This window comes from Lactuca saligna, chromosome 7, assembly GCF_052625555.1.
Source record: "Lactuca saligna cultivar CGN05327 chromosome 7, ASM5262555v1, whole genome shotgun sequence".
Classification (NCBI taxonomy): domain Eukaryota; kingdom Viridiplantae; phylum Streptophyta; class Magnoliopsida; order Asterales; family Asteraceae; genus Lactuca; species Lactuca saligna.
The window spans coordinates 177,038,321-177,110,409 of NC_136423.1; the positions used below are offsets into that span (position 1 = coordinate 177,038,321).

A 72,089-nucleotide genomic window follows, 5' to 3' on the forward strand; every position below is an offset into this window, starting at 1 on the left:
GATCCATACGTCATATGTTGTGGTATTTTTCTTTATAATGGAATTGAGTAAGGGTTGTGCAAGAGTACCGTAAATCCAAGCTTTCACAATAGCATCAATTTCCTCCCAATCGGCTGGTGGATCTATGACAGCAGCTTTGTCTTTAGGTTGGTCGGCTGGGGTGGATGTCAATTCAGTGGTGGGTTTGGGAAGTAGATGATGGTAAACGCCAAATCCCTTGCAATGATTCTGGAAGCGTTCACGCCATGAGTCATAGTTCTGATGTTCTTGATCAAGGATAAGTGGAACGTGGGTCTTGATGTTTGTGATGCGATATGGTTTCTCAGACTTAGAAGAAGACATGATAGAGCAGCGATCGACAAAAGAGTATCAGGTAAGATTAAATAGGAGAACGAGCTGGAATAAAATAGTGGCGGAAAAGAGAAGGGTGCTGCACAAGAGAGATAGGATTGGAATTAGGGTTGTACACGATGGTCTCTGATACCATGTAATTGTGTATATTTTCCCATTCCTCGGCTCATTCTCATTAATCAATATATATATATACAAGATAAATACAATATGGGCTATAATACTAATATTTTGGTCCTAAATACAAACAATAATAATATAGCTAACACTTTCTACTAGAGTTATTTCAATTAAATGTGTACGAAGAAGCATGTAATGTAGGAGAAAAACGTACAAGTGTCTCGTGGTCTTTGGAATTTCTAAATCTTCTTGTTCTTTGTTGGTTCATTTTGGCTTTTGTCATGACCAAAAGTCTTTATATGTGAAGAAAATTTCTCACCTTTTTTGAAGGTAATTGAGCTGTGAAAATGACGTTCTTAGCATCATCGATTCTTTCTATAGCCAGATCACTGTCAATGTGAAGAAAATGTGAAGAAAAGAAAGAGTGAATGTGAGCACTTGATCTTATAAAATCACAAATTCAAGACCCATTCGTAAGATCCATTAAAACAATGCAATCATAGCTAAAAATCTTTCACAGAGTAAAATCATCGAACAGTTATACACATAATCTGACAAAATTAACAAGCATTCCAACAGAAATGCCAAAATTATATATCAAAATCATGCAACATATGTTGAAAGAAGGCTGGGGACGGGGAACTAGGGTTCATGATGGTGAAAGAATGATATAGTGATTTAATGTATGGATGCACGGTGCAGTGGATATCGAGAGAATGAGAATATTGAGCATCAAATTTTGTGATAACGGCGGAGGTCGTGAAGCTGCAAAACAACGGTGAGGGTAAGAAAGGAACCAACCATAGATCACTTTTCCGGTAGCGATCTCCTCCAGATGGTTGTGAATGAACTCCTACAAACCAGCTCCGAAAATAGTGTCATATTTCACTGCGACCTCTAAATGAAGCAATCGATGTAGGGAGGGGGAGAAAGAGCGGCCATGGTTATGGGGAAAAGAACACGCCTAGGGCAAATGAGGGGAAACAGAGAGCGGGTTTTCTAATTTTTTTTGGATTTTCTTTTCCCGCTATACTAGTTGCTAAAGAGGAGCCACACGTTTGTAAAATTATAAAGCGACATTTATAGAGGACGCGTTTAAGATAAGCGCCCTCCGTGTTTTCTTTTATGAGACACTAAATTAAGGGCACGCAAAAATATGTATTCTAAATCCTTTAAATTTAGGGAGAACTGACATTATTTTTAAGACACGCACTTTTGCGTATCGTAAATTTAAGTGTGCTGTGGTTTGCGCATCAATAAGGGGCTATTTTCTAGTAGTGTATTATGTATTTGTTTTATTATGTAATTCATGTATAATTTGTAATTAATAAATTTCGATATGTATCTTGTTTGGTTTGGATTTAGAAGCAATGTAATACCCTAATTATTTATTTGTGCATTTGGATGAGTATTGATTTATTTTACTAGTTATATTCACTAGCTTACGTATTTGGGCATTATATAAACTAGATGAGGAGCCCCGCGTTACGGGGATGGAGCTAAACAGATACGATCGAAAGCATATCTTTTGAGTCGGAAAGTGAGTCCATTCAATTTCATTGTCTTCTTCGCATACCAGAAAAAAAACTATACTGAACACTTGACATAATTAGAATTAATAGTATAAACTAGAAAGCGCATTCAATACTTATCTGTTGATGTTTCTTTCACCTTCAAACAAAAGTCTTGAAACATGATGAAATACCAAATTTAAGACATCCAACATTTACACAAGAACATGTACATTTGTAGTTTTTCTTTAGTACAATTTTTTACTACAAACAGGCAAAGAGTTAAAGATCAGTCATTAGTGAGTTCTAACGCAAAGATAAACGATATGAACAATCAAAAAATTTAGAATACAAAGACATATAGCCTCTTAACCAAAAGAGAAGGGTTTGCAGTTAAATGACATGCTAAAGCAAATACAAATAAATTGTTTACTACACAGGTAATCTTAACCTGTAGTTGGCTCTAAAAGAGACCTAACAATTAAATTGTAGTGATAATACTTTTAAGTTCTATAATTTTTAACCCAAGAAATTGAATTATAGTCAAACTGTATGTAGGGGCGTAATTAAAAACTATATGTAGGGGTATTTTGGTTAAAACCTTAGAAATTAATCATTATTTGACCAAAATAAATACGTGTTTGCATTAATATAAAAAACGTTAATAGCACTCATTAAAATTAAAAAGTGCTAACAGGGGGTTTTAGTTAAAAACAATTAATATCAATTATATTTAACCAAATAAAAAGCAATTTGGGAAAAAAATAAACAAATTCAATTTTAACTAAAATAATATGTACACACAAATAAAACTAAAATTACCATTTTAGGTTCAAGTTGCAGTTTAATCGAAGATAAATTTTTTTTGGGGTTGGAACAAATATTACTTCACACAAAGAGCACCAAATTCAAAAAAAACATATTACTCTAAAAAATCCAAACTATATTGCTTAAAAAACAAACCTATACCTTGTATTTTCTAATTTAACCACTCATCCACATACAACATCCAAATCAAAGCAACCTTTTTTTTTTGCTTAAAGTTCCAATCCAAGAATGTAATGACCATACCTGTTTGGATCAGGTTGAATATACCAATTGGGAATCCGATATTTTCTAAATTTTTTAGTCAATTGTGCAATCATTAATACTATATCACAAAGTAATTAATCATTAATCAAACCATTTTACCAAAAGACAAAGGCTCCAACTAAATCACATCAAGAAATCATACATGAAAATTATGACCAGCAATGGTGAAGCGAAGGTCAAGGGAGAAGTTAAAGAGAGCGATGGCGATAGAACCACCTACAATTTGTAGTTTCTTCTTTAATCAATCCTGATTGCTGGAGCGGCTCTGTGTAAAGCTTCATTGAGTTCTTGTTTATCATTAGGGGTAATGTCTTTGGTATATAACTGAGCAAACAGTTACGAATCCTGAAAAATAATCAAGGGTCAATTTTTGAAGTTTTTTATTTGATAAAACTTGGATCTATTTTATTTTATAAATTTATAATTTTATTTTTATACCTTCAATGCTTTTGAAGCAAAGATCTACGGACTGACTAAGTGGGATGAGAAGTCAAGACCAAGTCAACTCTTTGATTCTTGAGTGCATCAACAACCTCTTCAGGGGACTTCTTAAGGTGATGCACAAGTCTCTTGAAAGTTTCTTCAATGTCGGATTCATTTGTTGCATTAGCTTCATTAGCAAAGTCACCCTTCTTCAGCTGGATCCTACGTCTATAAGCAATCTGGACCTCTTCTGCCAGGTTTGCTAAATTAAGCAAGTGAGAGAAAGCTTTTGCGATGACAATGGAGTCCCCTGGATCTAAGCTTGTGAGCACACTTCCAAGTTCCTCAAGCTTCTTTGGGTCACACTTTCCTTTATACTCCACAAAAGCTCGGATCATTCTTGAACCTAAACAAACAAACACATTAATCAGTTTCATGCAACCAGAGGATCCGATAACCAATGGACTAATTCCGGTGTGACATTTTGTCGAACACTTTCTAGGCCTAATGAATATAAGATAACGAAATCGGGATTCACTAATTTGTATATAGGACGAAGATTAATGGTTGCAGTAGTGTGGGTATGCTAAGTATTTAAACTCGGCTAATGACATGCGTCTTTCTAAAAATCCCTTAACTAAAAAGTTTGAGAATACCTCTCAGCCATAACTTACTTGCGGGTAAGTCACTAGGCATAATGAATAACTTTGTATAAACTTTCTAAAAGCCGAGTATGTTTGACGTATATGTAAAGTGTAATGTACTCGCTTTTATAACAATGAATGTTTCAAATTAACGAACATATGTACATGTATAAACATGGTGTACTTAAACATATAAATAAACATGTTTAATAATAACTTTGAATCTTTGAAATACTACAGATTTTCATAACGTACTTGTTATAATATACAATGTCACATAAAAATCATAAACCTTTGTTTAATGTAGTATTTTTTGTGTGAACTCGATATTTCATGAAAAAATAATCATAACACGTATACGAAAAGTTTTCTCTAGTTTATTTTTAACAATATGGTAAACTGTTAAATAATAATATTTTATAAAATATGTTTGTTGTATTTTGCATAAAAAGGTAATTGGTTTGTATAAACAAAATATATTGGCACATGTATTTCTCTACAAAATAATTAAAATATTAAAAAGGGCTGTAAGCACCCACCATTGAAGCGTGAGTTCCAATAGTTTGGATTTGGTTTTGTTAAGAAACTGGTTGTAAGAAACCGCAAATCCACCATTCCTGAACTTTGAAATACTTTTCGGACCATTTCGTAACCAATTTTGCACTATACGGGTTGTTTCGTAGTTTGTCTAAACTATAGGGGCTGTTTGGTATTTTAATTAACCGAAGTCAGACTGATTTGATAAAAATAATCTCAAAGGAGGGGTTGTTTTGAACAAATGGATCCAAGAGTTGGGGTTTGGACTGATTTTGCAAAGTATTTGTCAACCAAGGGTAGGTTTTGAGTAATTTGCATTTAAATTTGATTTATCTTTGACTTTAACCAGGTCAAACCAGGAACCCATTTTTCTGTGATGGGGTTCCTACCGTGATCTATTTAATGAAAAGGTTAGGGCTTATAAGCCCCTTCCATTTCCTCGATCGGGTAAAGAAGCAAGGACGATTGGAACGGGAATAAACGACTGAAATCAAACGAAGCGAAGAGGGGAAAACGAAAAAGATGGCAGTGGCGCAGACGTTGGTTTCGGGGCTGAAATCACGAAGGGGGCGGAAAGATAAGGATGTTGATCGGGTTACAGGAAATATATGGAGCGAAGGCTGCATCGGAAGATGAACGGAAGTAGTGAACGAAGGTAGACGAAATCTCGCAGGTGCGCTTCGTCGGTTACTTTCTGACCGATGGCGAAGAGGGTATCTCCGGGGTTTAACGAGACCGAAGCAACGATGATGGGAACAAACAACGGAGCTTTCTTCTTCTCGTTTGGTTGCGGAGTGCGAAGGGGGAAAGGAAATCGAAGGGATTCTGGGAGGCATCGCGGGCAGCAGCAGCGACGTAGACGTGGGTGCTCGGTGGGTCTTCGGTCCCGGTGGGAGAATTGCTTCGATCGGTAATCAAATGGTACGTAAACGGGGGCTGTTCCGGCAGTCTCCTGTTCTTCTCTTCTTCTTCTTGATTTGAATCAATGGGGGTGTTTGTGGTGATGTTGAGATTCACGGGAAACGGGTTGTGGGTGGTGGAATCGTGAGGGAGGCATCTCCGGTGGTTGCAACTATGCGATCTGGGGTTGGAGATGGGTGGTTCCTGGTGGTCAAGGGCCACCGGTGATGGTTCTTGGTGGGTGCAGGTAGAGAAAGAGGTGGGTCACGATAGGGGCAGTTCATAGATCGGTACCCTTCTTTTTCTCTTCCTTTAAATTTGACTGTAAATCAGTGGGGTTTAATGGTTTAATGGTGGCTGTTTAAGGTGGCTGGGCAGTTGTTTCCTTTATGTTTTTCGTTTTATGGCTTCCAAGTGAAAGAATGTGGAAGCTGTTGCTTCTTCTTGATTGCTCATGATCATAAGATGATATAGTATGTTTGAGTGTTGGGTTCATTGACAGGGAACAAGGAAGGAAAAGGGAATGAAAGGGAAGGAGTGAAGCAACATCCATATTCATTTATTTGTTTATTTATTTATTTGTATCTGTGTATGTATTTAATTTGTATTATGTATTTGTTTTATTATGTAATTCATGTATAATTTGTAATTAGTAAATTTCCATATGTATTTTGTTTGGTTTGGATTTAGAAGCAATGTAATACCCTAATTATTTATTTGTGCATTTGGATGAGTATTGATTTATTTTACTAGTTATATTCACTAGCTTACGTATTTGGGTATTATATAAACTAGATGGGGAGCCTGCGTTTTGGGGATGGAGCTATACAGATACGATCGAAAGCGTATCATTTGAGTCGGAAAGTGAGTCCATTCAATTTCATTGTCTTCTTTGTATACCAGAAAAACAATACTGAACAATTGACAAAATTAGAATTAATAGTATCTTTACTATATTATTAAGGATATTGCCCACCTCTTGAAAATTTAGAGGTACTACATATCTTACCTCATGTACAATGACATTAAGCAATATACGTATTATACTACACGCTATACAAGGATCATATACTACACCGTACAATGACCTTACCTAATCTCCTAACCACAACCATCTAACCTATTCACATCGACATGCCCCTTTCCCACTTCATACGGAGGCGGTGATGAACATATCCGTAGATGGTCATGAAGATAGATTAATGATACTCAGCATCTTCGATCCTCAATCCGATCGTCAGCCTTCAAGCAGTCGAGCTCTTAACATTGCGGATCTCCAGCGTTTCCAATATAAACCCTTTCCCCGCCTTCGATTTTCACCCTAACAGACATCTTAGCATCTTCGATCCTCAAAAACCCTAAAGATCTTCCATATAACCTATTTTCATCGACACCACCAAAGATTCCCCTTTCCCCGCCTTCTATTTTCACCATACCACGCTCTCAGGTCTCAGCTATCAAAGATCACGAACACAGAGGGGAGGAGGACGTCGCTGCTGACGACGAATCAGGTCTCAGTAAAACGGACCTTTCAACAGTTGATTCCGCTGCCTACCACAACCTTTAAAGTTTGATTCTGCCGCCTACCACCACCTTCGTAACCTCCCTCAGCCACCACAGGTACCCTCAAACCCATCTTTAATCAATCCTGATTGCTAGAGCGGCTCTGTGTAAAGCTTCATTGAGTTCTTGTTTATCATCAGGGGTAATGTCTTTGGTATATAACTGAGCAAAACAGTTACGAATCCTGAAAAATAATCAAGGGTCAATTTTTGAAGTTTGTTATTTGATAAAACCTGGATCTATTTTATTTTATAAATTTATAATTTTTTTCATATACCTTTAATGCTTTTGAAGCAAAGATCTACGGACTGATTAAGTGGGATGAGAAGTCAAGACCAAGTCAACTCTTTGATTCTTGAGTGCATCAACAACCTCTTCAGGGGACTTCTTAAGGTGATGCACAAGTCTCTTGAAAGTTTCTTCAATGTCGGATTCAGTTGTTGCATTAGCTTCATTAGCAAAGTCACCCTTCTTCAGCTGGATCCTACGTCTATAAGCAATCTTGACCTCTTCTGCCAGGTTTGCTAAGTTAAGCAAGTGAGAGAAAGCTTTTGCGATGACAATGGAGTCCCCTAGATCTAAGCTTGTGAGCACACTTCCAAGTTCCTCAAGCTTCTTTGGGTCACACTTTCCTTTATACTCCACAAAAGCTCGGATCATTCTTGAACCTTAACAAACTAACACATTAATCAGTTTCATGCAACCAGAGGATCCGATAACCAATGGACTAATTCCGGTGTGAAATTTTGTCGAACACTTTCTAGGCCTAATGCATATAAGATAACGAAATCGGGATTCACTAATTTGTATATAGGACGAAGATTAATGGTTACAGTAGTGTGGGTATGCTAAGTATTTAAACTCGGCTAATGAAATGCGTCTTTCTAAAAATCACTTAACTAAAAAGTTTGAGAATACCTCTCAGCCGTAACTTACTTGCGGGTAAGTCACTAGGCATAATGAATAACTTTGTATAAACTTTTTAAAAGCCGAGTATGTTTGACGTATATGTAAAAGTGTAATGTACTCGCTTTTATAACAATGAATGTTTCAAATTAACGAACATATGTACATGTATAAACGTGGTGTACTTAAACATATAAATAAACATGTTTAATAATAACTTTGAATCCTTGTAATACTACATATTTTAATAACATAATTGTTATAATATACAATGTCACATAAAAATCATAAAACTTTGTATAATGTAGTATTTGTTGTGTGAACAGGATATTTCTGTTGGAATAGTGTCTAAGGCTGCAACTATATTAGGCAAGTATTTGACCCGGTTGTGCATGGTCCTTTTGGGTTGCCTTCACCGTAGCAACTTGATGGATGATTTGTTAAGAGAGAGTAAATATTATAAGGAATAATATATGGTTATTTGATTAATATAAGTCATAGATTAATTGGAATTAATTTGGTGACTTAAAGAGATTAATTAAATAAGAGAGTATAAACTGTCAATTGTTTGATAGTTACATTTTAGACTATAAATCCTTATCCAAGATAGGATGGACGATTTCTAGGGCCTGGATAAGCCAAAATCGTCCATACGGTTATCAAGGAAAGGATATGGATCAACTTAAAGTCTAAGTTATCCAATTAGGGTTAAAGCTGTAATCCTTAAGGAGTCTACAAGTATAAATAGACCCTAGGGGTGAGGGAATTCGACACACCATCTAAAGTAGAGATACGCTGGCCGAATTCCTCCCTTCTCCTCTCTCCTAAATCATCTTCTTGCTATTGGTATTTGTAAGCCATTAGAGGAGTGACATTTGTGACTCTAGAAGCTCCAAGACAACAAGATCAACAAGGAATCCAAAGGTATGATTCTAGATCTATTTCAATGTTGTTATTTAACCTAATTAGCCATTAGAAGTCTTGGATTCAAAGCATGTTTAATTAGAAAGCCTAGATCCGAGCATTAGGGTTTTGCATGCGCACATAGGAAAGTTCTTATGGCTAAAACCCATCAATTTCATGATAAAATAATCATAACACGTATACGAAAAGTTTTCTCTAGTTTATTGTTAACAATATGATAAACTGTTAAATAATAATATTTTATAAAATAGGTTTGTTGTATTTTGCATAAAAAGGTAATTGGTTTGTATAAACAAAATATATTGGCACATGTATATCTCCACAAAATAATTAAAATATTAAAAAGGGCTGTAAGCCCCCACCATTGAAGCGTGAGTTCCAATAGTTTGGATTTGGTTTTGTTAAGAAACTGGTTGTAAGAAACCGCAAATCCACCATTCCTGAACTTTGAAATACTTTTGGGACCATTTTGTAACCAATTTTGCACTATAGGGGTTGTTTCGTAGTTTGTCTAAACTATAGGGGTTGTTTGGTATTTTAATTAACCGAATTCGGACTGATTTGATAAAAATAATTTCAAAGGAGGGGTTGTTTTGAACAAATGGATCCTAGAGTTGGGGTTTGGACTGATTTTGCAAAGTATTTGTCAACCAAGGGTAGGTTTTGAGTAATTTGCATTTAAATTTGATTTATCTTTGACTTTGACCAGGTCAAACCAGGAACCCATTTTTCTGTAATGGAGTTCCTACCGTGATCCATTTAATGAAAAGGTTAGGGCTTATAAGCCCCGTTCCATTTCCTCGATCGGGTAAAGAAGCAAGGACGATTGGAACGGGAATAAACGACTGAAATCAAACGAAGCGAAGAGGGGAAAACGAAAAAGATGGCAGTGGCGCTGCCGTTGGTTTCGGGGGTGAAATCGCGAAGGGAGCGGAAGGATAACTGTGTTGATCGGGTTAAGGGAAATATATGGAGCGAAGGTTGCGTCGGAAGACGAACGGAAGTAGTGAACGAAGGTAGACGAAATCTCGCAGGCGCGCTTCGCCGGTTTCTTTTTGATCGATGGCGAATAGGGTATCTCTGGGGTTTGACGAGACCGAAGGAACGACGACGGGAACAAACAACGGAGCTTTCTTCTTCTCGTTTGGCTGCGGGGTGCGAAGGGGGAAAGGAAATCGAAGGGATTCTAGGTGGCATCGCGGGCAGCAGCAGCGATGTAGACGTGGGTGCTCGGTGGTTCTTCGGTCTCGGTGGGAGAATTGCTTCGATCGGTAATCAAATGGTATGTAAATGGGGGCTGTTCCGGCAGTATCCTGTTCTTCTCTTCTTCTTCTTGATTTGAATCAATGGGGGTGTTTGTGGTGATGTTGAGATTCACGGGAAACGGGTTGTGGGTGGTGGAATCGTGAGGGAGGCATCTCCGGTGGTTGCAACTATGCGATCTGCGGTTGGAGATGGGTGGTTCCTGGTGGTCAAGGGCCACCGGTGATGGTTCGTGGTGGGTGCAGGCTGAGAAGGAGGTGGGTCATGACAGTGGCAGTTCATAGATCGATACCCTTCTTTTTCTCTTCCTTTAAATTTGACTGTAAATCAGTGGGGTTTAATGGTTTAATGGTGGGTGTTTAAGGTGGCAGGGCAGTTGTTTCCTTTATGTTCTTGGTTTTAGGGCTTCTAAGTGAAAGAATGTGGAAGCTGTTGCGTCTTCTTGATTGCTGACGATCATAAGATGATATAGTATGTTTGAGTGTTGGGTTCGTTGACAGGGAACAAGGAAGGAAAAGGGAATGAAAGGGAAGGAGTGAAGCAACATCCATATTCATTTATTTTTTTATTTTTTTATTTGTATTTGTGTATGTATTTAATTTGTATTATGTATTTGTTTTATTATGTAATTCATGTACAATTTGTAATTAATAAATTTCCATATGTATTTTGTTTCGTTTGGATTTAGAAGCAATGTAATACCCTAATTATTTATTTGTGTATTTTGTGAGTATTGATTTATTTTACTAGTTATATTCACTGGCTTACGTATTTGGGTATTATATAAACTAGATCACGAGCCCCGTTTTGCGGGGATGGAGCTAAACAGATACGATCGAAAGCATATCATTTGAGTCGGAAAGTGAGTCCATTAAATTTCATTGTCTTCTTCACATACCATTCAATATTTGTCTGTTGATGGTTCTTTCACCTTCAAACAAAAGTCTCGAAACATGATGAAATACCAAATTTAAGACATCCAACATTAACACAATAACATGTACGTTTGTAGTTTTTCTTTAGCACGTTTTTTTACTACAAACGGGCAAAGAGTTAAAGATCAGTCATTAGTGAGTTCTAACGCAAAGATAAACGATATGGACATTCAAAAAAATTTAGAATTCAAATACATATAGCTTCATAACCAAAAGAGAAGGGTTTGCAGTTAAATCACACGCTAAAGCAAATGCATATAAATTGTTTACTACACAGGTAATCATAACTTCTAGTTGGCTCTAAAAGAGACCTAAGAATCAAATTGTGGTGATAATACTTTTATGTTCTCTAATTTTTAACCCAACAAATTGAATTATAGTCAAACTGTATGTAGGGGCGTAATTAAAAACATATTTAGGGGTACTTTGGTTAAAACTTTAGAAATTAGTCATTATTTGACCAAAATAAATATGTGTTTGCATTAATGTAAAAAAAAGTTAATAGCACTCATTAAAATTAAAAAGTGGTAACAGGGCGTTTTAGTAAAAAAAAAACAATTAACATCAATTATATTTAACCAAATAAAATGCAATTTGGTAAAATAAAAAATAAACGAATTCAATTTTAACTAAAAAATATCTATACACCCAAATCAAACTAAAATTACCATTTTTGGTTCAACTTGTAGTTTATCGATGATAATTTTTTTGGGTTTGGAACAAAATATTACTTCACACAAAGAGCACCAAATTCAGACAAACATATTACTATAAAAAATCCAAACTATATTGCTTAAAAAACAAACCTTTACCTTGTATTTTCTAATTTAACCACTCATCCACACACAACATCCAAATCAAAGCAACATTTTTTTTTTGCTTAAAGTTCCAATCAAAGAATGTAATGAACATACCTGTTTGGATCAGGTTGAATAAACCAATTGGGAATCCGATATTTTCTAAATTTTTTAGCCAGCTGTGCAATCATTAATACTCTGTCACCAAGTAATTAATAATTAATCAAACCATTGTACCAAAAGACAAAGCCTCCAACTAAATCACATCAAGAAATCATACATGAAAATTATGACCAGCAATGGTGATGCGAAGGTCAAGGGAGAAGTTAAAGAGAGTGATGGCGATAGAACCACCTACAATTTGTAGTTTCTTCTTTAATCAATCCTGATTGCTGGAGCGGCTCTGTGTAAAGCTTCATTGAGTTCTTCTTTATCATCAGGGGTAATGTCTTTGGTATATAACTGAGCCAAACAGTGACGAATCCTAAAAAATAATAAAGGATCAATTTTTGAAGTTTGTTATTTGATAAAACTTGGATCTATTTTATTTTATAAATTTATAGTTTTATTTTTATACCTTCTATGATTTTGAAGCAAAGATCTATGGACTGATTAAGTGGGATGAGCAGTCAAGACCAAGTCAACTCTTTGATTCTTGAGTGTATCAAAAACCTCTTCAGGGGACTTCTTAAGGTGATGCACAAGTCTCTTGAAAGTTTCTTCAATGTCGGATTCAGTTGTTGCATTAGCTTCATTAGCAAAGTCACCCTTCTTCAGCTTGATCCCACGTCTGGACCTCTTCTTCCTGATTTGCTAAGTTAAGCATTTGACAGAAAGCTTTTGCGATGAAAATGGAGTCCCTTGCATCTAAGCTTGTGAGCACACTTCCAAGTTTGTCAAGCTTCTTTGGGTCACACTTTCCTTTATACTCGACAAAAAGTTCATATCATTCTTGAACCTAAACAAACAAACACATTAGTCAGTTTCATGCAACCAAAGGATCCGATAACCAATGGACTAATTCCAATGTGACATTTTGTCGAACGGTTTCTAGGCCTAATGCATATTAGATACCAAAATCTGGATTATCGTTTAGATTGTTTTGGCTATAAATGATCCGATATGATATTCGATTTCCGGGTTGTACATTGTTAAGCTGAAACTTCGAAAAATCATAACTTCCTCATACGAAGTCAAATTTCGGCGTTCATTTTATGTACGCTCTTGTTTTAACGAACACTATCACTTTCGTTTAGATCGCTAAGGCTAAAAATCACTCTATCGTAAATTCACTATTTACGTCGAGCAGTGTCGTGCATGTTCCGTCGCGAAACTTCGACGGCCCATAACTTTTTCATTATAACTCGGATTTCAGCATTCTTTATGTGTACGTAACCCTTGTAACATATACTATAACTTGGTTAAGGTTAATCCTTCTAAATAATCTTCCATCAAAAACTCATTTTTGATGCTCATTGTCTCTAAAAGTGAGTCCATTCAATTTCATTGTCTTCTTCGCATACCAGAAAAAAAAAAAAAAAAACTATACTGAACACTTGACATAATTAGAATTAATAGTATAAACTAGAAAGCGCATTCAATACTTGTCTGTTGATGTTTCTTTCACCTTCAAACAAAAGTCTTGAAACATGATGAAATACCAAATTTAAGACATCCAACATTTACACAAGAACATGTACATTTGTAGTTTTTCTTTAGTACAATTTTTTACTACAAACAGGAAAAGAGTTAAAGATCAGTCATTAGTGAATTCTAACGCAAAGATAAACGATATGAACAATCAAAAAATTTAGAATACAAAGACATATAGCCTCTTAACCAAAAGAGAAGGGTTTGCAGTTAAATGACATGCTAAAGCAAATACATATAAATTGTTTACTACACAGGTAATCTTAACCTGTAGTTGGCTCTAAAAGAGACCTAACAATCAAATTGTAGTGATAATACTTTTAAGTTCTCTAATTTCTAACCCAATAAATTGAATTATAGTCAAACTGTATGTAGGGGCGTAATTAAAAACTATATGTAGGGGTATTTTGGTTAAAACTTTAGAAATTAGTCATTATTTGACCAAAATAAATATGTGTTTGCATTAATATAAAAAAAGTTAATAGCACTCATTAAAATTAAAAAGTGCTAACAGGGGGTTTTAGTTAAAAACAATTAATATCAATTATATTTAACCAAATAAAAAGCAATTTGGGAAAAAAAATAAACAAATTCAATTTTAACTAAAATAATATGTACACCCAAATCAAACTAAAATTACCATTTTTGGTTCAAGTTGCAGTTTAATCGAAGATAAATTTTTTTTGCGGTTGGAGCAAATATTACTTCACATAAAGAGCACCAAATTCAAAAAAAACATATTACTCTAAAATAATCCAAACTATATTGCTTAAAAAACAAACATTTACCTTGTATTTTCTAATTTAACCACTCATCCACATACAACATCCAAATCAAAGCAACCTTTTTTTTGCTTAAAGTTCCAATCCAAGAATGTAATGAACATACCTATGAATATACCAATTGGGAATCCGATATTTTCTAAATTTTTTAGTCAATTGTGCAATCATTAATACTATATCACAAAGTAATTAATCATTAATCAAACCATTTTACCAAAAGACAAAGGCTCCAACTAAATCACATCAAGAAATCATACATGAAAATTTTGACCAGCAATGGTGAAGCGAAGGTCAAGGGAGAAGTTAAAGAGAGCGATGGCAATAGAACCACCTACAATTTGTAGTTTCTTCTTTAATCAATCTTGATTGCTGGAGCGGCTCTGTGTAAAGCTTCATTGAGTTCTTGTTTATCATCAGGGGTAATGTCTTTGGTATATAAGTGAGCAAAACAGTTACGAATCCTAAAAAATAATCAAGGGTCAATTATTGATGTTTTTATTTGATAAAACTTGGATCTATTTTATTTTATAAATGTATAATTTTATTTTTATACCTGCAATGCTTTTGAAGCAAAGATCTACGGACTGATTAAGTGGGATGAGAAGTCAAGACCAAGTCAACTCTTTGATTCTTGAGTGCATCAACAACCTCTCAAGGGACTTCTTAAGGTGATGCACAAGTCTCTTGAAAGTTTCTTCAATGTCAGATTCAGTTGTTGCATTAGCTTCATTAACAAAGTCACCTTTCTTCAGCTGGATCCTATGTCTATAAGCAATCTGGACCTCTTCTGCCAGGTTAGCTAACTTAAGCAAGTGAGAGAAAGCTTTTGCGATGACAATGGAGTCCCCTGGATCTAAGCTTGTGAGCACACTTCCAAGTTCCTCAAGCTTCTTTGGGTCACACTTTCCTTTATACTCCACAAAAGCTCAGATCATTCTTGAACCTAAACAAACAAACACATTAATCAGTTTCATGGAACCAGAGGATCTGATAACCAATGGACTAATTCCGGTGTGACATTTTGTCGAACACTTTCTAGGCCTAATGAATATAAGATAACAAAATTGGGACTCACTTATTTGTATATAGGACGAAGATTAATGGTTACAGTAGTGTGGGTATGCTAAGTATTTAAACTCGGCTAATGAAATGCGTCTTTCTAAAAATCCCTTAACTAAAAAGTTTGAGAATACCTCTCAACCGTAACTTACTTGCGGGTAAGTCACTAGGCATAATGAATAACTTTGTATAAACTTTCTAAAAGCCGAGTATGTTTGACGTATATGTAAAAGTGTAATGTACTCGTTTTTATAACAATGAATGTTTCAAATTAACGAACATATGTACATGTATAAACGTGGTGTACTTAAACATATAAATAAACATGCCTTGAAATACTACAGATTTTCTTAACGTACTTGTTATAATATACAATGTCACATAAAAATTATAAACCTTTGTATAATGTAGTATTTGTTGTGTGAACTGGATATTTCATGATAAAATAATCATAACACGTATACGAAAAGTTTTCTCTAGTTTATTTTTAACAATATGGTAAACTGTTAAATAATAATATTTTATAAAATATGTATGTTGTATTTTGCATAAAAAGGTAATTGGTTTGTGTAAACAAAATATATTGGCACATGTATTTCCCCACAAAATAATTAAAATATTAAAAACGGCTATAAGCACCCACCATTGAAGCATGAGTTCCAATAGTTTGGATTTGGTTTTGTTAAGAAACAGGTTCTAAGAAACCGCAAATCCACCATTCCTGAACTTTGAAATACTTTTGGGACCATTTCGTAACCAATTTTGCACTATACGGGTTGTTTCGTAGCTTGTCTAAACTATAGGGGCTGTTTGGTATTTTAATTAACCGAAGTCGGACTGATTTGATAAAAATAATCTCAAAGGAGGGGTTGTTTTGAACAAATGGAGCCAAGAGTTGGGGTTTGGACTGATTTTGCAAAGTATTTGTCAACCAAGGGTAGGTTTTGAGTAATTTGCATTTAAATTTGATTTATCTTTGACTTTGACCAAGTCAAACCAGGAACCCATTTTTCTGTGATGGAGTTCCTACCGTGATCCATTTAATGAAAAGGTTAAGGCTTATAAGCCCCGTTCCATTTCCTCGATCGGGTAAAGAAGCAAGGACGATTGGAACGGGAATAAACGACTGAAATCAAACGAAGCGAAGAGGGGAAAACGAAAAAGATGGCAGTGGCGCAGACGTTGGTTTCGGGGGTGAAATCACGAAGGGGGCGGAAGGATAAGGATGTTGATCGGGTTACGAGAAATATATGTAGCGAAGGCTGCGTCGAAAGACGAACGGAAGTAGTGAACGAAGGTAGACGAAATCTCGCAGGCGTGCTTCGTCGGTTTCTTTCTGACCGATGGCGAAGAGGGTATCTCCGGGGTTTGACAAGACCGAAGCAACGACGACGAGAACAAACAACGGAGCTTTCTTCTTCTCGTTTGGTTGCGGAGTGCGAAGGGGGAAAGGAAATCGAAGGGATTCTGGGAGGCATCGCGGGCAGCAGCAGCGACGTAGACGTGGGTGCTCGGTGGGTCTTCGGTCTCGGTGGGAGAATTGCTTTGATCGGTAATCAAATGGTACGTAAACGGGGGCTGTTCCGGCAGTCTCCTGTTCTTCTCTTCTTCTTCTTGATTTGAATCAATGGGGGTGTTTGTGGTGATGTTGAGATTCACGGGAAACGGGTTGTGGGTGGTGGAATCGTGAGGGAGGCATCTCCGGTGGTTGCAACTATGCGATCTGGGGTTGGAGATGGGTGGTTTCTGGTGGTCAAGGGCCACCGGTGATGGTTCTTGGTGGGTGCAGGCAGAGAAGGAGGTGGGTCACGACAGGGGCAGTTCATAGATCGGTACCCTTCTTTTTCTCTTCCTTTAAATTTGACTGTAAATCAGTGGGGTTTAATGGTTTAATGGTGGCTGTTTAAGGTGGCTGGGCACTTGTTTCCTTTATGTTCTTCGTTTTATGGCTTCCAAGTGAAAGAATGTGGAAGCTGTTGCTTCTTCTTGATTGCTCACGATCATATGATGATATAGTATGTTTGAGTGTTGGGTTCATTGACAGGGAACAAGGAAGGAAAAGGGAATGAAAGGGAAGGAGTGACGCAACATCCATATTCATTTATTTGTTTATTTATTTATTTGTATCTGTGTACGTATTTAATTTGTATTATGTATTTGTTTTATTATGTAATTCATGTATAATTTGTAATTAGTAAATTTCCATATGTATTTTGTTTGGTTTGGATTTAGAAGCAATGTAATACCCTAATTATTTATTTGTGCATTTGGATGAGTATTGATTTATTTTACTAGTTAAATTCACTAGCTTACGTATTTGGGTATTATATAAACTAGATGAGGAGCCTGCGTTGTGGGGATGGAGCTATACAGATATGATCGAAAGCATATCATTTGAGTCGGAAAGTGAGTCCATTCAATTTCATTGTCTTCTTCGCATACCAGAAAAACAATACTGAACACTTGACAAAATTAGAATTAATAGTATCTTTACTATATTATTAAGGATATTGCCCACCTCTTGAAAATTTAGAGGTACTACATATTTTACCTTATGTACAATGACATTAAGCAATATACATATTATACTACACGCTATACAAGGATCATATACTACACCGTACAATGACCTTACCTAATCTCCTAACCACAACCATCTAACCTATTCACATCGACATGCCCCTTTCCAACTTCATACGGAGGCGGTGATGAACATATACGTAGATGGTCATGAAGATAGATTAATGATACTCAGCATCTTCGATCCTCAATCCGATCGTCAGCCTTCAAGCAGTCGAGGTCTTAACATTGCGGATCTCCAACGTTTCCAATATAAACCCTTTTCCCGCCTTCAATTTTCACCCTAACAGACGTCTTAGCATCTTCGATCCTCAAAAACCCTAAAGATCTTCCATCTAACCTATTCTCATCGACACCACCAAAGATTACCCTTTCCCCACCTTCGATTTTCACCATAACACGCTCTCAGGTCTCAGCTATCAAAGATCACGAACACAGAGGGGAGGAGGACGTCGCTGCTGACGACGAATCAGGTCTCAGTAAAACGGACCTTTCAATAGTTGATTCTGTTGGAATAGTGTCTAAGGCTGCAACTATATTATGCAAGTATTTGATCCGGTTGTGCATGGTCCTTTTGGGTTGCCTTCACCATAGCAACTTGATGGATGATTTGTTAAGAGAGAGTAAATATTATAAGGAATAATATATGGTTATTTGATTAATATATAAGTCATAAATTAATTGGAATTAATTTGGTGACTTAAAGAGATTAATTAAATAAAGGGGTATAAACTGTCAATTGTTTGATAGTTAAACTTTAGACTATAAATCCATTGGGATATGCTTTGGACGGATTCTATGAGATATAGGATAGCTAAAATCGTCCAAAGGCTTATCTATGGAATGGATTTGGATAGCCTTAAGAGAAGATTATCCAATTAGGGTTTAGGTTGTAACCCTTAAGGAGTCTACAAGTATAAATAGACCCTAGGGGTGAGGGAATTCGACACACCATCTAAAGTAGAGATACTCTGGCCGAATTCCTCCCCTCTCCTTTCTCCTAAATCATCTTGATTGCTATTGGTGTTTGTAAGCCATTAGAGGAGTGACATTTGTAACTCTAGAAGCTCCAAGACAACAAGATCAACAAGGAACTCGAAGGTATGATTCTAGATCTGTTTCATTGTTGTTATTTAACCTAATTAGCCATTAGAAGTCTTGGATTCAAAGCATGTTTAATTAGAAAGCCTAGATCCAAGCATTAGGGTTTTGCATGCGCACATAGGAAAGTTCTTATGGCTAAAACCCATCAGATTCCACCGCCTACCACGACCTTTAAAGATTGATTATGCCGCCTACCACCACCTTCGTAACCTCCCTCAGCCACCACAGGTACCCTCAAACCCATCTTCAACATATTTATGATAATACAAATTTTTTATGCTCTCCTCAACTAGAATTTGCACAATGGGGTATGTTTATTGGGTAAGTTATAATCTAACTTTCATCTCACAGTTTTTAGTTGCAGAAAAGAATCCAAAATTTCTTCCACGTCCGATTAGTAGTTTAAAGCATCTGGGGTTGCTTAGTTTTCAAGTTGGTGCTTTAGAACAACTTCATGGTGCTCTTTGTTTGCTTCAAAACTCACCGAATCTAGAAACCTTGTATATAATGCACATGAAGGTGGTAAAGTAACAAGTGATAAAACTATATAATTATACAAGAGTTGGGAGCTAATATGCGGTTGCATTTTTATGTTGTTTCAAGAGACTAGAGTTAATTTGGGACTAGCTTCAAATCATTTGAAAAAGCTTGTATTTACTAAAACTCAGAAGACCAATGCTATGACTAGGACTGTAGGTTTGGTTTCTAATTTGTATCAATGGCAGTTGACAACTGCAGCGAGGATAATTTGTACTCTATATGAACATAATGTTTTTATCTTTTTCTTCATATGTGTATCTGCAGCTGAGATAACAATGTTTGAGAACAATGTTGTGGTGTATAGATTTATACAAGATTTGAACTTCTTTGTAACTGGAGGTGATGATGAAAATGAACTAGCTCTAGCCACAGTCCTGCAGGGTTTCTGTGATTCAGTTACACTTCTCCTCAGGGTTTCTGTGATTCAGTTACACTTCGCCAATCATCTCGGTATGCATAAATTACAATTTTCGTTTTCCATATGTGGATTTTCATATTATTATTCTTTTTGCATATTCATGGTTCTTCTTCTTTCATCAATTCAGCTCAATGAGATAGAAGAAGTATCAATCTATGAACAACCAACTGAAAGAAAAAAGTCTTCCCAGATTGGAAAAACTTGATTAAGCCTATAAATGAAGAAAAAGATCATTGGGTTAGTTTAATCTTCTTAAATCTGAATTGGAATTGTATTGGAATTTTATTAACGATAGTGATTGTTTTTTTTTCTTTCGTTTTCATTTGTTAATGTTGTGATCAAGTCTGAATCTTGATATATGATAGAGTGTAATGCATTGCTAGGTACATGGATCAATACGAAGTGCTTGAGCAAATTGGTAAGAGGGCATTTGGTGTTGCCCTTCTTGTACGCCATAAACATGAAAGAAAAAAAGTAAGGATGAAACAGAATTTACTAAGTTTTGTAATTTGTTTGTTTTATTGATGTCTGCACATTTTCTCCATTATATGTTTGTATGTTTATTGTCACTCTATTCCATGATGCTTAACTGTGTTTTCATTTACACATATTGATTATTTTCTTCCATTCCCTGTAATTCTATGTATTAAGGTATGTGTTGAAAAAGATATGACTTGCTCGCCAAACTGATAGAACATGTAGGTCTACACATCAGGAGGTTGGTATCCTTTACTTCTAATCATCCTACATTCTTTTCATATTTCTATTTTTGAGGGTATCAACTATCCTAAAATAGCAAAACGCACCTGAATTTATGTTTTTTATTTTTTATTTTTTTTCTTGTTTAACTTCCTATGTCTTTACATGTACCCATGTGTTGGTATCTTATCCCTCTTGTGCTTATGATTTTAAGATGACTATCTAAACCTCACTATTTAGTAAATGACTTTAGAAAAGTCTTTTACTTTCAAAATGTCCAAACTAATCTACAATATCTATTTGTAGATGGAGCTTATATCGAAAATGCGAAATCCCTTTATTGTGGAGTATAAAGATTCTTGGGTTGAAAAGGTAAAAATTGAAAATATTATCATTCACCCTAAATCCTAATCTACATATATATTATAACTAAATTGAAATGAGACTAAATTGTATACTTTTTGATTGTCTAGATGGGTACCTCCAGCTTTGCCAACAGCCAAGAGTCCAAAAAATGAGGAAACTGGAGCCACATTTGCTGCTGGAAGAAGCAGGGTACTACTATCTTTTTTCTATTATAGGGTAATAGCATTATTATTTCTATTTAAAAGATTTAAAAAAAAAACTGTATTGGTTGCAGAATACTGTCAAATTTCTGATTTACTTTGTTTTCAACTTATATTACATTTACTTTGACTAAAAAGTTGGATCTTGGAAATCATCAAAAGTATCATTATTTATTTCAGTTATTATCGAGTAATACAACCCTTTTTTATTAATTTTTTTTTAGTATTTCATGATGTTTAAGTAAATGATAAGCTTCTTTTTTAAAAATAACTAGAAGAAATTATTTTTATTTTTAAATGTTACTATCATTTACAGTATTTTCAGCTTCTAATATATATTTTATTTTTACAATGATATTATTTTAATGAAAATATGATAATAATATGATTAATTTTGGTATGATTCTTGACAGTTAGTATTTATGGTATGATTTAAAATATTTTCGTTATGATTCTTGACAGTTAGTATTTATAGTATGATTTAAAATATTTTCGGTATGATTTTTGACATTTAGTATTTATGGTATGATTTAAAATATTTTCTTTATGATTTTTGACAATCAGTAATATCCGAAAATACATAATATGATACATTATTCTATCTATAAATCTAATGTATTATGTTCTTATTTTTTACTTTCACAACACAATTCACCACCAAGGAATCGGGAATTAGAAAATTACTTCATTGCATTGGATTACATTTCGTGACACGAATTCAGGTTTTCTTTATTTCTTCTACCTGTTTGATGAATCTTCTTCTATCTTCTGTCTTTTGCCTTCTGTTTTCTTTACTTCTTCTACTTTACTAGATCGAATTTGGTGCAACCATGTGAAGATTGTTTGTTAAAAATTGCATTCAGTTTGTCCCTGTGTTGCTTTGTTCGTGTTCCTGTAATGGTATAATCATCTTAATGTATTTGTTAGATCTTTAAATTATTATATGTTATTTACTTACTATATCTATCTATCTGTTGTGTGTTCGTCTGGAAGATCCATAATTCCATATGTAGAATTAAGTGTGCTTTAAGTAACCTAATGTTAGACTGATAAGATCATTGAATTGATTTTCTTGATCTGGATATTCACAACTGCATAAAAAAATAATTATATGTAATGGTAAAAAAAATATGCTCATGTTGATTGGTCAATGTATGTTTGCTCTCTCTTTCAATACATTGTTCAACAATATGATCTGTCACTAATGATTTTAGAAACTGTATACTTGTTCTGATCCATGTGAATGACTCATAATTGTTCAACAGTATGTCCTCACAACGTATTCTTTAAATTATTATATGTTATTTCCTTATCATAATATATTTTCCACATCCTTCAAAACATAAAAAATAATAATAATTATTATATGTAATGGTAAAAAAAAACATGGTGTTCTGATCCATGTTTTCGTGAACCCAATCAAATGACGTTTATAGTTCTAAAAAGAAGGTTTTAATATCATATTTTATACAATTATAGAATCAAAAAGCTTTACATAAATTGTTTTCAATATATATCTATAAAATTAAAAATAAAAGCTATTAATATTATATTTTTGTGTAGAATAAAATATAATAAAACTCAAATGACTAAAAATAATGTCTAAAACGATGATATTATAAAAAATGAGAATTTATCAAAAATATATATATATATATATTTATAAATGTGAAAAATATAATCAAAAGATTTATATATAATTTTGCTTCTTTAGTAAAATAAGAAAAAAGATTTTCAACTTTATAGAAAGCAATTATTGATTTATCTTGACAATATGGTCTATAATCTCATAATTGCTTATAGTTTATAGAGATAATTTAATCTCATATATATTTTATATAGAACAAATATTCTATGTATTTAATTCATATTTAAGAATACGATGCGAAATAAAATTTTGAAACTTTAATATTTTGAAGGTAGATAGAAAATTTTATCAAATAAAACTTATTTAAGTGTGACAAAGGAAAAGAATACAAAAGCCAGACAATTACATAGCCGGAAAGTTGTCTTTCTATTGTTCAAGTCTCTATCATTGGACAATCATAAAAGTTTAGCCCAGTTCTACAATATGGAGTCATTTTGGTACAATTAACTACATAAATATAGAATATATTGTGCTGTATGAATTTTAACACAAAATGAACAATATATAGATCCCATAAAATTGTAATATGATGGATAAAGTCTTATCTCTACCTAGCTATTTGTAAAGGAAAATACAAGAAGATAATAAAAATATTGTAAAGTATTAATTAAAGAATACGACCATATTTTCTTTTTTGTTGTTGTATATATATGCTTTGATTTTTCTGTAATATTTAATGAATAAATCATGTAATAAAAACTCTTATTGCTTGGATATTTCAAATTTACAATACATATGTTATTATACTTTGGGTATCTCAAATCGACATAGTTTTTTATATAAATAATGATGTAAATCAATTCTACATCAACCACATCTGATTTTCGTTTTGTAGAATCATGAATGATCATATTTACGTTGATGCATTTTCATTGCTACTAAACTACTATTTGTGGTATATTTTGACTCCCGTTCGTGTGAATTTCATTTGGAGGGACTCAAGAGCCCACAAACTCTTCATGGTTCTCACTGATCAAAATGTATGCTTAAAAATTATTTATATCTTATTGGTTTTTCATAATTTATCATAAGTATTTTGTTGATAAAAATATTACATTTTCTATTAGAGAGAGAAATTGTTAGCAGTTGTTCCACAACAAATGATGTGTTTTATTTATGGAGGGAATCTATTAGGTGGTGTGTTCTTTTTAAACCCTTTTCAAATTGAACCAACCTATGCTGAGTATCCGAGATATCAAGAATACAGTTTATTATGTGACAATTTGATGACTTAGATCAGCAATAACACACGGTTTAATCAATTGGCCAATGCTATCATATCATGGTTTCCAGTTTTTCGATTGGTTCCCTCGATAAAAAGTTTAGTAGAGGATCGGACAGAGAGAAAAATGATGATCGGTAAATTTAATAAATTATATATATTTTTAGCATTCTAAGGTTTTTAAAATAATAACAAGTTTTAATTATCGTTATTTTTAGATATTGTTGGAAAAATTATCAGAGGCAAGCGAAACTATTCTCGTTACTAGTGGTTTACTGACGTTAACCTCGTTCACTTTATATCTCCAAGATGGGCCGTAAGTGTTTATTATTATTATTATTATTATTATTATTATTATTATTATATATTAAATTTCTCCCATCTTAGCTACAGTACCTGACCACACCACACGTATTGTAGCTTAGTTCATAGGGTTAGTTAGTGTACCATGGTTATAATTCCACCGCTTCTTTTTTGTTCTAGATCCCTTCACAGCAATCGACACTTCTTCTCTGTGATGTTTATCTTAGTTGTTGTTTCTCGATTCTTCTCCACATCTTCGCTTCGAATCCTCATGAAAACCATCTGAGCCGGTGAGATTCCCCACTTCTTTTGCTCTTCAGTCGATGGTCTGATATTCCCCACTTCTCTCTCATCCCGCTTCGATCGACATCGACATCGACAGAAAAGAAAAAAAAACGAATCGCTGGCCTCTCGCTGCAATCTTTCTTCCATTCCTTGAGCAAAAATCAAATCTCATTAACCCATTGTTCGATTTGACTCCAAGACTCCAAGTAATCTCCAAACCCTAACCTAAGAATGAAGCAAGTAAGTTGAAATTTTTACTAATTTGTTTAGTTTGAAATCGAAATTGATATGTTTTTATCTTGAATTGTTGAAATTGCTATGTTTCTATGGATTATATTGACTTATTGCTTGATTTGTTGAAATAAAATTGCTATAATGCTATGTCTCAAGTCTCAATCTTATTGGAATTGTTGAAATTGTTATGTTTCTATTGATGTTATTCACTTATTGATGTTATTGACCAATTTGGTATGCTTTTATTGAAGATATTGGATGATTTTGTGAAATTAGTAGTTATTTAGCTTAATGTTGAATTGTAGATTACCCTTGGTGGTTTTCTTGGAAAAATACCAAGACCTAATCCTAATGAAAGTGGTGAAGGATCTTCCCAAACACCAATCACCAATCAATCAATTCCTTGTGTTTCTAATGCAATTCCACAAACACCATGCTCTAGTGAATCTAATGAAAGTGTTGATTTGAAAGATCTTCCAAAGGACCCGACAGATAGGCCAAAGATTACAAGTTATAAATCAAATGTAAGAGATGATGTGAGAAGAGCTTATTTGCTTCAAGGGCCATGTCAAATAATGTCACATAAGTTTCCAAAAAAGAAAATAGGTGATAGATTAAGAAACTTCATTCCTTCATGGTTTAAAGATTTTGATTGGTTGGAATATAAAGTGAAAAAGAATAGAGCATATTGTTTATATTGTTATGTCTGTGGAGACCTCATGGGACAAAAAGGAGGGAGAGATGCATTTGTTTCCTAAGGTTTTGATACTTGGAATAAAAAAAAATGCATTTCAGACTCATGAGGGTAGTATTGATAGTTTTCACAACAAAGCAAGAGAAAAATGTGATTTTCTATTGAGAGAAAAACAAGCTATTGATGTACTCTTGAGGAGGCAAACCGAAGCAGAGGACCATAAATATAAAGCTAGATTATGTGTTTTTATTATTGTTGTTAGACTTTTATTGAAAATCGGTTTACCGTTTCGTGGTCATGACGAGTCGGTTAACTCGGAAAATAGAGGGCTTTACATTGAAGTGCTAAAAGCCATGCGAGAGACTAGTGAAGATATTTTCAACAATACTTTAGAAGATGCTCCTAAAAACAATCAACTTATTTGCCCAAAAATTCAAAAGGAACTTGTGCAATGTTTTGCACAAGAAGTACTTTTGAGTATTCGCCAAGAGATTGGGCAGGATATATTTGCTTTATTAGTTGATGAATCTAGTGATATCTCAAAAAAGGAGCAAATGGCTATTGTTTTGCGATATGTCGATAGTCTTGGATTTGTGAAGGAAAGATTTATTGGACTTGTTCATGTGAAGGACACATTCGCGTTGACACTAAAAAATGCCATAAATGAAGTCCTTACAAGTAATAAGTTGAGTTTTAGTCAGGTAATTTATTATTTACTTTTTTATTTCAATTTAATTTAATTAGATTTATGTGTTATATCATATATATATATATATATATATATATATATATATATATATATATATATATATATATATATATATTGATTTTTTAATAGATAAGAGGACAAGGTTACGATGGGGCTAGCAATATGCGAGGGGAATTCAATGGTTTGAAAGCTTTGATATTACAAGAGAATGACACAGCCTTTTATGTACATTGCTTTGCACACCAACTTCAGTTAGTGGTTGTGGCTGTAGCAAAAAAGCATGATGATGTTAGTGATTTTTTTGAGCAAATTTCGTTGGTGGTTAATGTTGTTTGTGCCCCGTGTAAAAGTAAAGACTTACTACGGGAACAAGCAAGGGAAAGGGTGAAAAAAGGATTGTGCAGTGGTGAACTTGAAATGGGGAAAGGGTTAAATCAAGAGACTACACTAGTTTGAGCGGGAGATACAAGATGGGGTTCACATTTCAACACACTCACAAGTTTGATGAAGTTGTTTGCAGATGTTCTTGTAGTGTTAGATTTTGTGAAAGAAGAAGGAGGGTCATTAGCAAACCGTCAACAAGCGTTCGGAATCTTATCATATTTTAAATCATATGAGTTCGTATTTTACTTATATATGATGTATGAGATTTTACGCCTCACGGGTACATTGTCAAAGCAACTTCAAAGAAAAGATCTAGACATTTTAGAAGCAATTTCGATGGTTAGAGGGACAATGCAGGCATTGAAAGCTTTAAGAAACACGGGGTTTGCTAGCATTTTGCCAAAGGTATCATCTTTTTGTCTAACACACAATATTGATATTTTGGATATGGAAGATTTGTATGTTGGTGCGAGAAACCGTAAAACCACAAAGACTAATAGATTTCATTTTGAGGTTGAAATCTTCAACACGGTGGTGGATATGCAACTTATAGAATATCAGGATGGATTTAGTGAAACAACCACCCAACTACTAGAATACATGGGTGCTTTGAGCCCTTGTGATTCATTTGCACAATTTGACAAATCAAAGTTGTTGAAGTTGGGTGAGTTGTACAAGTATGAATTTGATGATTCAGATATGATAGACCTTGAAGGACAACTTGACATATTTTATAACTCTTGCATCAAAGATGAGCGTTTCACTAGTTTGAAAGGAATTTCCGAACTTTCTCGTTTGATGGTTAGTACGGGGAAACATCAGTCTTATCCTTTGGTTTATAAGCTTCTAAAGTTGACTTTGATATTACCCGTAGCGACCGCAAGTGTAGAAAGATGCTTTTCGAAGATGAAACTCTTGAAGACCGACTTGCGCAACAAAATTGGTGATGACTTTTTGAACGACGTGTTGCTTTGCTATGTTGAGACCGAAGCACTTGTGAAAGTTGTGAATGAAAAAGTAATGGAACGATTCCAAAAGATGTCGACACGAAGAGGAAAAATTTTAATTGTAATAGATAGTTGTTATGTTTTTAACTTTTTATGTAATTGATGGTTTTTTAGTAGACGTAATGAATTAACTTTTGGTTTTATATTATGTTTCGCCCGAAAAAAAAATTTTGGCAACACCTGCCATCAATTCCTGCGTCCGCCCTGGTCATAGATTCGGTTTGGTTGCGAGGAGGGAGCAACGGCCTATGGGGTCGGTAGAGAATCCCAACAAGAGTTTTTCCCATCTGCAGTATCATTAGAGGTAAATTAACCTGGTTCTCCTTTCCTCATAAATCGAAACCCTACTCTGCTGTCCTTTCTTTTTTCTTCTATTTAATATATTAAATATAAATCTGTTATTTTTTATAGAAAAGTTTTCTGTAAATAACAAATTATGTGTTTTTTTAAAACGTTTGAAGATAATGCTTACTTATTTTGTTGTAGAGGAGGATAATCAATATATGGGATGTATATGAAACCCCACATGTTGTAGTTGGGATTTTCTATGGAAATGCTTCGGGTATCTCTGGCTCTTGAGTAACTCAAAATATATGTAGATTGCACTAAGTTTTCCCTAAATTCCGATTCAAATTTCAGAAATTCTACACCAAGTCAGCTTTGTTTGCCATTGTTCTTTATTATTCAACCTGAAAATAGAGTCTTTCCTTTTCGTATTAGGTTGCATTATGTTGTTATTACTCTCAGTTTTAAGGTTTTGCTGAATTTGAGTTTGGGTTTGGTGTAATCATACAGATATACTATTCATTTAATAGCTAGAAAATTACCACTATTGCTATGCTTCAGAATTGAATAAATAAATTTTTTTATTATTTCTTATAACTAAGCTTACTGTCTTATGTTTTTGATATATTAACGGGATGTAAAACACTAAACTATTGCTATGGTTGCAGACTTATTGCCACCTGCTTATCAAGACTACAAGTTTTGATATATTGAAAAATATATTCTTTTACTAAATTTTTTAAACTTTTTGTTACTCCATTGATCAGGATGTTGCGGTCAAAGTTTATTTTGGTAATCAATATAGTGAGAAGGCTTTGCCAGACTACAATAAAGAGGTATAACCACTTTTAGTTTATTTTTGTTTTCAATCAAACAATAAAATATATGACTTCGATATGAACTATAATGAATTGAGCTTTTAACTTCAAATTGATATAATGAAGAGTCTACGTCATCCAAATGTGTTACTTTTTATGGGATCTATATGTTCACAAGATAAACTTGCCATCGTCGCATAATAATTATCCAAGTAATTATTTAAAGATCTTTACAAAACTATAATATGACATCATGTTAGCAAATAAATGCATAATCAGTTTATAATAAATCCAACAGGTATTCACATTAGATTACCATGGTTGCTTATTAAGTATAACATAATTTTATAATCTTGAATCTTTTCGCAGATGGAGATAGAATTGAATTAGATAAAACGTTAAAGAGACCTTGTAGAATCACAACCAAAAATAGGACAGTTGTTTCAGATAGATTTGTGAAGGTCCAAACCGAGATTTGAACCCGACTTTTTTTTTTTTTTTTATTTCTCACCTGACTTATCTCCCTTATTACAACTTATTCCCCTATATTTGTCTTCCTTTTGTTTGTTGTGTTTGTTTGTGTCTCTATTACCTATCAAAGCGGAAACAAACGATATTTCAACTGTCGTGACTCAAGAACGTAAAATGTATTCGATCGGAAAATTGTTGAGTTATGGTCAATTCAACGCCACAAATACGCATAAAGTTTTCCTAAACTGTAGAATTTGTATGATTTTTAGTCCTTTTTCAGGGAGTGTGATTGTTTCAGCTTTCTTTACAGCATAATAGATAATATTTTCATCTTCTTTATCCCATTTTATTCTTAAAAATATTTTCATGATGTCACAAATATGCTTATCAGCCTATTGATGTGTTGTTGTAAAGGTCCAACTTTAATGTTCATGTTATTAAATGACATGGAAAATAGGTATATTTGCTATTAGTAAGAATGTAACAGTTATCCATTGGTTTCTTAGCTTTATACTTATATTTTATTTTATTATTATCATTTGCTATTTTATCACGTTTACTGTTACAATTTACAGCAAATGACAACACTATAATAGCCTCTTTTCTCTGGTACACAACCACCCACTAGGTAAAAAAAACTACCTCTTTTTTATTAGTTAACTGGACTGTTGACTTTTAGTTGACAATGCACTTCATTGTTTGATATAAATTTGCTGTTTGGTTAACACTTTTTATATATACAAATTTACAACTACATCATATTAAATATTATTATATTAATAATAATGATATTTTTTTGTCTAGCAGGTTGGCCTGACAACCTGGGCTTGAAGTCAAATATGCTTATGAACATGTTTGGGCGACTTGAAAATGGTGGCTTCACAATGCCAAACAATACAAATGGTAATTAAAATATTTACTTATTATTTACTATCAAAACCATCCTTCATATCTCACAAATTGAATTGGTAAGATTATCATTAGAAAAATTTGAAGAAACTGAGGAAGCACACCATGTGTTTTATAAAATGCATAGTTGAAATTTGGGTGTTTGTAAAAAGTTTTATCTATACAATTGAATCAATGCAGAGGTCCGGTTGCTAAAAAGTTCCTCCTATGTTTCTTTCATTTTCTGGTGTGATTTATTTTGAACGAAAATGTTTTAAGTGTCCCTTATATGTAGTTTATGACTCTCTTATATGTAGTTTATGACCGCCTACAAGATCTTCTGAATGTGTATGTTTAATTTTAACAGTTTTTGATCAAAGCAAACACAACAAGTCACTAAATAGTGATTTTAACAGTTTTTTTTCCAAAATTCCCATGCATATTGATTTTTGATAAAAAAAAATAATAATAACTGTAACAGTTTTCATCAAAATGGCACTACATACTGTTCTTTTAGTAAAAAAAAAATCGTGCTTATAACATTTTTTTGTCCAAAATGCCCCTGCATACTGTTTTTCTGATAAAAAAATGATTTTAACACTTTTGACTGAAGTACCCTACATAGTTTTCTTTTGTTAAAAATTAGTTATTTCGAGAGCTTTTGATGGGAATGCCCCTACATACTTTTACTTTTTTATTAAAAAATAATGATTTTAACGTTATTTGTCCAAAATGCCTCTATATAAGGTTTTTTTGGGTAAAAAATTAATGATTTTATAATTTTTAACCAAACTGCCCCTCCATACACTTTTTTTTTGGTAAAAGTTACTGATTTTAGTACACTTCATTGAAAGAGGAGGCCTTGGAGAATGCCAATTTTATTTCCTACCTTTGATGTTGAATAAGATTTAACGAAATTAGTTATTTTTAATATGTAGTCACCAAGAGATTTTACTTTTCAGCACTTTGTCTTTTTTTATTTTTCGTGTGTAAGAGGCATTACCAATTGGAATTCAATTTCAGTTAATTCCTAATTTTGATTACAGAAGGGTATGGAACCGAATTGCACGGGAATTCAAGAAATACTTGCATTTGGTAGATTTATTTTCTTATAAAACAACTTATTACAGATTTACTGTAGTCTTTTCTAATTCACATGATACTTTTTTTTCGTAAATTGTAATGTGCTCTGGGCTCCCTTATTTGAAGATCTTATTTACATATTTACTTTAGGCTTTTTTTTTTTTTTTTTTTTTTTTACTATTTTCAATTCTTAATTGACTCTTTTCTTGGTTATAGATTTAACCAAACTTTTTTTTTTAAAAAAAAATTGTTACAAAATCAACACTTAAGGGATCTCAAAGCTACAAGAGCTTATCAAGATTTAGATAAGATTGCTAAGTACTTTGCAGTCCTCACACTCGTGGGCCATGAACAATTATGCTTCTAGCTCTCAACCGTTGCATCCAGTTTAATCATCATAGCACGTCTAGCAATCAACAGGTCTGCCTGACTGTATAGAAGGTAATAACAAAGAATGAGGTCCATGAAATGCAGTTTTCTAATTTTTTGAAGGCTATATTGGTCATTTTCTGATATGTTTTCTCATTCCCCTTCATTTATAGATTCCATTGGGTTTGAAGCTACAACGTGACTACAATATGAATTCCCTACCTTTTCTTGCATGAGTACGAAGACAAAACTGGCATACTCCCCTATTCGCACATAATTGCACCAACTCTTCACAAGGCAAGAGCAGCTAGAAGAAAGCTTCAAGTACAATATAAGGGCGTATAACTCAAACTTTTCTTTTGCATCAATGGGTGTAAAGGTGGATGAAGAGTTGGCCAATATGACTTCTGGAGTTTACACTTTTTGTGCGCACGGAACACTCTATCATAATATCGATCAGTTAATTTCAAGGGATGGGAAATCGAGGTATTTACAATTGTATTTTTATGATGGTGAAGCTGAAATATCACAGAGATTCTCCTGGAAGAATGTTGATAGAAGAATAATTCAAAAACTAACACGTATTCTTGCTTCGAATCCGTATGTTAGAAGATTTAAACATCTTTTTGATCTAGGACCGCTTGATAATTATAGAGTGACTTTGAATGCATCAGTGGAACTTGACCAAAGGGTGTACATTAAGCCGACCACATCTGAGGTGTGAATATTAACATTTATCTTTATTCATTTTAAAATTGAATGTGTCATATTCATTATTAACATATCATATTAATCACCCTACTGAACTACACCTTTGCATAGGTTGCTGATATTTGGGTTGAAGGTAATGACAACATCACTGCATATAAAAGAAGTATTATTGTCTATGGGAGGTCTAACTATAGTACTGAAACTCAACCTCACTTTGGTTGTTATGATCCTTTGTCGTATCCTTTATTCTTCCCCAATGGTGAGTTTGGATGGCATCCTAAAATACCAAGATATGGGGTCGCCATGGATGAAATTCATAGTGATAATGAAGACAATGATGAAGGTTCAGAAGGTACGCCTTTAACATTCATCTACATATTTAAAACATGTAACATATATTGTCTTAAATATACAGATATTAAAATTATATTTTCCACATAAATTATGGTATCACAGAATCTACTTCAAAAAAAGGCAGAAATACTGTAAGTATGCATGAGTATTATTGTTACAAGTTCCAGATACGGTCGAATGATAATGTGATTTTGATGGGAGGGAGATTGTTCCAGCAGTTTGCAGTAGATACCTATATAAAGATTAAGACTACACATTTGGTTTTTGTTGAAAAGAACCAAACCAAAATTAGAGCCGATTTATACCAGGGCGTTGTTGATTGCTTCAATGCCTGTGAGGCTCAACCAAGTAGGGTTGGATAAAGAGTTGTGTTACCTGCAAGTATCATTCGAGGTCCACGTGACATGCGATGAAGATTTCTGGATGCCATGGCTTTATTTCAAGATGATGGGAGGCCTGATATATTTCTTACAATGACATGCAACCTAAAATGGAAAGAAATCAATGATGAGTTATTGCCTGGACAGTTAGCTCAAGATCGATCGGACCTTGTTGCAAGAGTTTTTCATGCTAAGTTAGAGGATCTCAAGGTACATTTATTACAGCGACATATAATCGGTGTAGTCGGGTCATATATGTATGTGATAGAGTTTCAAAAGCGTGGATTGCCACATGCACATTTCCTCTTAATAATGACACCTGGATATAAGATGAATAATCCAGATGATCATGACAAACTTGTGTGTGTGGAAATTCCCGACCCAATAAGATTTCCTAAAATGCATGATCTTGTCAAAAGTCACATGATGCACGGTCCTTGTGGTAGGTTTTGAGAAAAAAGTCCATGTGTGTAGGGTGTGCCAAAAATATGTCGTTTCAAATATCCTAGGCAATTCAATGAAAAGACATCACAAGGAGAGGACTCATACCCATTATATTGAAGGAGAAATGATGGAATTGAGGTGACTGTAAGAAATACATCATTGGATAACAGATGGGTGGCTCCATACAACCTAAAGTTGTTAATCATGTTTAATTGTCATATCAATGTTGAGGTTTGTTCGAGTATAAAGTCTATGAAATACCTTTTTAAATATGTTTATAAGGGCCATGAAAAACAAGTTATTCATATTGATAAAGACAAAGAAAATGTTGTTATTAATGAGATACGAAAGTTTCAAGACGCACGTTATGTGTCCCCTCCTGAGGCCTTATGGCGAGTTTTTAGCTTTCCTCTTTCAAAAATCCACCCTTGTTTGATGGCCTTGCAAATACATCTGCCGAATCAACAGTTGGTTAGGTTCAAAGATGGTGATAGAATGGAAGACATTGTTGATAGGGAGAAAGAAAAAAAATTCAATGTTGACGACATTTTTCAAGAAGAATAAAGAAGATTCCAATGCGAGAAAATATTTGCATAAGGATTTTCCCAAACATTTTACATGGAATTGGAACAACCATTGTTGGAGGACCAGGGAACATAAATCAATGATTGGTTGATTTGTTTGTGCTAATCTAGTTGAAGGAGAGAGATACCCACCTATGCCTACTTTTATGTCATATCACCGGGCCTAACTGCTTTGAAGATTTATACACAGCCAATGGTGTATTACACCATGACATTTCTAAAAGCAGCTCTTGAAAGAGGTTTAACAGAGACCGATGATAATTTATCACAATGTCTTGTAGAGGCTTCCTGTAATGCCTGTGTTTCTGGGCTTGTCATTAATAGCGATGTAATAGTGTAGGTTAACCTTTGTAACCCCTCTTGAAATAATAAAGATGTATTATTTGAGTATTATGCGTTTTGTGCTTAGTTGTGTGACTTAAATGAATTAAGGATAAAAATAAGCATCAAAATGAAATGTTAGATAATCCCAATATGTATGAAGGATGTGGTAGTGGTCGTGACGAGGTTTCCGAATACATAAAAAATGCCAAAATCCGAGTTATAACGAAGAAGTTATGACCTGTCGAAGTTTTACGACAGAACCGTCATGAAGCTGAATGATGTAAAATCTGAATTTAAGATAGAGCGATATCTAGCCTTAGTAGTCTAAAATAAAGTCATAGAATACATTAAACCGAGAGCGTACATAAAAAGAACGCCCAAATATGACTTTGTATGAGGAAGTTATGATTTTTCGAAGTTTCAGCTTAGTAGTAGACAGCCTGAAGTTCGAATATGAGATCGAGCGATATTTAACCAAAACATTCTAAATGAGAATTGAAGATCTCATCAATAGTAGTGCAACGATGGAAAGACATATGAAAACGGACGTCAGACGAATGAGTTATGATTTTCTGACGGAATTTTCCTGTTCCGGTCTACTAAAAATAATATAATAAATATATAATAAAAATAAAGTCAAAATTAGTGATGAAGTCTTAATGAAAGTTGTAGATCTTGTTTTTACCTACGCGTGCATATAAAGAACGTCGAAAACGGAGTTCGTATGCAAAAGATATGAATTTCTGAAGTTCGGGGCACAAAACCCAGTACTGTGTCAGAGTTCACGACGTGAACACTGTGTTCACGATGTGAATTTAGAGATTTGACCCTTCCGGAGCTGGCAAACCCAAGTGGATGAGTGACGCATGCAGTGGCGATCAAGCCTCATGACGTGAGCATTAGAAACTCACGACGTGAACCTAGGAAACTCACCCTATAAATAGAAATCAAGGGTTAGCCGATTTAGGTTGCTCCTCTCTTACTCTCCCACTCCCGATACCCTCTCTAAGCCCTATTTTAACCCCTGAAGCCCTGGTATCATCCCGAGAACCGAAGCAAGTCACGAAGCCCGAAGATCCCGAGAAGAAAAGAGTTTCCGAGCCAAAGCTCTACCTTCGAGAAGCCCGGTTTGTGAAGATCTTCCAGATCTACCGAAGAATACTACTTCTTCAAGTCGTAGTGCTGTCTGATCATCTTCTGATCAAGTGAGTGTATATTCCTTTTCTTCTAACACATAGATATAAAGAATCTTCAAGTGAATACGTGCTATGTATATATATATATATATATATATATATATATATATATATATATATATATATATATATTATCTATTACTTGGAATGAATCTGTATATTTGGAACGAGTATTAAAAAAATATCTTATCAGTTTTTAAGTTGCATATGTATGCATATGTATATTGTTATCTACAAAATGTTGGGTAGAATTTGGGTAGATAGTTGATGTGTCATAAACTGATGACAAGCCTCAATGTTGTTGATGTTGACCTAGTCATCTAGTGGAGTATGGATGACGACCACTGACTCTTTCTATACAGTCTTGTGGAATGCTAGCAGGTTCATAACCTGTAGGTGTTGTGAACGATGTGTTCACCGGTGTACTCTATCCCCCTCATGGTTGCCTTTAGGACATCTATTGATGAGGAAACCCCTAGCACTAATGTCCGTCCCGGTGGAACTGGAAAGACATTTTTATGTAAAGCTTTGTTGGCCAATATTTGTGCCCGTGGTCTTATTGCACTTGCAACTGCCACGTCAAGTGTTGCGGCTAACAACATGCCTGGAGGGAGAACAACTCATTCACGATTTGGAATTCCCCTCAATCTTGATAATAACTCGATGTGCCAGATCACTAAACAAAGTGGGAAGGCTCAGATACTTCGCGAGGCAAAGGTAATCCTATGGGATGAAGCAACAATGGCTAAGAGGCAGACAGTAGAAGCAGTTGATCGGACAATGCAAGACATCACAGATGAGAAGATCCCTTTCGGTGGAAAGATAATGGTTATGGGAGGTGACTTTAGACAAGTGTTTCTGGTTGTGAGACGTGACACTCGAGCACAAATTGTCGACTCTAGCTTACGAATTTCACCTCTATGGGCTTCAGTTAAAAGGCTTCGATTAAATATCTACATGAGAGCGGTAAATGACCCATTGTTTTCTAATTTTTTATTACGAGTCGGTGATGGAAAGGAGGAAACATTGGACGAGTCCTATATTCGTATACCTGATAACATGTCCATTCCATACACTGATAAAACTAAATCAATTGACGCTCTGATTGATGCAATATTTCCTTCTTTGGAATCCAACGACGCTGATTCAAAATTTGTCATTTCGAGGGCGATATTGTCAACTAAAAATGGAAGTGTTGATGAGATTAATAATAATTTGATCGAATGATTTTCTAGCAAGCAAAAATTTTAATATAGTTTTGATGAAGCGGAAGATGACAAAGATAACTTATATCCGATGGAGTATTTGAACTCGCTAAATGTTAGTGGTGTACCCCCTCATTATCTTGGGTTAAAAATTGGGTGCCCTGTAATACTTTTGAGAAATATCAATCCTTCAAATGGGTTATGTAATGGCACTTGATTGATATGTAGAGATTTCCAACAAAATGTCATTGATGCAGAGATAGTTGTTGGCCAACATGCTAGAAAAAGAGTGTTTTTACCAAGAATTCCTCTATGTCCATCTGACGATGAGATGTTCCCATTCAAACTTAAGAGAAAGCAGTTTCCAGTTCATCTTAGTTTCTCTATGGCAATCAATAAAGCTTAGGGACAAACAATTCCAAATGCAGGTGTTTATCTACGAGAATCGGTATTCTCACATGGCCAGCTTTATGTGGCGTTGTCCAGAGGAATATCACGTGTCAATACCAACGTATTAGTAAAGCCAGAAAAAACGTTTGATAATGATGGAATCTACACATCAAACGTTGTGTACAAAGAAGTGTTATGTGATTAACAAGGTACAATCAACAACTTATTATTTTACAATTTCTTCAAATATGTATCTTAGATGCTTAATTGATGTTTAATGCAGGGCTAGCAGATGAAGCAACATGATTGCAGATTGGTGTAGTTTATATATTAGACATGTTATAAATGTACAAAACTACATGGTTGCATATTGTTGTTATTTATATATTGTAAAATCAAATATGAACTATTAGATGAATTATTTGAAATGTAGACTCAACTTTTGTCGTATTGTATGACTATGCACCTAACAAGAAACTATATGTTGAAATGAACTATTCGGCACAAAATAGCCTACCAAATGGCCGTAATGAATAGGCCGCGTCTAAAGGAAACTAATCATCACATTAAAACTATCTTCCGAAAGAAACTTTTTGCTTCCCGGCGCTTAGCACGGGTAAACGGCTAGTAAACTATAAAGTCCATTCAATTCTTGTCTGTTGATGTTTCTTTCACCTTAAAGAAAAGTCCTGAAACATGATGAAATACCAAATTTAAGACATCCAACATTAACACAAGAACATGTACATTTGTAGTTTTTCTTTAGTACAATTTTTTACTGCAAACAGGCAAAGAGTTAAAGATCATTCATTAGTGAGTTCTAATGCAAAGATAAACGATATGGACACTCAAAAAAATTTAGAATACAAAGACATATAGCTTCATAACCAAAAGAGAATGGTTTGCAATTAAATGACATGCTAAAGCAAATAAATATAAACTGTTTACTACACAGGTAATCCTAACCTCTAGTTGGCTCTAAAAGAGACCTAACAATCAAATTGTAGTGATAATACTTTTAAGTTCTCTAATTCTTAACCCAAGAAATTGAATTATAGTCAAACAGTATGTAGGGGCGTAATTAAAAACTATATGTTGGGGTATTTTTGTTAAAACTTTAGATATTAGTCATTATTTGACCAAAATAAATATGTGTTTGCATTAATATATAAAAAAAGTTAATAGCACTCATTAAAATTAAAAAGTGCTAATAAGGGATTTTAGTAAACAACAATTAATATCAATTATATTTAACCAAATAAAATGCAATTTGGTAAAAAAATAAACGAATTCAATTTAAACTAAAAAAAATCTGTACACCCAAATCAAACTAAAATTACCATTTTTGGTTCAAGTTGCAGTTTAATCAAAGATACATTTTTTTGGGTTTCGAACAAATATTACTTCACACAAAGTGCACTAAATTCAAACAAACATATTACTATAAAAAATACAAACTATATTGCTTAAAAAACAAACCTTTACCTTGTATTTTCTAATTTAACCACTCATCCACACAGAACATCCAAATCAAAGCAACATTTTTTTTTGCTTAAAGTTACAATCCAAGAATGTAATGAACATACCTGTTTGGATCAAGTTGAATAAACCAATTGTGAATCCGATATTTTCCAAATTTTTTAGCCAGTTGTGTAATCATCAATACTCTATCACCAAGTAATTAATGATTAATCAAACGATTGTACCAAAAGACAAATGCTCCAACTAAATCACATCAAGAAATCAAACATGAAAATTATGACCAACAATGGTGATGCGAAGTTCAAGGGAGAAGTTAAAGAGAGCGATGGCGATAGAACCACCTACAATTTGTAGTTTCTTCTTTAATCAAAATCCTGATTGTTGGAGCGGCTTTGTGTAAAGCTTCATCGAGTTCTTGTTTATCATCAGGGGTAATGTCTTTGGTATATAACTCAGCCAAAAAGTGACGAATCCTGAAAAATAATTAAGGGTCAATTTTTGAAGTTTGTTATTTGATAAAACTTGGATCTATTTTATTTTATAAATTTATTGTTTTATTTTTATACCTTCCATGCTTTTGAAGCAAAGATCTATGGACTGATTGAGAGGGATGAGCAAACAAGACCAAGTCAACTCTTTGATTCTTGAGTGCATCAAAAACCTCTTCAGGGGAGTTCTTAAGGTGATGCACAAGTCTCTTGAAAGTTTCTTCAATGTCGGATTCAGTTGTTTCATTAGCTTCATTAGCAAAGTCACCCTTCTTCAGCTTGATCCTACGTCTGTAAGCAATCTGGACCTCTTCTGCCAGATTTGCTAAGTTAAGCATGTGAGAGAAAGCTTTTGCGATGACAATGGAGTCCCCTGGATCTAAGCTTGTGAGCACACTTCCAAGTTCCTCAAGCTTCTTAGGTCACACTTTCCTTTATACTCGAAAAAAAGCTCATATCATTCTTGAACCTAAACAAACAAACACATTAGTCAGTTTCATGCAACTATAGGATCCGATAACCAATGGACTAATTCCAATGTGACATTTTATCGAACGGTTTCTAGGCCTAATGCATATAAGATAACGAAATCGGGATTCACTAATTGTATATAGGATGAAGATTAACAGTTAGAGTAGTGTGGGTATGCTAAGTATTTAAACCCAGCTAATGAAATGCGTCTTACTAAAAATCCCTTAACGAAAAAGTTTGAGAATAGCTCTTAGCCATAACTTACTTGGGGATAAGTCACTAGGCATAATGAATAACTTTGTATAAACTTTCTAAAAGCTGAGTATGTTTGATGTATATGTAAAACTATAATGTACTCGCTTTTATAACAATGAATGTTTCAAATTAATGAACATATGTACATGTATAAACGTGGTGTACTTAAACATATAAATAAACATGTTTAATATTAACTTTGAATCCTTGAAATACTACAGAGTTTCATAACGTACTTGTTATAATATGCAATGTCGCATAAAAATCATAAATCTTTGTATAATGTAGTATTTCTTTTGTGAACTGGATATTTCATGATAAAATAATCATAACACATATACGAAAAGTTTTCACTAGTTTATTTTTAACAATATGGTAAATTGTTAAATAATAATATTTTATAAACTATGTTTGTTGTATCTTGCATAAAAAGTTAATTGGTTTGTTTAAACAAAATATATTGGCACATGTATTTCCCCACAAAATAATTAAAATATTAAAAAGGGGCCGTAAGCACCCACCATTGAAGCGTGTGTTCCAATAGTTTGGATTTGGTTTTGTTGAGAAACTGGTTGTAAGAAACTACAAATCCACCATTTCTGAACTTTGAAATACTTTTTGGACCATTTCGTAACAAATTTACACTATAAGGGTTGTTTCGTAATTTTGGTATAACTATAGGGGCTGTTTTGGTATTTTAATTAAACGAAGTCGGACTGATTTGATAAAAATAATTTCAAAGGAGGGGTTGTTTTGAACAAATGGATCCAAGAGTTGGGGTTTGGACTGGTTTTGCAAAGTATTTGTCAAACGAGGGTAGGTTTTGAGTAATTTGCATTTAAATTTGAGTAATCTTTGACTTTGACCAGGTCAAAACCAGGAACCCATTTTTCTGTGATGGAACTCCTACCGTGATCCATTTAATGAAAAGGTTAGGGCTTATAAGCCCCGTTCCATTTCTTCGATCGGGTAAAGAAGCAAGGGCGATTGGAACGGGAATAAACGACTGAAATCAAACGAAGCGAAGAGGGGAAAACGAAAAAGATGGCAGCGGCGCTGCCGTTGGTTTCGGGTGTGAAATCACGAAGGGGGCGGAAGGATAAGGGTGTTGATCGGGTTACGGGAAATATATGGAACGAATGCTGCGTCGGAAGACGAACGGAAGTAGTGAACGAAGGTAGACGAAATCTCGCAGGCGCGCTTCGTCGGTTTCTTTCATATCGATGGCGAAGAGGGTATCTCCGGGGTTTGACAAGACCGAAGTAACGACGACGGGAACAAACAACGGAGCTTTCGTTTTCTCGTTTGGCTTCGGGGTGCGAAGGGGGAAAGGAAATCGAAGGGATTCTGGGAGGCATCGCGGGCAGCAGCAGCGACGTAGACGTCGGTGCTCGGTGGGTCTTCGGTCTCGGTGGGGGAATTGCTTCGATCGGTAATCAAATGGTACGTAAACGGGGGTGTTCCGGCAGTCTCCTGTTCTTCTCTTCTTCTTGATTTGAATCAATTGGGGTGTTTGTGGTGATGTTGAGATTCACGGGAAACGGGTTGTGGGTGGTGGAATCGTGAGGGAGGCATCTCCGGTGGTTGCAACTATGCGATCTGGGGTTGTAGATGGGTGGTTCCTGGTGGTCAAGGGCCACCGGTGATGGTTCTTGGTGGGTGCAGGCAGAGAAGGAGGTGGGTCACGACAGGGGCAGTTCATAGATCGGTACCCTTCTTTTTCTCTTCCTTTCAATTTGACTGTAAATCAGTGGGGTTTAATGGTTTAATGGTGGGTGTTTAAGGTGGCTGGGCAGTTGTTTCCTTTATGTTCTTGGTTTTATGGCTTCTAAGTGAAAGAATGTGGAAGCTGTTGCGTTTTCTTGATTGCTGACGATCCTAAGATGCTATAGTATGTTTGAGTGTTGGGTTCGTTGACAGGGAACAAGGAAGGAAAAGGGAATGAAAGGGAAGGAGTGAAGCAACATCCATATTCATTTATTTGTTTATATAACTATTTGTATTTGTGTATGTATTTAATTTGTATTATGTATTTGTTTTATTATGTAATTCATGTATAATTTGTAATTAACAAATTTCCATATGTATTTTGTTTCGTTTGGATTTAGAAGCAATGTAATTAACAAATTTCCATATGTATTTTGTTTTTTTATAAGAATTAAAATATGATTTTTTTTTTTAATACACCCAATCACATATACATATCTTTCAAACGAAGAAATTATTACAAAAAAACATGTTAAGAACAAAAATATAATATTAGTTTCATAGTTTGGCAAAGGTTAACACTAATAAATAATAATGAACTTTCACAAATCTTGCATTTTGGTCACTGAATCCAACTATCAAATGAAATTAAGTTTAGATGATTGATTCAAGAAGTGCATCCATGATTTTTTGTAGTTGATTTTAGGGAAATGCTAAAGATATGAGGGTACGGTTTGTGAGGAAAGGATTGGTTTCTCGAGGGCAATACAAATTCAAAATCATTAGCAGCTTCAATTTTTTAATTTAGATAAAACTTGTCAAAATGAAATTCCAAAATAAATAAATAAATAAACAAAGATATGTAACCTAGCAATCAAACACCATATTTTTCACATAAATAAATATCACAAATCTACAATTCATACTTTATATGATATTCTTTAATTATATCTTACCTTTTCATATTTAATGGTCACTAACACCTCTTTATATCTTATTTTGGTGACACGCATCTATATCGAAAATAAGATAAAGAATTATAATGAATAAATGTTGACATAGTGATCTTTCATTGAAAACACAACAAAAATTTTCATAGAGCCGTTAGGAATCTTTTATAGACCGCTACAAGGTCTCTATAGTGACAATTGTGTGGCATCTATGACAATGCACAATTTAAAGTAACGGTTTTGATTAATGTAAGTGAAAAATCATTTAGAATGCTTACCGGTTGTGATTGTTTCCACTTGGATGTGAACATTAACATTCTTGTAGAGAAGTGGAACTTCAAATGAGTCCTACATAGCCAAATCAACAAACATGACAACACAAAAAGAAGCCCAAATTGACATATAACTAAATTTCCAACAAATTTCAAAATTTTAAGATTTCACTTAACAATTCTTTTCAATTTATCAAAAATTTATTTTACTACAACCCTATATGAGTAATCAAGAATCTTAAAAAGTAAAAGAAGTAATTGTTCATTTAAAGCCAGTAAAAAATACAATATTGTGAAATTGCTTATAATTTACATGTTTGTTTGTACCACTTAGACATGTACTATTATTTGATTAATTAGTGCATAAATTACATTATAGAATATGAAATTCAACAATTATTTGAATTTATTTACACTTGATTTAACAATAGAAAATGGACAAATTTATAATCATAAAAGTGTGCTTAATTCAACAAATTTGTTATCAATATTAATGGAAATCTGAGTTTCTTGAAGAAACAAATCAAATATGTGAATGAACTAGCAGCAGCGTTGTTAGCGTTCGACATCTACAAATAGAAAGGACAGAGATAGATTTGAATATGAATCCCTAATTATCACCCAATAAGAAAAATTAGGGCTAGGATCCAACAACAATATTTACATATTAGAAAAGGGATGTCGTAATCTAACATGCAAAAAATTTGAAGGTAAGTGAATGACGATTCACTAATTCTCCTCCACAAAACATAACTTTAAGTCCTAAGTGTATGAGAATTCCTAGGTTGGGATGAGATTCATTGAAACTTTTCAATGGCATGTTTAAATCTCAATATGCCCCTCTTGTTTGTGACTGGGATACCGAGGATCACAAAGCGAGTGTAAATTACCATGCAAATTCACATGGTGCCTTCATTGTAACGATCACCTATTCGATGTGCCGGTAAACCACACACGCTCCATCGAACTATGATAAACAATGAATCACCCTTTGCCACCTTCTCTTAGAACCAATTAGTGTGCCGGTAAACCACACATGCTCCACTAACTTCTTAGCAAGGTGCAAAGTGTAATTTCATGAGATTGCATCAATTCACTTTTCCTAAAGTAACTAAGATTGAGAAATTTTTAAAAAAAATGTAGTTACTTTGTATTTCATATTATACTTTTAATGAGAGGATGAGGTTTGCCCTATCCTACCCGTTTGGCTAGCGACCCTCCACCGATCAAGCAAGCGGTGGGTGTGAGTGTACACCCATTAAGCGCCATTTTATAGGCCGCAACCTTATACCCACCTTATAGACCGGCTTCGTGAATGAGGCCTACTAACGGTAAGACTAACATTTAAATTATACATATATAGATATTAATCTTGTAATATTATATTAGTATAGGGTTGGATTTTAAACTTGTAAAACTCTAGGGATTGAAATTTAAATTGTCTAAATTAAACTTTAATCACAAAACATAAATTTCAAAACTTGATGGCAAGTTTTAAACCTTTTTAAAACATAAAGGATCAAATAACAAATAATTTAAATTAACAACTAATCACATAATTATCCATATTTGATATGTTTATGATTTTTTGAAAAACAATTTACCAATTTAATCAAAATAATTAATAATTATCACATAAGGAAATTAAATATTTTATTAATTGATAAATATCTTCAACTAGATCAAAAATATAGTCATATATATATCATAAAATCGGATTTGGGTTGATCTAATATGATAAAGGTAAGTTTCCATAAGATAAATATCAAAAAATCCCGATTTTAGCTCTTCCTGACGCTCGGACTCGCCGAGTACCCACTCTAGACTAGCCGAGTCACGCCAACTCGCCGAGTCCACTATGGGACTCGCCGAGTCCATGACTCAGAAACATAAAATTCGTATTTTGCAAGTAGAAAACAAACAATCATGTAACAGTTTAATAGAAACCAATCTAGGCTCTAATACCACTGATGGGTTTTGGCCATATGAATATTCCTATGTGCACATGCAAACCCTAATGCTTGGATCTAGGTTTCTCTAATTAAACATGCATTGAATCCAAGACTTCTAATGACTAATAAGGTATAAGAACAATACAAAATTCAGAGTTAGAAGCTTACCTTGAAACACTTGTTTGATCTTCTTGTTCTTGGAGCTCTAGAGTCACAAATGTCACTCCTCTAATGGCTTACAAACACCAACTAGCAAGGAGGATGATTTGAGAGAGAGGAGACAGGACAAAATCGGCTAGGGTTCTTCTAAAGACACAGGTGTCGATTTCCCCACCCCAAGAGGTCTATTTATACTTGTAAGGCTCCTAGGGTTTCACCCTTAAACCCTAATTGGATAACTATTACTCAAAGCAATCCAAATCCTTTCCAAGATAAGCCTTGGACGAATTTGAGGCTATCCGAAGCCCTAGAATTCGTCCACCCTCTTATCCTTAAAGGATATATAGCCCAAAGTGTAACTATCAAACAATTGATAGTTTATACCCTCTTAACTCGACGAGTCTCCACATAAAACATGACGAGTTGCTCAATCTTTTATCTTTGAGTCGACGATTTGATTCAATTCAAGGCGGCAATTGGCTATATTTTTGAAGACCATTTCTAGGCGATTCCAAGATGCTTTTTCCCACATAATTGGAGCTGTCAACCACACGAGACGAATGACACCCAAGGCATGGATGAGTTGTTCCTATGTCTAAAGTCAACTGAAGATGGAGCCTTAAATGAAGAAGTTCAACCTTGCAACTACTATCCCAGGGGAGTTTGTTCCAATTCCCTCTTTATTTTATTGTGCTTTAACATGCATAATATGCAATGGGGACATTGCATAAATTAAGTGTGGGGTAGGGGGTTGGTTATATTAGTTAAAATTTTTGTTAATTTATGATAAATTTTGAAAATTTTGCATTAAAATTGCTAGGGCTAATTTAGAAAATTTTGGTAAAGCAATTAGGATTCTATGCTAGTGTTAAGTTTGATGATTGCATGAACACTCAAATGTTTAGTTGAGCCTATACACGTTACAATGCGTTTGTGGCTTCCCTTATTCTAGTAAAATCATGGGACAAAAACACGACACTACTTAGTTTGAAGGATACAATAAGTTTAGCATCGTGTACCAGAAATGTATCCAGGAAAATTATTATCTATAGCCAATAAAGGTTGAAGTTGAACGCCCTTGCTTAAACATGTAGGTTTTGAGTGAAAAAACTGAGGTACATGTAAAAAAACAAAAGAAAGAATTACAAGAAAAGTTGTAAGAATTTTGGAGCAGTTAAAGTAAAGATCAAAATATCAAAATTCCGAAGATTCAAAAAGTTGAAGATAACAAAAAAAATCAAACAAAGAAGGTGGTGAATTCAAAGAAATCAAAGACAAATTATCAAAGAAGTGAAGAATTCCAAAAAGAGCTCTATAGTGGTATAAAAAAAAAGTTGTAATTTTTTTCTAGATTATGTTTGCTTGGGTTGCTTGACCAAAAATACCTTGAGGTTAGGAAGTTTTCTGTGGATGGATTCGGAGGGATGCATAAAATGAGCGTTGTTCAAAAGAAGTGGACGAGTGTTTATGAGGATTGTGAGTATTTAGAGTATGGGGGGTTCCTTAGGAAAAATTTTAGACACAAATGCATATGTTGCGGTCTTGACATAATGGATGGGTTCGATTGGGATTGTCTTATATGATATTAGTGTGCTAAAATTCAGTTTTGCTTGGGGGCAAGCAAAGTGGGGTATTTTGATATGGGCATATTTAGTTATAAAATTCATGCATTATCTTAATACTTTATGTTGATTTTGTCTCATTTAATGAACAAAAGGTTCTTAATTAGTTTATAATTTCATTTTTCATCAACAATTACATACTCAGATGGAAAAGGAAGCGGAACCAGCGATTGGAAGCTTGGATCTTGGATTTTGAAGAAAGAAGGATGTTGTTGGACAGCTTGACCACTCGTTAGTGTTTTGGCCATATCTCATGAACCGTAACTCCAATTGATGAGATTCAAAATGTTCTGAAAACTACACACAATTTTGGACGACTTTCTTGTTTTGAGAAAATGCTGATTCCAAACGGACTCAATGAGTAGGTCGTAAACTTGATGAGTCACTTAGAACTTTTGTGATTCTGGATGCGATGACTTACTGTACACGGGTTGTAAGTGACGGACTCGCTGAGTAGGTCACTGGACTCGATGAGTCACCCTTGTTTTGTCAAAATCTATATAAAGGGACTTTCAGATTGATACCCTAGCAGATAGATGAACCCTTGGAGGCTAATTGTCGACTAAAGGTGCTGCTGGAGCATGGGAAGCTAAGGAATCTTCCCTACATTCAATTTTAAGGAATCAAGTCAAAAATCAAGTTTACTCTTACCTAATATCTTGTTTGAACTATGTTTTTACCAATTGATTTTGTTTTTGAGCTATTTTCTGTTGTAATCATGAGCTAAAACTCATAACTTCTGTTTAGGTAGATGAATTTGTGAACATGGATTGATTATTTGATTAGGATTAATTTTAATTGGTGATTATGTTTTATTAAGCTTGTTAAAGAACCTTATGTGTTAACAATAACTATTCTTCTGTTAATAAATCAGTAAATAAGTTGTATGAACATCTCTTAGTTATTAATTTCATATGATTTATTGTGGCCGCATAGTTGTATGTCTAGGAATAGCGAATGTGAAACTAGAATTAACTAGAAGATAGGTAAGTTAATGTGTGAGCTTTTTTGATGAACATCAGCAAGAGATTAATTGAAGGGCTAATTTAATTAACCATTACAAGTCTTATTTAACCCGAATCAATAACTAGGAAATTCGTTAATTTAGACAACTGGCCACTGATTGAGTTAATTTGTTTCCAAAGGATTAGTAATAACGAATGTGAAACTAATCATCTTAGTCGGTAGGCAATGAAGAATTAATCTGATACATTGAAATCATCCATGGGAACAAATGAGTCGAACCTAAACAGAAGTCCTCTTTATTATTGAATTTAGTTGATTTTTATTTGCTTAGCTCTTAGTTTCTTAGTTTAAGTTTTAGTTAATTGTTTAAGTTTCTAGTCTTGCAAAACTAGAGAAACCTCCTTTTTATTACTTGTTTTATTTAGATAATATTAGCATTTCTTTTAATTGTTTACCATTCCCTGTGTTCGATACCCTACTTACCTAAACTAAAATGCTAATCGATAAGTACACTGTCTTTCGTGTGTTCGTCTTTGTGTTTAAGTTAGTAGGATTAAAACTAGTTGGTTTTACACACATCAAGTTTTTGGCGTCGTTGTCGGGGAACGGTTCAAATACTTAATTTTATTTGCTAATTGTTATCATTTTTATTTTATTGATTCTTTTTATATAGTTTAATTTTTATTTTTATTTTTTTTATTTTATTATGTATTTTCCAAATATCGATGCTTTTGATGCTTTTCTTGAGGAAGTTGTACAGCAAATTGAGCAAGAAGATGAGGAGTATGACTTAGATGATGATTTGAAGAAATTTGGAAGATGGTTAGATCACATCATGCCTAACGATCAAGAACAATTTAAGTCACAAGAGCTAAAGTTACAAGATGAAGAATTTAATCCAAAAAGAGATTTGGAGGAGCTGGAAAGGTTGCTGGCAGAGAGGTCAGACGAAGAACAAGAACAAGCTGAGTTGCAAGAACCAAGCTGTGGTTTGACCATTACCACGACATGACCCCTGTATTTCCAGTTTGTGTTTCAAAGCATAGGGTGACGATTCCAACTTTGGAGAAAGTTCTAAATCACGATCCATTTATGATTAGTATCCAACTGGTTCCAACCCTTGCAATATTCTTGGGTTTTATGAATTCGAGCTTGTTTGGCCAATTTTTGAAGAAACGAGCCAAATTTTACAAATTGGTCAAAAGAAAATATTTAATGCAATGGATGAAATGGCATTGATTTTATTAGAAGTTTATTAAGTTGGGAGTCGAGCGAAAGACTCGCACAAAAAGAAGAGCTTGCGGGAGGCAACCCGTCATTAGAGTTTGCTTTTCTTTTTCTTTCTAAACTTCTAGTATTTAGGGATAATTTAGGATTTTTATTTTGATTTATTTTTATTATTACTCGGTATTTGTTTTTGATCTTTTCAAACTATAGGGTGAAGGATAGAATGAACGAATAAAGCGTGGGGAAATAAAGTGAGGGGTCAAGTCGTAGACGAGAAAATTAGAAGATTTAAGTGATTTTATAAGTCGATGGTTTTAACGGTTAAAAAGGAGTTTCATCACTGAAGAATATAAGGAGGTGTATTACCTTAATACCCTCTTTGACCTCAAAAATAGACCCAAGGCAGAAAGAAGAATTTGCACGATCAGAGCCGAAAACTAGTCGAGTGCACCCGTATAACTCGATGAGTTCCAGTGAAAATTCACGATTTCTACCCATATGACGATTCAACTCGACAAGTCTCCACATAAAAATTGACGAGTTGCTCAATCTTTTATCTTTGAGTCGACGATTTGATTCAATTCAAGGCGGCAATTGGCTATATTTTGGAAGACCATTTCTAGGCGATTCCAAGATGCTTTTTCCCACAAATTTGGAGTTGTCAACCGCACGAGACGAATGACACCCAAGGCATGGATGAGTTGTTCCCATGTCTAAAGTCAACTGAAGATGGAGCTTTAAATGAAGAAGTTCATCCTTACAACTACTATCCCAGGGGAGTTTGTTCCAATTCCCACTTTATTTTAAAGTTCTTTATCATGCATAATATGCAATGGGGACATTGCATAAATTAAGTGTGGGGTAGGGGTTGGTTATATTAGTTAAAGTTTTAGGTAATTTATGAAAAAATTTGAAAATTTTGCATTAAAATTGCTAGCGCTAATTTAGAAAATTTTGGTATAGCAATTAGGATTCTATGCTAGTGTTAAGTTTGATGATTGCATGAAGACCCAAATGTTTAGTTGAGTCTATACACGTTACAATGCATTTGTGGCTTCCCTTATTCTAGTGAAATCATGGGACAAAAACACGACCCTACTTAGTTTGAAGGATACGATAACTTTAGCATCGTATACCAGATATGTATCCAGGAAAATTATTATCTTTTGCCAATAAAGGTTGAAGTTGAGCGCTCTTGCTTAAACATGTAGGTTTTGAGTGAAAAAAAAAAAGTAAGGTAGATGTAAAAAAACAAAAGAGAGAACTGCAAGAAAAGTTGTAAGAATTTTGGAGCAGTTAAAGTAAAGATCAAAAGATCAAAATTCCAAAGATTCAAAAAGTTGAAGATAACAAAAAAATCAAACAAAGAAGGTGGTGAATTCAAAGAAATCAAAGACAAATTATCAAAGAAGTGAAGAATTCCAAAAAGAGCTCCATAATTGTATAAAAAAAAAGTTGTAATTTTTCTAGATTATGTTTGCTTGGGTTGCTTGACCAAAAATACCTTGAGGTTAGGAAGTTTTCTGCGGATGGATTCGGAGGGATGCATAAAATGAGCGTTGTTCAAAAGCAAGGTTGCAAAAATCACTCGACGTTAGCTAGTCGGTGGACTGGGATCAAGGGATTAATCGGCTAGGCGGAGATTAATCGGGGGATTAATCGGGTACTATTAATTGCTAATTTGTTGAATTTTAGAAAAAAGAATATGACTAATATCATATCAAAGTTCGTAAATACCATTAATTTGATAACAAAATAGGTTAATATGATTAATACAACACTAATTATGCCTCAAATAGTTTCCATTGAGATAAAATTTCTTCAAAATGTTCAAATTTCATCGTTTTATAATGTTTCACTCATTATGTATGCAAGGATTAATCGCTAGGCGCCCTCTAATCGGTCAAGTAGCGCCTAGGGATTAATCGGAGATTAATCGGGACATAGTCGGGATTTTTACAACAGTGTTCAAAAGAAGTGGACGAGTGTTTATGAGGATTGTGAGTATTTAGAGTATGGGGGGTTCCTTAGGAAAAATTTTAGACACAAATGCATGCGTTGCGGTCTTGACATAATGGATGGGTTCGATTAAGATTGTCTTATATGATATTAGTGTGCTAAAATTCAGTTTTGCTTGGGGGCAACAAAAGATCAAGTGTGGGGTATTTTGATATGGGCATATTTAGTTATAAAATTCATGCATTATCTTAATACTTTATGTTGATTTTATCTCATTTAATGAACAAAAGGTGCTTAATTAGTTTATAATTTCATTTTTCAGCAATAATTACATACTCGGATGGAAAATGAAGCAGAACTAGCGATTGGAAGCTTGGATTTTGGATTTTGAAGAAAGAAGGATGTTGCTGGACAGCTTGACCACTCGTCAGTGTTTTCGCCATATCTCACGAACCGTAACTCCAATTGACAAGATTCAAATTGTTCTGAACTACACACAATTTTGGATGACTTTCGTGTATTGAGAAAATGGTGATTCCAAACAGACTCGACGAGTAGGTCGTAAACTCGACAAGTCACTTAGATATTTCACGATTCTGGACGCGCTAACTTGCCGTACACGGGCTTTAAGTGACGAACTCGCCGAGTAGGTCACTGGACTCGACGATTCACCTCTGTTTTGTGAAAATATATATAAAGGGACTTTCAGATCGATACCCTAGCAGATAGATGAACCCTTGGAGTCTAATTGTCGACTAAAGGTGCTACTGGAGCGTGGGAAGCTAAGGAATCTTCCCTACATTCAATTTTAAGGAGAATCAAGTCAAAATCAAGTTTACTCTTACCTAATCTCTTGTTTGAACTATGTTTTTACCAATTGATTTTGTTTTTGAGCTTGTTTCTATTGTAATCATGAGCTAAAACTCATAACTTCTGTTTACGTAGATGAATTTGTGAACATGGATTGATTATTTGATTAGGATTAATTTTAATTGGTGATTATGTTTTATTAAGCTTGTTAAAGAACCTTATATGTTAACAATAACTATTCTTCTGTTATTAAATTAGAAATTAAGTTGTATGAACATCTCTTAGTTATTAATTTCATATGATTTATTGTGACCACATAGTTGTATGTCTAGGAATAGCAAATGTGAAACTAGAACTAACTAGAAGATAGGTAAGTTAATGTGTGAGATTTTTTGATGAACATCAGCAAGAGGTTAATTGAAGGGCCAATTTAATTAACCATTACAAGTCTTATTTAACCCGAATCAATAACTAGGAAATCTGTTAATTTAGACAATTGGCCACTGCTTGAGTTAATTTGTTTCATAAGGATTAGTAATAGCGAACGTGAAACTAATCATCTTAGTCGGTAGGCAATGAAGAATTAATCCGATACATTGAAATCATCCATGGGAACAAATGAGTCGAACCTAAACAGAAGTCCTCTTTATTATTGAATTTAGTTGATTTTTATTTGCTTAGCTCTTAGTTTCTTAGTTTAAGTTTTAGTTAATTGTTTAAGTTTCTAGTCTTGCAAAACTAGAGAAACCTCCTTTTTATTACTTGTTTTATTTAGATAATATTATCATTTCTTTTAATTGTTTACCGTTCCCTGTGTTCGATGCCCTACTTACCTGAACTAAACTACTAATCGATAGGTACACTGCCTTTCGTGTGTTCTTCTTTGTGTTTAAGTTAGTAGGATTAAAACTAGTTGGTTTTACACACATCACTCCAAAACCCTCACACACAATATCACAACTGAAGGTGGACGGAATGAGGCTAAAGAGACTGATAGGGTTTGGTTCAAGAGGCTAACAGATTTTTAAATAGGGGAAAGTTTGAGATTTAGTGTTTGCACCCTCAGCACGTACGCCCAGCTTACCTCCGGTACACCCAACGTACGTCCAGCTCCCCTGCAACCAACCATGTAGAGTACGCTAAGCGTAATCATGAGTACGCCCAACATACTCAAGGAACCATATATATATATATATATATATATATATATATATATATATATATATATATATATATGTGTGTGTGTGTGTGTGTGTGTGTGTGTGTGTGTGTGTGTGTAACTTCTTTGAGGGTTTTGAGACAAACCTGGATCAGGGTGTTACAACTTTCCCCTACTTGAACTAGACTTTGTCCTTAAAGTCCGTAGCTAGAACCAGATCAGGGTAATGCTCCCGCATCTCCTCCTCTGGCTCCCAAATCCATTCTGAGCCCTTGCGGTGCTGCCATTGCACTTTTACCAACTTCACTTCGTTGTTCCGAAGACCCTTTGTCTTCCTATCTAAGATGGTGACCGGCCTCTCTACATAATTCAGGCTCCCATCCACCTAAATGTCATCCAAGAAAATAACCGCGGACTCATCATCCACACACTTTCAAAGCTGAGACACATGGAAGGTGTTGTGGATCTGACTCAGCTCCTCTGGTAGCTCTAAACAATACGCCACCTTGCCCACCCGAGTCGTGATCCTGAACACGCCTATGAACCGAGGCCCCAACTTTCCCTTCTTCCGGAACCTAATAATCCCTTTCCAGGGAGACACCTTCAGCAATACAAAATCCCCCTCCTGAAACTCGATATCTGATTGTCGTCGGTTAGCATAACTTTTCTGGCAGCTCTACGCGACTCTCAACCAGTCACGCACCTTCTGAATCAGTCTGGTAGTCTTGAGCACTACCTCAGTGCTCCCTATGATCCAATGCCCGACCTCGTCCCAACACACTAGAGTTCTACACCTCCGACCATATAACATCTCACATAGAGCCTGGTCAATACTGGCATGATTACTATTATTGTACAAGAACTCTGCAGTGGGAGGTATGTATCCCAACTCCCTTCAAAATCTAGAAAGCATGATCCAATAATGTCCTCCAGTGTCTAGATCATCCTTTCACTCTGACCATCAATCTGAGGGTGGTACATCGTACTGAAATGTAGTTGAGTGCCCAGTTCCTCGTGGAACTTCTTTCGGAATCTGGAAGTAAACTGGACATCCCTGTCGGAGACTACAGACACAGGCACCCCATATCTAGTCATCACCTCACGAACATAAATATCTGCTAACTTCTCCGCGTATATACTCTCGGAAATCGGAATAAAGTGGGCACTCTTCGTTAGTCTGTCTACGATCACCCATATAGCGTCCACTCCCCTCTCCGTCCTAGGCAACTTCGTATTGAAGTCCATGGTGATTTCTTATCACTTCCACATAGGGATGGGTAGTGGCTGAACCTTTCCATGAGGCTGCTGATGCTCGGCCTTAACCTTCCTACAAGTCAAGCACAGCTCCACGAACCAGGCAATCTCCCGCTTCATGCAGGGCCACCAATAACTCAGCCTCAAGTCCCTATACATTTTTATAGCCCCCAGGCGTATAGAGAACTTGGATTTGTGTACCTCCTCTAATATCCTCTGCCTCAATCCCCCCGTCACGGGTGCCCATACTCGGCCACAATGTGTCAAAAGGTCGTAGCTATCATTAACAAACAAAGGATATTATCCCCGTATTTTCTCTATCTTCCAATTCTCTTTCTTAGCCCCCTCGACATGGGCCTCCCTGATCATATCCAACAAATGGGAAATCACAGTCATTCTCAAACACATGACCCTAATCGGGGAACCTACCATCTTGCGGCTCAATGCATCGGCCACCATGTTGGCCTTTCTTGGGTGGTAAAGGATCTCACAATCATAATCCTTCAACACATACAACCACCTCCTTTGTCTCATGTTGAGGTTCTGTTGATGCATCAGATAGTCTAGACTCTTATGATTGGTATAAATGGTGAACTTCCCTCCATATAGGTAGTGCCTCCAAATCTTTAGGGCAAACACCACTGCCATCGGTTCCAGGTCATGCGTGGGGTAATTCGCCTTGTGAGGCTTCAACTGCATCGAGCCGTAAGTAATCATATGCCCCCTCTATATCAGTACCGCACCTAACACTAAAATTGATGTGTCACAGTACACCACTAAATCATCTAACCCCTCAGGTAGCACTAGAATCGGAGCCTCACATAACCTCCATCTCAGGGTCTCCAAATCTATATGTTGATCTGCACCCCACCGAAAAGTCACATTCTTCTTGGTCAAGCGGGTCAATTGCACAGCAATCTTGGAGAAATCCTAAATAAATCTTCAATAATAGCCCACTAAACCCAAGAAGCTACGAATCTACGATGCATTCCTTGTTACTTCCCACTGCATCACCGTCTCAACCTTGGTTGGATCAACCGAAATACCCTCCTGGTTGATGACATGCCCTAAAAATTGCACTTCCCACAACCAGAATTCACATTTGGATAACTTTGCATAAATTTTCTCTGCCCTCATGGTCTCCAGTACCTCCTTCAAATGCTTTTCATGCTGCTCCCTGGTCTTAGAATAGACCAGAATATCATCAATAAAAATAATCACGACCAATCCAGCATTGGTCTACATACTGTGTTCATGAGTTCCATGAACGATACGGGGGCATTGGTGAGCCCAAACGGCATCACCACAAACTTATAATGCCCATACCGAGTCCTAAAATTCATCTTCGGTATATCCTTATCTCAAATCCTCATCTGATGATACCCAGACCGAATATCAATCTTGGACAACCAAGACACACCCTAAAGCTGATCAAACAGGTCATCAATCTTGGACAACGAATAATGGTTCTTTATCGTTAGTTTGTTCAGCTCTCTATAATCGATGCACATCCTATGGGATCCGTCCTTCTTTTTCACAAAAAGGATTGGTGCACCCCACGGGGAACTGCTCGGACGAATGAACCCTCGGTTTAGCAGCTCCTGGAGCTGCGTAGATAAATCCTGCATCAACAGTGGTGCCAACCGATATGGTGCCTTCACTATCAGGGTGGCACCCATCACCAAGTTAATGCGAAACTCCACCTGCCTCTCTGGAGGCACTCCTGGTAACTCTTCGAGGAAACATCCTAAAAATCTTGTACAACTGGCACACTTTCCACATCCGCCACGGTCTCTACTCTCGTATCTGCGACATAAGCCAGAAATCTCGTGCAACTCTACTATAAAAAGCTCCTAGCCGACGCAGCCGAATAGAGGGTTGGTCCCTGCGAGGCTCTCTCACCATGAATAACCAGTTCTCTCCCACATGGGGATCGAACCCTGACCAACTGGCGCTCGCAATCAATCATGGCCATGTTGGCCCCCAACCAGTCCAACCCGACAATCACCTTTAACCCTCGCAACGGTATCGGAACTAGATCAACACAGAACCACTTGCCCAACACATTCAGAACACAACCCTTATATACCCTCGCTGCATAACGGTGCAGTCATCTGCAATCTCTACCTCGAGCGGGGAATCCAAAGTCCCCGGCACGTCCCCAAACTTCTTGCTAAGCGCAAGAGACACAAATGATTGGGTAGCACCTGAATCAAACAAGACATGAGTAGTCATACCATTGACCAAAAATGTCCCTATATAAGCGTAAATACACATAAGTCATACAAAATAATAAGAGTAGAGGATAATATTAACATACTAGATATAACGTCTTGCGTGGCCCGAGCCTCCTTGGTAGTCAGCTGAAATGCATGGAGTTTCACCGTCGGGCATCCGCCTTAACAGGGCAGCCATCTGTGATCCTCAGTGTGGCGGGCGCAGGCGCCACCACTTCCCCCCTCCTTGTAACTTCGGACAATCGATCCACTTGTGACAGGTCTGGTTGCAGTGAAAACATATCAAGCCCTTCTCGGGGAAATTCCTGCTCACATGGCCCGGCTAACAAGAAGTACAACACATTGTGCTCTGTCCCTTACAGCTCCTCAATGTGACCTCCCACATTTGGCACACCGACCCCGGCCACGCAAGCCCCGACTAGATGAATCCGAGGTCTTAGGCTTTTTAGCCTGACCTACTGCTGTCTGTGCTTGCTCGGGCTTCCGCTTTGTTCAAAAATCCAACTCCATATCCCTCTCACAGTCCTTCTCCACTATCTCATTAAGGGTCTTACACCTTGTAAAGCTCACAAGCTCCCGACTATCATCCATCAGCATGGAATGGTATCAGGTCTGCCTCAGCTCCTCATCGGTAGCATATTGTGGGATCAACAAATCTCATTCTCGAAACTTAGCGGTGATCTCTGCCACAGTTTCGATGGTCTGCTGCAAGTCATGAAACTCCCGCACTAACTGTTACACCATAATAGGTGATGCAAACTTCGACTTGAAACGCCAAACAAACTCGGCCCAAGTCAACTTAGCCACTCAGGTTAGCCCCACCTGGCTAGTGACCTCACCCCACCAATCATGGGCCCTGTCCCTCAACATAAAAGAAACAAAACAAACCTTTGTCGCATCCAGGAAAGAACTTGTGCATTGGGAGTTCTCGGTATACACCACCCAGCGTTGGCTAATAATGGGTTCCTTGACCTCGAAAAACTCTGGCGCCCCACACGCCTTGAACTCCCGGAACGAGGGATCTGGGCCCCAACCTGGCCTGCAACGCACTTAGCCCTGAATGATCTAAGTCTCTCCTCCATGATCTCCATAATTCCCTCCTTAACTGTCCCGAAAATGATTGGGGTAGCATCAAGGATGCCCCTGGTAAACTTGGTTGCAATAAGCTCGCACAGCCTCTCATCAATCACATCAGTAGTGTCACATGACCCTACCCCGGATCCTAATCCTGATCCTGATCCCCCTGCTCCAAATCGTGTCATCACCATGTTGAACTAAAAAGTCATAAATCATAAGGATTGGGATTTCCATACAAGGGATTTCCACACATTGGTCCTCCTTGAAGTCGTCAGATCTAGCATTGGTTCGGGTATAGGTCCTGTGCTTCCAGTAGTATGGGCCTAATAATACCTTCCACACCTAAATGTACCTCTCCCCATTGCCCAACCTGATAACTCTAATTCGTCCCAAAACCAAACCATACCAATAATTACTGCATATATCAATCTCAGGATGTCCTAAGATTTACTCTACTCATATCAATCAAACTAATCATAATAGGTTGCCTTCATGCATGCAAATTGTACACAGAAAAGGATCAAATAGACTTTCGAATAAAAGATTCTACCCTAGGACTACAACCAAACAAGGAACAGGAAATAAGGCCAAATCAGTCATTCTGAGGCTATAAGCTCCTAACCGTATACAATTTTCAAAGCATACACATAGCAAGTTCCATATAATCAACAAAGCTCACATATCAGTATAACATGGTTAACATATTAGGGAACTACTTACTTGGCTAGGATGATCACGTGCGTTGCACTCTCATCTTTCATTCCACAATCAACAAAGCTCACATATCAATACAATCGTCCATTCCACAAATACTACAACAAACTCTTCAACAATCACTTTCAAAATTCTCAACAAATTAACCGCTTTCAAACTCCTCACCAAGACAATCCTCAATCCTTCAACAAACCTTCCAAAAAACCTCCTACTTACAAGCTAAAACTTCCAAATCCTCCAAATAAGGATCATACTTCTGAGCACTCATAGATTCCGAAATCAGAAAAAACCAAAAATTGTGTGTCACAAGTGCGGGCATGCAAATCACTTTACCAAAGACTACTTAGCTAAAGTCCCTCAAAAACAAAAGGTTAAGGACTTTGCATACTATGCTTGACGTGCTCAAGAATTGGCCGAAAGTGAAAAGGCTTTTGTCACCACTATGTTAAGAGATTTGAAAGGCTACTGGTCATCTAGGGATGATGATGAGTCAACAATTGGAAGAAATATGTGTCTCATGGCTTGACAAGAAATAGAGTGTGATGAAGGCTATTGGTCATCTGGGTTTGAAAGGGAAGATGAAGATGCTGAAACAAACTACTGCTACATGGCTACGAACGATCCACTAGGGAGAAGCATCATTCAATAGGTAAAAATTATGACTACTGAAAATAATTTTGATTTATATATTTGTGAACCATATCTAACTTAGATCCAATAAGACATGAACATCATTTTCAAAGCCTATGAGGTAGCCATAGAAGCCAGTGAGAAGAAGGAAATCGAGTTAAATCATCTTAGGTTACGTTTCAAGGATAAGAAGTTAAAAATGGAGTCTTTAGAACATGAGCTTGTAATGTCAAAAGATGAATGTATCATTTTAAAAGACAAATGTGAAATCACTTATTCTGAAAGAAATTAATGTTTTGATTGGTGATAATAAACGTCTCAATGCTAAGATAGATGCTTTGCATCATTCCATTGACATGCTTGAAGCAAATAGACGGATGAATCATAACTTTCGTCATCCATGGTCCAAAGCACCTAGCCTCAGAAGCGAGTTTCCGAAGCCAATTGATCGTCCTTTGAATTCATGGGAGAGGTTCTGAACATCAAAAATTCGACACCCCAGTTTCTCCCCTGACACCTCTTCACGAAAACGAAGATCACTTTGCTTCCTTAATTCCTGAGTTTCAACCAATTGTTGTCAAGTGTCCTGATTCCACGTCTCTTCCGCCTCTGACAAACCTGGACCTGAATGGGACCACGGAATTTCATCACAGCGTTTCAAACTGTGTAGATTATGTTCTAAGACATATTCCTCCTCACAACTATGTTATTGAGGAAATCATTCTAATGACAACTGAAACTGCTACCTCTAAGTTTGTATGGGCATTTTTAGATGATAAAATTGAAACCTCAAGTTGTGTCTCCTCTGATTCTTGTGAATTTAGTTTCTTCAAAAACTAAGTTGATTCCCATTAATCCGAAATTTAGTAATCCTTCTGTAGGAAAAACCTCAAAATCTTCGTTTCAACCAAAGAAAAAACCAATGCTTAATAGGAAGGATATTGTAGATTCCAAAGTGGAAGCTCGAAATGCTTACAAAAAGGAGGTTAAGTCTAGACAAGATACCAGGTTCCTTGACAAATCCAAAAAGAGTGTACCTCGGAATTCTCGATCCTCAATCCCTAGTTAAAACTTCTTCACTCCCACTAAGATCCTTAAGAGACCTTCAAATTCTATCAGTCCTGTAGAACCAAAGAATGTAGTCAGTTCCACCAGGTCCGAAAATCATATGGATACCACTTTTGTCCAAAAAGACCTCTCCTCGGACTGTCTCATCTGTTTTCATTGCTAAATCTGATGGCACAATTTTTAAACCAAAGTCTTCAAAAACTACTGTGTCATCAAGAAAACAAAAAAGTTTAAAGAAAACATTTTCTTCAAAATCTTCAAAGCAAAATATTGTGTGGAAAATCAAAACACGTGTTGATGAAGTTGTAGTTCCAAAAGTGTCTGTTGAACCCTTCTCTCCGAAAGTTCATGTTTCGAAGCAAACTATTCCGAAAATCATTGTTATTGAATATGATTATGGATAGATGAAAGAATGTTGACATTCTGCTTGTTTCCCAAGGAATCTTGGAATCAGCCTTCAAAACCCTAGTTGCTCATAAGTCACTTCAAAAGTCCAAGACTCGTGCCTTTGTCCCAAAATCTAACTCGGTGCCTAAAAACTCCACTATTCACTAATTTTGCAGGCGCTCTGTGCTTCGGAGCAACGGACAATATGGTATATTGATAGTACTTGCTACATGCACATGACAAGGCAGAAGGACTTTCTGCGAGATCTAAAGCTTACAACAAATGTTGGATATGTAACTTATGGCAAAAATTCCAACTCCCAAATTCGAGGTTATGGCATCCTTACCAATGGAAACTTTTTCATTTCAAATGTGGGATATGTAGCTGATCTAAAGCACAACTTGATAAGCATTGCTCAACTTACTGATGCAAATCATTGAGTTGAATTCGGCAAAAAAAAAAAAAAAAAAAAAAAAAAAAAAAAAAAAAAAAAACATAGATACATCATTGTTGAAGATAGGAAAGACTGCTTGATAAAGTCTAATCATAATAAGAACATGTACCCTCTTGACATCAACATGATCATTGGCAAGCCCCAGCTGTGCTTACTCTCCAAAGCTATTTTTGATGTCAGTTGGTTATGGCACTAATGGCTTGCTCATTTGAACTTTAGATACATGAATGATCTTGTTTTAGGCGAAATGGTTAGAGGTCTACCACTCCTCAAATTTGAAAATGATCACTTATATGTTGCATGTGAGTGTGGTAAACAGTCAAAGAAAGGTCATACAGTCATCATTGAAAACTCAATCTCCAAGCCCTAGAACTTCTACACGTTGATCAATGTAGGCCATCAACAGTTGAAAGCTTACATCACAAAAAGTACATTCTTATGATTGTAGATGATTTCACTAGGTTCACTTGGGTTTTCTTCCTCCGGCTGAAGTCAGAAACAGCCTTAGAGCTCATAAATTTCATCAAAGGAATTGAAGTTATTATCAAACTTCTAGTGAGACGAATCAGAAGTGACAATGGTTTGGAATTCCCAAACTGCACCATTGAAAATTCCCTTACTGAAAAACGCATAGACCACAATTTATCTGCTCCATACACTCCTCAACAAAGCGGTGTAGTCGAACAAAGAAATAGAACTCTAGTTGAAGTTGCTCGATCATTGTTAAATTTTGCAAATCTTCCTCTCTATCTTTGGGTTGTAGCTGTTTCCACTGCATGTTTCACTCAGAATAGAAGTATCATCAATCGGCGCCTCAATAAAAAACCGGATGAAGCCATGAATGGACGGAAGCCAATAATCTCATTTCTTCATGTGTTTGGACACAAATGCTTAATAAAGAATAATCGCGATCAGCTTACCAAGTTCCAACCCAAGGCTGACAAAGCTATTTTCCTTGGTTATTCCTCAAAATCAAAGGCTTACCGAGTTCTAAATCGACGTACTCGAGTTATTGAAGAAAGTTTTGATGTTACCTTTGATGACAATTATGTTCGGAGTTTTGGTCCCTCTCATGTCACCACTTACATTATGGAGTCCGATGCTCCTCCTCCAGAATGTCCAAACATTCAAGTAATCCATGAAGTCGATTTTGAAACTCTCTTTAGACCCTCCGAAATAGCACGTGATTTTGAATTTCGTGTAAGGAATCATGTCTCTTCGAATGTTCCTGTTTCCCAAAATATCTTCGGTCCGATTCCAAGTCTTCCTCCATTTGATTCCGAAGCATTTCAACCTTCACAGGTTGAGGGGGAGAGTGGTCAACCTTCCCTTGAATAAAATATGGATGGATTTCAAGATGCAGTTGCTGACTTCGATGACTCAAATCTGATCAACAATGATGAAAATGAAAACTTCTTCGAGTTCCCTTCTGATGATGATGTCAATCTCTCCAGTTCAGAATTTTAAAGTTCAAACCATTCAAAGGGAGCAATTCAGTCCCATCATTGATATTGGTTCGTTTGCAGCTCAAGAACTTCCAAGGTTACATGTTTGGACCATGGGTCATCCTCCGAACCAAGTAATCGGAAACTTAAATATTGGTATACAAACTAGATCTGCTGCAAGTCTTCAACATGAATGTCACTTTTCGGCATTTATCTCCATGATTGAACCCAAATCCATTAAGGAAACACTTGAACATGCAGATTGGATCACATACATTCAAGAAGAACTGGCAGAATTTGATAGAAATGAAGTTTGGTCTCTCGTCCCTCCTCCTCTGAATCATCCTATTGTTGGTACAAGATGGGTGTTTCACAACAAGTTAGATGATGCATGAGTCATTTCTCGAAACAAAGCAAGACTAGTGGCTAAAGGTTTTACTCAGATAGAAGGCCATGACTACGATGAGACCTTTGCTCCTGTTGCACGTCTTGAAGCTATCAGAATCTTCCTCACTTATTTTGCTCATAAAGGATTCAAAGTCTACCAAATGGATGTTAAAAGTGTGTTTCTAAATGGTGAACTTCACACTGAAGTATATCTTCAACAGCCTCCCGGATTCATCAATCTTGCATATCCAAACCATTGCTACAAACTCCAGAAGGCAGTTTATGGACTCAAGCAAGCTCCTCGCGCATGGTACGAGACCCTCACCAACTTTCTCAAGCGCTCTGGTTTTCAGAGAGGAATTCTAGATCCTACTCTATTCCGAAGATCGAATGGAAAGCATCTCATGCTGGTTGGACGACATCATTTTCGGATCTACTGATCCATCAATGTGGCTGACTTTGCTAAGCTTATGATCAATCAATTCCAAATGAGTATCAATCGAGAGTTAAGTTTCTTTCTTGGTCCCCAAGTCAAACAGACTAATAGAGGAATTTTCATTCACCAAGAGAAGTACATTTCGGAACACCTTAAAAAGTACTCAATGGATAGACGTGCCTCTACCAAGGTACCTATGGGATTCGGACACAAGATTTTTGTTGACCCTTCAGGTATTGCATTCGATGAAAAGAAGTATAGAAGAATGATTGGATCTCTGCTTTATCTCAAAGCTAGTCGTCCAAACATCATGTTCTCCACATGTTTGTGTGCCAGATTTTAGTTCAACCCAAAGATGTCTCATCTTTGGGCAGTCAAGCAAATTTTTTCAGGTACCCTAAAGGTACTAAGAACCTCGGAATCTGGTACCCAACAAATGAGAGTTTTCTATTACAATTTTACTCAAATTCAAACTATGGTGGACTACAACTAGACAAAAAAACACATGAGGTGGATGTCAATTCTTAGGTGGTCGATTGGTTAGTTGGTCATCCAAGAAACATAACTGCATTGCTCTCTCTACATCCGAAGCCGAATATATTGTTGCTTCCAGCTATACCTCTCAAGTTCTATGGATAAAGTCTCAACTATTGGATTATGGTTACCGCTTTCAACGCATTCCCATCTATTGTGATTGTTAAAGTGTTATTGCAATTTCACACAATCCAATTCAGCACTCCATGAAGAAGCACATCGACATATGGTACCATTTCATAAAAGACCATGTTTTGAATGGAAACATTGAACTCATTTTTGTTCGACCTGACGATGAGATTTCTGATGTCTTTACCAAGGCATTAGACGAAACCAAATTTAATGGTTTTCTGAACAAGATGGGTATGATGATGCCTGACCCTAAGTACTTTCAAGAGACTTGTTCTCTTTGATGAAGTATTTGAAAGAAATCTAGTTCCGTTTCGTCAAAAATAAAAAATAAAATAAAATAATATTTATCTCGGAACTACTTTCTCTCGGAATACACGGGATCATTTTATCAGCTTTTATTTCTAATCATCGCTTGATTTTTAAGTTGTACAGTTCATCCTGATTGTATGTTGTTCCAATTCCTCATAAGTCAAAATGAAAAATATTTCATCTCGGAATTCACTCCATAAGGTCATCCCTGAATTCCAGTCTGGAAAGGTATTGTGCTTTACACTTTGAAATTTTTCTTAAAAAAATTGACACCGGAAATTTTCTCAAATCTTGTTCCGGATTGCCTCTCAAATCTCTTTCGAAAATCTTCTTCAATTTTTTTGCAGAACACAAAAATCATCATTTCGAAATTTCACGCCGGAATCTGAAATCAAAATATTTCACTTTGGTTCTTTCAAATCGTAATTCTGGAATCTCAATCAAAAACCTCTTGATCGTTAAACTCACTCCGGATTAATTTTTACTCCGGATCTTTTACAAAAATGTTGTTCCAGAACTCAACTCTTTACCCACCAGTTTTTCAATCTATCCGAAATCGATCATCAGGAATACCAAAGGTCCATAAGGCGAAACATTTTCGTAACGGTTACTTTTAAGAGGATCCTTATCCTATCTTCCTCGATTTTCATGAACACGTTTGCACGCCTCCATAAAGCAACCATCGAATTGTCGTTTAGGGTTTACCATTTCGAGCTACATACAACCTAAACCCTTCCCAAGTCAACTCAACCCTCAAAAAGCGTCATTCATTAAATGCGGCTCATTTCACATTCGGACCCCCATCATTACCTTTACTAACCCGACCCATTTCACTTACCTATATATACCCACTAACATCCCTTTTTATACCTTTACACGCTCAAAACCTCCAAATCTTCAAACCTCTTCTGTGTTCTTCTTGTTCATCAAGCACTCATCATTCTGTAACAATGGCATCCAAATATTCACCATAAAAAACTGCTCTAACTGCCTCAACTCCCAAGAAGTCGATCGCTAAGAAGAAACGATCAACAGGATCATCCTCATCTGCATCCCTTGAACCTTTTCTCAGGGATACGATGCAATTATTTTCACTGAATCTTGAAGATTATGATGAATCAGTGTGTGTTATGGTCGAATTAATAGCAAATCATCCAATCGTTTTTCCCCTCACTAAATTTCCTGAACCACTTCTTTCACTACATCGTCTTCACAGAGCATTCACAAGCATTAAACTTGAAGACAGTGTGTTACAGACCATGATCATCGGAGATAGGATTGTGCCCGTCTTCAAATCCACTTTTCTCAAGGCCATTGGTGTAAAAGAAAACCCCAGGGGTTTTAGAGTTCAAGAACCTACCAATTAAGAGTTTCAGGCATTCCTCAATCACATTGGCTACAATCAAGACTACAAGGCTAAAGACTTCAAGAAATCAGCCATCTCTAGGCTTTGGACAGTGCTGATGCACTTCATAATTCGTGGGTTTTCCGGCAAACATGGTGGTATAGACACTCTCAGCAAAGACTGGCTTCATGTGGTCTATAGCATCTTCTCTGGTCGAACAAATACGGTTGATATTCCAGAGTTTCTATGGCAAGACTTCTGCAAGTTTTCCATCAAGAGGAAGGAAAACGAAATATCAAGCCCTAGATTTTGGGCACTGACGATTCAACAACTCTTTAGGGAGCTTTCTGAACCACTTACGGTCTCTGTAATTCCTCCAGAGGTATGTTTCTCATTCAAAATTGTCAAGGCTTATACAATTTCGTACCAATCCTTTTTTGGTCCGGTTTAACGACTTTCGGACCACATGCTGGCCTCAATTCCTTCTGAATCCATTTACTTGAAACATCATATGGAGACTACGGTTGTGCTTGACCCAACACAACCTACCCCAGTCTCCATTGAGCCCACTTCAGAAAAGGCCAAACCTTCCATGTTCGGATAAAAAATTAAGAAATCTGCCAAATGGAAGAATTCTCCCACAAAGCCAAAGCCTAAAAAGAAACCCAATGTCAGTTCCTCCTCTCAACAGGAAGCAACACGTGACATTTCGGCTGATTCTGGTCATCTGAAGACCCCCCCTGCCCACTCATCTGAGGTACCCCTCGATGTTTCAAAATCACACACACACACTCACGGGGAGTCTCCACATAATCCACCTTCGCCTTCCCAAAAAGGAGATGTCGGTGTTGATCATAGTTCCTTGCACACACTGGAACACACCCACGAGTCACATTTGATAACCCTCTCATTTCATCCACTCGCACATACTCCGAAACCCCTTTTCTGGACCCTTATCATTTGAAAGTTGGAGCAGTCCCTCCGACTTCAGATGCCACAACTGGTCTGATACCTGAAAGGTTTACATGACGATCAGGTACTAACGATCCTAAATGGGACGATTATGTCAACAGGGTTGTTGCTAGATGTCCGGATCTGACCAGAGCTCAAGTGGAAGCTACGCTCACTTAAATGTACAACAGAGCTCTTCAAAGCAATCTTCCATACCTTCCTCCAACAGGTGATGATGCTGATAAAGAACTCGCTTCGGAACAACCTCCAATCACCAATCAAACCAACATATTCCAAGTCGATCCAGAAGAAGAAGTTTCTAAAGAAATCATGTTATCAGACACTAGCAAATCGGTTCTGGATTCTAACTTCATGTCCTCTATTCGTCTTCAATCTAATGTATTATCCTCCAAGTCTGCTTTTGACTTTGGATCATCTTCCTCAACCACACCGTATGATGGATCCAACTCCAAGCTGCATGAAGATGATGCCACTACCAAGCCTGGTCCATCCACAAATTCGTCTTCACATCAAGCAAAGCCGCAACACTCAAATTCTAACATCGGGTCATCAGTAGGTGATTACATTGACCCCTTTGCTCTCCTCAAAATTCAATCACATGTATCGGATACGATGAAGAAGGTCTCCTCAATCAAAACTTCTGAAACAAAGGTCAACACTAAAATGGATCAAAAGGTTTCCTGACTCGATACCAAACTCGATGCCATCCTTCAGTCTCTCTCACACCAGTCTGGACCTTCAGTTGCAGAAAGAGAAGCTCAACTAGATCAACTGATCTCTATTTGGCTCAAGCACTCTCTTGAGGAAGATGAAGCTAAATATGATGCTTCAGTGGAACACTACCTTGACACCATCACCTCTATGCTTAAAGTCCATGACGACTTGGTGTCTGCTACCAATGATCATATCAAGCAGACCCATGTGCGTCATGAAAAACAAATCCAACACTTGGAGAAGGAAATCAAGAAAAAGGACGAGTTGAATCTCATTATTCAACAAGTCCTCATTGAACTGATTCGATACACTTGGAACATTGTCGATGTTCCGAATCGAAAGTTTGATGAGATGTTGGTCGTCCTGGGGCATCTATTCGATCACCTTACAGCTCAATGTGACATCCCCATTTTCACGGCCAGAAAAGACCGATTTTGTTTATGCTTTATAAAAATCAGAGTACCTCTTTTAATAAAAATGTTGCAGAATTTGTTCCCAGTAAAACATGATAAATACGTTATTAAGGCATTTCCGAAGAAAAATATTTTTATTCATTTTAAAACATTTGGGATGTCATCGTCAATACAGAAACATAAGCATAAACAGAACTTACATTCATTATCACTAGTGATTTATATCTCCTTAATCTCTCAGTGTAATGTGACTCCATATCAACACCTGTGATATAAATAAATTGAGTGGGTCAGGTTGGGAAACCTGGTGAGTACATAGGGTTTTCAACCCACAATAATATAATTATTATGTTTAAACAATCAAACAATCAACCCAATTACCCATCCCCATTATCTTCCTTACTCTTAAGAGTCTACCCTAAGAGTCATATATCATGCATTCGTTCATTCTGAATTCCTTCGCTTCCAGGGTTATAGGACTGGCACTAAGTCCATAGCTGCCAATGCTCATCGTAAAGCACTAATTCCATAGCTGCTAAAGTTCATTTATCTGGTACTAAATCCATAGCTACTAGTGTCTAGGTACTAAGTCCATAGCTACCAACATTTATCTATCAGGTACTAAGTCCATAGCTACCAGCATTTATTCAATAGGCACAAAGTCCATAGCTGCCAATCATCATTCATATCATCTTTTATCTCTCATCATTCATCTAACCATGTTATACCCAACATATTTGTAGATATAAAATACGTATACAGTTTAAATCATTTAAAACTTGTATAAATTCGTTCATCCAGCATAGATAGCAAGTATACAGATAATATGTGTGACATCCCCAAAATCTCGGCCAGAAAAGACCGGTTTCATTTATGTTTTTTAAACATTTTTAGAGTAGATCCTTTTGATTTTAAAAGAGATGCAGAATTTTTTCCCAAAAACAAAACATGATAAAATGGATTTTTATCAAAACATTTCATGAAGAAATATAATTTCATTTCATAATAAAAAATCGAGATGCATGTTGCGATACAGACCATAAAGCATAAACGATAACATTACAAGTCATTCAACAAATATATACATATACAGACTTGTAAAAAAATCAACTTGATGATTCATCCATCTTATGCTCTGACGCCACTACCTGTAATACAAAGAAAGCTGAGTAGGTCAGGCTTGGGAGCCTGGTGAGCATATAGGGTTTTCAACCCATAATAAAAAATTATATTAATTTCATCAACCAACAAAAACCCAATTACCCAAGGGACCTAATCTAAGAATATTTCATCGGGCGACAACACATGCTTCGGGGGTTTCCCAGCAATATATGTCAAATAAGGCAACCATGAAGGAGGGGGGAGGGGATGGAGTACAGGGAATGAACACCCAAGTTCATTAACACCTACAGGTGGCGAGCTTGCTAGTGTTCCACAAGACTGTCTAGAAAAGTCTGTGGTCATTATCTAAACTCCGCTGATGACTGAATCAAAAACAACAACATCGAGGCCTCTCTTCATTTTAACACACATCAACTATCTACCCATGCTTTACCCAAAACTTTTGTAGATAAAAATACATATACGGTTTAAAATTTGTATAAAACATTTATTGAACACTTTATTTCAAATCAACAAATAATGTATAAACACATAACACGTATTTCAAAGAAAATACTTCATGTTTAAGTGTCAGAAGAAAGTAACCACACACTCACACGTATATACAACAATGTATATACACATAGCATGTATTTTATAAAATACTTCATATCTATGTGTAACATGAAAGTGACTATACACTCACTCGATCAGAAGATGATCGGACAGTACTACAGCTTGTAAAAGTAGTATTCTTTGGTAGATCTGAAAGATCTTCACAAAAACCGGCTTCTCGCGGGTAGAGCTTCGGCTCGGGAATCTCACTTCTCGGGATCCTCGGGGCTTCAGAACTTGCTTTTGGGCTCGGGAATAACACCGGCGCATCAGGATATAATTGGCACGCAAATCGAGGCAAAAACTAGAGAGAAAGAAAGAAAATGAGCAAAGAAAATGGCTGATCTCGGTTTCTATTTATAGGCTGCTGGGTCTGGGATTAAGCTGGGCATAATTTCCAGGTACGTTGGGCGTAATCTTGGTTACGTTGGGCGTACGCTTCGGATAAGCTTTGGTATGCGTGTCACGATCTTCAAAAATTCATAACTTTCGCATATGAACTCCGTTTTTGACGTTCTTTATATCCACACGTAGGTGAGATTATTCTCTACAACTTTCATTTAGACTCTGTTGGCTAATTTGACTTTATTTTTTATTATTTATTTTTAGTAGGCTGAGACAACAAAACTCCATTATAAATTCATAACTCCATCATCTGACGTCCGTTTTCGTCCCTCTTTCTGTTGTTGCACCACTATAGAAGAGATCTTCGATTCTCGTTTAGAAAGTTTTGGCTAAAACTCGCTCGATCTCAATTCGAACTTTTGGGCTGTCTACTGCTTAGCTTAAACTTCAAAAAATCATAACTTCCTCATACAAAGTTAGATTTAGGTGTTCTTTTTATTCACGCTCTCAGTTAAACATTATCTACGTCTTTCGTGTTGATCACTAAGGTTAAATATCACTCCTTCATAAATTCACTATTTACGTCACGCTGTGCCACACCGGTTTTATCGCGAAACTTCGACAGGTCATAACTTCTTCGTTATAACTCCGATTTCAGCATTCTTTATATTTTCAGAAACCTCATCTCAACCACTACGTCTCCATGAAAAGATATTGGGCTTATCTCACACTTTAATTTTGACGCTTATTTTATTCTTAATTCATTAAATTATAATAATTAAGAAGATAAACACATAATTCACATAATACTCAAATTTTTCATCATTAATACTTAAAAAAAAGAGTTACAAGGGTTAACCTAGACTATTACATCAACAATAATGCCTAGCCTGGAAATGCGGGCGTTACAATATGCACACATAGCACATAGTTTATATAAACTACTTCAGATCTATATGTAAGATGAAATGGACCGTGCACTCACCTGATAAGGTGATGACTTGGTACTCGGACAAAACTCCGTTACTGTTAAAACAATTTCCCTCGAACAAAACCTAGTATCATTACCACTAGAGTTTAGTCTAACGTTAACCGCGACTAATTAATAGTCTATATATTATTACTATTATATAAGCGTTAATAAACACTCTTATATAACTCATAATAATATCCTAAATACTCATTATAAGTTCCTAATAAAGTTACTATATTAAAACATAAGCTCTACTAAAGATAGGGTACGCATAGCTTACTTACAACGGGTTTTTCGCAAAAACGGGCTTCGTTGGAGCAACATTTCCATGCCGAAAGACCCTTTTTCTCAAGACTCTAGGAGCCTCAGGACTTCCTTCGGGTGCTAGGGATGTTCCCTAGGCTTTTTGGGGGGTTTGGGGGGGTTAGAGAGAGAGTTTAGATAGAGAAAGTGAAGTTGGGAATGTGTGAAGAATAAGGGAGCCCAACACCTCTATTTATGTCACAACTGAAAATTTTGTGTCATGTAATCTATACACTCAAGTTAATGTGAATCAAAAACTTAAGAACATGTGTAACACCTATGATTATGACTTCAAAACTTCAATCAAATACATCATACAAGTACTACAAATAGTCATCAAACAATTGGAGACCCTAGAAGTCCTTGTTTAATTCCATTTTGGACTAGGACTCCCTTATTGGATCCAAATGGACCAATAAGCTTCCAATTAGACTATCATGGGCTTAGAACCCTAATTGGGCTCTAATTGGACCCACACTAATTTATTTCAACATTTTGGGCCATGTTGGGCCTAGAATGAAATGAATTAAAAGCCTTGATACATGAATAACCTAAACTAGTCCAATAAAAATATAAAAATCCTACCACATTCCTTTAGACTTAAAACATACCCAATATTAACTCTAATATTGGGCTTAGGGGCAAAGGCCCAAATTTTTCCTTTTCCCTTCCAAATTCTCGGCCCAATGCCCAAGCCCAAGAGGAAATGGAAGAGTTGACTTAATGCATGCCACCTCATTATTAACCAAAGGGTATCTATGCATGGAACTCATACTTCCAAGCACATATCACTTCAAAGATCACTCCTCTTCTCTCCTCTCTCTCACTCTCGGCCACATTCAAACACACACACACAAAAAATTTACTCATTCTTCTCTCAAAGAAACTCTCTCCTTTCCTCTCCATAATTTCGAGATTCTAAGAAGCTTTCAAGAGGATCTTTCAAGCTAATCATCATCTTAGGTAAGTATTTACTTATATACATTATCTAGCTATTTCATTCCATCAAAAATCTCTCCTAAATCTATTCCAACTTGTGATCATGCATCTTAGAAGTCACCAAACTCGAGACCTACCAAGGAAAGGTGCTAAGGCCGAAAATCACTTCATTTTTCCTTCCATTTTCTCTTCAAAACCGAAACCACACTAAGGTGAGCTTCATACCCCCTATTTTCTATTTTTATGAGTTTTGTGGGGGGGAATACAAGTGAAAGTGTAGATATATATGTGTTTTGTATGCCTTGTATGATTTCCATGCTTATATGTGTGCTTTTGTGTGTTATAATGTTGGATCTAGCCATAAAACCCCTCAAAAACCAAGATATACCTTATGTTAAATGATTTTAGCATCAAATATATTTCTACATACAAAGTGTATCTAGAAAAATAGCTAAATGGCTTAGTAACAATTTC

General features: G+C 35.8%; 5 protein-coding genes, 1 long non-coding RNA gene and 4 pseudogenes across 6 annotated transcripts; 6 read left to right on the forward strand and 4 right to left on the reverse strand.

Annotated features, from left to right (window-relative positions):
- Positions 1 to 3,311: 3,311 nt before the first annotated feature.
- On the reverse strand, positions 3,312 to 7,214 carry LOC145007479 (phosphoenolpyruvate carboxylase 2 pseudogene; annotated as a pseudogene).
- Positions 7,215 to 7,216: 2 nt separating this feature from the next.
- On the reverse strand, positions 7,217 to 9,698 carry LOC145007480 (phosphoenolpyruvate carboxylase 2 pseudogene; annotated as a pseudogene).
- Positions 9,699 to 14,750: 5,052 nt separating this feature from the next.
- Positions 14,751 to 18,433, reverse strand: LOC145007481 (phosphoenolpyruvate carboxylase 2 pseudogene; annotated as a pseudogene).
- Positions 18,434 to 25,053: 6,620 nt separating this feature from the next.
- On the forward strand, positions 25,054 to 26,915 carry LOC145007482 (uncharacterized). Its single transcript, XM_078966412.1, has 4 exons — positions 25,054 to 25,062; positions 25,362 to 25,760; positions 25,852 to 26,451; positions 26,589 to 26,915. The coding sequence occupies exons 1-4, from the start codon at positions 25,054 to 25,056 to the stop codon at positions 26,913 to 26,915; spliced, it is 1,335 nt and encodes a 444-aa protein (XP_078822538.1).
- A 48-nt stretch (positions 26,916 to 26,963) lies between these two features.
- Positions 26,964 to 29,343, forward strand: LOC145007483 (uncharacterized). Its single transcript, XM_078966413.1, has 3 exons — positions 26,964 to 27,860; positions 28,903 to 28,971; positions 29,323 to 29,343. The coding sequence occupies exons 1-3, from the start codon at positions 26,964 to 26,966 to the stop codon at positions 29,341 to 29,343; spliced, it is 987 nt and encodes a 328-aa protein (XP_078822539.1).
- A 2,788-nt stretch (positions 29,344 to 32,131) lies between these two features.
- LOC145007484 (uncharacterized) lies at positions 32,132 to 33,191 on the forward strand. Its single transcript, XM_078966414.1, has 3 exons — positions 32,132 to 32,482; positions 32,587 to 32,827; positions 32,932 to 33,191. Exons 1-3 carry the CDS (start codon positions 32,132 to 32,134, stop codon positions 33,189 to 33,191), a joined length of 852 nt encoding a protein of 283 aa, XP_078822540.1.
- A 66-nt stretch (positions 33,192 to 33,257) lies between these two features.
- On the forward strand, positions 33,258 to 34,217 carry LOC145007485 (uncharacterized). The gene is made up of 2 exons (XM_078966415.1): positions 33,258 to 33,419; positions 33,936 to 34,217. The coding sequence occupies exons 1-2, from the start codon at positions 33,258 to 33,260 to the stop codon at positions 34,215 to 34,217; spliced, it is 444 nt and encodes a 147-aa protein (XP_078822541.1).
- Positions 34,218 to 36,195: 1,978 nt separating this feature from the next.
- On the forward strand, positions 36,196 to 36,984 carry LOC145007486 (uncharacterized). Its single transcript, XM_078966416.1, has one exon. The coding sequence runs from the start codon at positions 36,196 to 36,198 to the stop codon at positions 36,982 to 36,984; it is 789 nt and encodes a 262-aa protein (XP_078822542.1).
- A 2,163-nt stretch (positions 36,985 to 39,147) lies between these two features.
- Positions 39,148 to 40,968, reverse strand: LOC145007487 (phosphoenolpyruvate carboxylase 2 pseudogene; annotated as a pseudogene).
- Positions 40,969 to 41,000: 32 nt separating this feature from the next.
- Positions 41,001 to 42,131, forward strand: LOC145005838 (uncharacterized). Its single transcript, XR_013662692.1, has 2 exons — positions 41,001 to 41,756; positions 41,833 to 42,131. It is a non-coding gene; the product is annotated as an uncharacterized LOC145005838 (long non-coding RNA).
- Positions 42,132 to 72,089: the final 29,958 nt, after the last annotated feature.

Bases quoted from the DNA above. Each gene is read 5' to 3' on its own strand.
- LOC145007482 (XM_078966412.1), top strand. The intron at 25,761-25,851 runs GTCTGTGGAGAC...AATGCATTTCAG, and splicing joins CATATTGTTTATATTGTTAT to ACTCATGAGGGTAGTATTGA. The intron at 26,452-26,588 runs GTAATTTATTAT...ATTTTTTAATAG, and splicing joins ATAAGTTGAGTTTTAGTCAG to ATAAGAGGACAAGGTTACGA.
- LOC145007483 (XM_078966413.1), top strand. From the start codon at position 26,964: ATGAAGTTGTTTGCAGATGTTCTTGTAGTGTTAGATTTTGTGAAAGAA. The intron at 27,861-28,902 runs GTAATGGAACGA...TCCATTGATCAG, and splicing joins TGAAAGTTGTGAATGAAAAA to GATGTTGCGGTCAAAGTTTA. The intron at 28,972-29,322 runs GTATAACCACTT...ATCTTTTCGCAG, and splicing joins TGCCAGACTACAATAAAGAG to ATGGAGATAGAATTGAATTA.
- LOC145007484 (XM_078966414.1), top strand. From the start codon at position 32,132: ATGGGTGTAAAGGTGGATGAAGAGTTGGCCAATATGACTTCTGGAGTT. The intron at 32,483-32,586 runs GTGTGAATATTA...ACCTTTGCATAG, and splicing joins TTAAGCCGACCACATCTGAG to GTTGCTGATATTTGGGTTGA. The intron at 32,828-32,931 runs GTACGCCTTTAA...ATGGTATCACAG, and splicing joins CAATGATGAAGGTTCAGAAG to AATCTACTTCAAAAAAAGGC.
- LOC145007485 (XM_078966415.1), top strand. From the start codon at position 33,258: ATGGCTTTATTTCAAGATGATGGGAGGCCTGATATATTTCTTACAATG. The intron at 33,420-33,935 runs GTACATTTATTA...TATGTTTATAAG, and splicing joins CTAAGTTAGAGGATCTCAAG to GGCCATGAAAAACAAGTTAT.
- LOC145007486 (XM_078966416.1), top strand. From the start codon at position 36,196: ATGGTTGCCTTTAGGACATCTATTGATGAGGAAACCCCTAGCACTAAT.